The sequence below is a fragment of the Lemur catta genome, chromosome 11, assembly GCF_020740605.2.
Source record: "Lemur catta isolate mLemCat1 chromosome 11, mLemCat1.pri, whole genome shotgun sequence".
NCBI classification, from domain to species: Eukaryota; Metazoa; Chordata; class Mammalia; order Primates; family Lemuridae; genus Lemur; species Lemur catta.
In genome coordinates, this window is record NC_059138.1 from 53,471,753 (window position 1) to 53,532,700 (window position 60,948).

The following is a 60,948-nucleotide window of genomic DNA, read 5'->3' on the forward strand; positions in this document are numbered from 1 at the left end:
AAGAAAAGAAAAGAAAACTCATCCTTAAAATTCTGTTCTTCTAAAACTACTCTTGGTATTAAAATCTGTATTAGTCAAGCGTTCGTTCTCCAGAGAGACTCAATAGGATGGATCTATATCTATATCTACATCTATATCATATTAATATATATTTATACATTTAAGAGCTTATATATAATATATGCTTTATATCTATCAATCAATCTATCTAAAAGGAGATTTATTATGAGGAATTGGCAAATGTGATTATGGAGGCTGAAAAGTCCCACAGTCTGCTATCTGTGAGCTGGAGACCCAAGAAAGCTGGTGGCATAATTCAGTCCAACACTAAAGGCCTGAGAACCAGGGGATCTGAGGATGTAAATCCCAGTCCAAGTGCAGAAGAGACTGAGCTGTCCCAGCTCAAGCAGTGAGGCAGGAAAAAAGGTGTGAATTTCTCCTCCTTTCACCTTTTGTTCTGTTCAGGCCTTCAATGAATGGGATGATGCCCAGCCACACCAGGGAGGGCAGTCTGCTTTTCTCAATCTGTAGATTCCAGATGCTAATTTCATCTGGAAATGTCATCATAGACACACCTAGAAACAATATTTAATCTGGGCACTCTGTGGCCCGCTCAAATTGACATATAAAATTGATTATCACACAGGGTCACATATAGCAGTACAGCTAAATATTTTATGGCCATATATCTAGGGAGAACAGATAGCGGGACACAATTAGCCATGTCTTCTACAGATGTCTATTTGCAATTATATGGCTCCTAAAAAGCATATATTCCCTTAAGTGCAATTGGAATCTATGAAAACTAACTTCTGCCTACCTGTAAGTTTTCTGGTTCAGTATACTTTACTGGCATAGTGAAAGTAAGAAGAGAAAGGAGGAAAAAGTGACACAGAAGCAGTTGAAACTTGTACAATAAAAACTTTTAAAATATGGGAAAATGTAGGAGAATAAATATACTGATGACTTCTGTGAAGAGGGAAGTTTTGACAGAGTGTCTTTATGTTTGATATTATCATGGACCAAGCTCCAGACCAAATAGTACAGTGCAATGGGAAATTTAAAACATATATCATTAGCTAGCAGAGTATACAAAAATATACATTACCTAGAGCTTTTCTAATAAAGTATTCAATTTATTGTCTTGGCCCCATGTTGGGAACATGGGTTGTGGGTGGCAGAAATCAGTATCGGTAAGCCACAAAGTCAGAAAGACATCGAATATTCAGATGGAAGATGAGACATAAGAAAACATTTCTTGGCCAAGCATGGTGGCTCACATCTATAATCCCAGCACTTTTACAGGCTGAGGCTGAGGATCTCCTGAGAACAGCCTGGGCAACAAAATGAGAACCTGTCACTACAAAAAATAAAAATAAAAAAATTAGCTAGGCATGGAGGCACGTGCCTATAGTCCCAGCTACTTGGGAGGCTGAGGCAGGAGGATCCCTTGAGCCCAAGCATTTGAGGCTGCTATGATTGCACCACTGCACTCCAGCCTAGGCAACACAGCAAAGAACCTATCTCTAAAAAAAAACCTCAAAAAAAAAAAAAAAAAAAGAAAACAAAAGCCAAAACAAAAAATCAAAAAATTTTTCTTGATGTGCATAGTATACATATAAAAGGTATCAGAGACCTTTTATGCCCCACCTTATCTTCTCTTGGCCTATCTTTTATCATAGACATTGCAGTGGCAACCAGTTTTGTGCAGATGTGACCTGACAATACCTTACTTCAGTGACTGTGTACATCTCACTTTATGCTCCAGGCTTCTTGGACTTCAGGAACACTAGTCGACACCTGCTGGAATCCTGTGGCACTCATGTATGAGCAACTTCGAATGGGAGGGGCATAAAAAATCACAGGGGCAACCATCTGTTGATCAACAGAGGACAGGAGCTCGTAGAAAATGTTCCTCTTTTCCACTGCTCAGAACAATTCTTAGTTGCATTCTATCCAGCTCCTTGGTAGATCCTGGCAAGTTTGAACTCCAGTTGCCTGAAATGAGGACCAAGGCAATAACACCTTTCTTGTACCAGTTTTCAACTCTTCCCTGTTTCACTCTCCCCAAGGCCCCACTCCTCTTCCCTGGGCTCACATCCAAAATAAACTATCTGTATAGAAGCCCTTGTCTTCAGCTGTCCTTTCTGGAGTGTCAGGGTGAAGTGGGGAGGAAACAAGCTAGAACAATTAGTACCAAAGTGGGTCCAGAAAGACCTTCAGCATGGGATTCTGGAACTGTCAGGCAGTGGAAAGGATTCTTGCTGGTGATAAGTTTAGTGGCAAAAATCTCTGACATGCACTTGGGAAGAGGTATAGGAGGAAGGTAAAGCATTGGCTTATGCTGTAGTTTTCGCACTTGGATGGTGTAGGGGAAATGGTATAAGGATTTTAAAGTGGACTCGATTATAGGACCCTTGAAAAAGAAAATGATAGGTCCATATTTGTCAATTATAAACTTAAGACAACCTGTGGAATCTGTCTCTTCAGTATTTTTTAAAATTATCTTCTGAAGCTTCAGGATAGGACTGTACTGAAAATCAGGCTTAGAATTTAATTTTAATGGTAGAAAGGCTACAAACAGACTTTGCATAAATGTACCATAAATGTTTGATGCCAATCAGGACCCTGATAGGAAAACAGTGGAACCCTAGAACTTGGGATGGACATATTTAGGTAGAGGAGTATGAATCTTGAACACCTGTATTTCCCTGAACCCTCTGGGCTGGCAGAATGAGCTCCTTCCCATTTCCTAGAAAATAGTGGCTTCTCCTTGCCAAGAGACCCAGTAGAAATTTTACGTGGAGCAAGATGATACTTGTTCTTTGTGAAATCTGCCTTGATCTTTTCTCATTACTTTAGGACCAAAAAGTAGAGTCAGGTATCAGCATAGATTGAGCAGGAAAATAGAGCCTGAGAAAATATATACAGAAAAGTACAAGACCTGTCTTATATTTACCATCAGAAACCAGAATAATGCCTGTGATAGTAGATTTTAAGGACATCGGATAGTGGTGTAAAAATGGGGAGAATATAAGCTTGAAGGGGGAAATTTAATGCCAAGCAAGCACTCTTTCATGACTCTGGATATAATGCCCTGGCCTAGATATAATGTCTTATAGTAAAATAGGTAGAAATGCCAGAACTGCCTTGGAAGAATATTGAAAAAGAAATTACAAGGCTCAGGGAAGAGAGCAATTTAGAATAAATTTATTATATGATCCCAGAGAATCCACTATTTCCTTATTTTTTTCAGAAATAAGACTCATTTTAAGGACCAAAGTATGCTCCCCTTCATTAAGGCAATATGGGATGCACTGATGCAGGGGCCCTGGCATCTTCAGTAGCTCAATGAGGGCCGTCTGCTGAGGGCTGGGTTGACAGTAGGAGCTACAGCCATAGAGCTGGGCTCAATAAGGATGGTAGCATTCTGGAATGGCAGTTCCAGGGGCAGAACTTAAAGAAGGAAGGAGGAAACAATAATAGTGAGCAGCAAGACCAGAATGGCAACCAGGGGCCTGTGGTTATGTTTAAGAGGTCACAGTTTGTTCCTCAGAATAAGATGCATGGGAAGCAAAAAAAGTATGATGAGTATAGCTCAACTGGCATAATGAAAAAGATCAACAGCTGGAGAGCAGATGTCAGCCACCACATTGGAAAATTATGATCCCACGGTCAGTTTTGAGATCTAAACAAGTCTGTAGACCTAGAGCCCATTGATCAAAGGGAGTTTTCTCTTCAAAAGGGCCCCTGCCATGTCATAGCAAGAAGATTGATAAATATTTCCCCAGTCATTTCCCACAGGGACCTGTATACACTTCCCTCAGTGTGCAATGAGGAAAGGGAATTACCTATACCTTTGGAGGGCTGTTGGACATAGGTTCTGAGCTGACATTGATGATAAGGGTCTAAAACACCACTGTGGTTCTCTGGTTAGAGTAGGGGCCCACAGAGAAAGATTAATAGAGCCCTGGCAGAAGTTCATCACACAGGTGGGTTCAATGTTTTTGCAAACACATGCTGATTGTTCCTCTAGTCCTCAAGTACATAATTGTGATAAATATTCTTACCAGCTTACAAAACTCTCACATTGATTTCACAACTTGCTGAACAAGAGCCACTACAGTAGAAAGGGTCAAGTAGAAGTTCTTAAAATTGCACCCATATATCCTCCTGCAGAGACAGTTAATCAGAAGCCATGCTTCATTCTGAGGAGAATTGCAGAGGTTAGCATTCCCATCAAAATCTCAAAAGAAGAACAAATAGTGGTCCTTATATATCCATTCAAATCCCCTGTATCGTATGGTCCTGTAAAAGTAGATGAATCAAGCATATGGTGGTGGCCTACCGTAAGCTTAACTAAGTGGTAGTCCCAGTCACAGCTGCTCTGCCAGATTTGGTATCTTCATTGCAACAGATCAATGCAATCACTTGATTGCAGTTATTGATCTGGTTAATGTGTTCATTTTAATCTCTATCAGTGTAATGAAAATCAAAACCAGTTTGCTTTTACACTGGAAGGAAAGCAGAACATATCAATGCAGGTGCTCCAGGGCTACGTTGTCTCTTAATATAGTCTTCAAGGACCTGGCTCATGTTGATATTCCACAGAACATTCTATTTGTCCACTATGTTGATGAGGTCATGCTAATTGGACTAGTGTACAGGAAGTGGCAAGTACTCTGGATTCCTTAGACAAACACATGCCAAAGGGTTGGAAGATATGCCACAGAAATTCAAGGGTTGGTCACATCAATGAAGTTTTTAGAGATCTTGTGGTATATGAAGTCTAGAAAAATGAAGAGTTCTGTGGAAGATCCACACTGTGGTACATGTTGCTTCACTATTCAGGACATGTGGCTCAGCAGATCCCATGATGCTAAAGGTATCCATTGTGGATAAAAATGCTATATGGAGTCCCTAACAAGGCCTAATAGGAGAGACAAATTGCGGATTCTCCAGGATTCTGTAGTAATGTCAGGACTGGTGTGCAGAAGAACTACGTGATGTTTGAAAAAGAGCCGTAGAAGAGACTGAGTGCCTGACGATGGGATTACAAGTGATTATGTAATTACAGTTTCCCAGCACAGCTGGATATTATCAGATATAGTGAGTCATGAGGTCAAGCAGGTACAATAGCAGTCTGTCAAATGATGGAATGGTACATTCAGATCATATCTGAGCAGGTCCAGAGGTCACAAGTAATTATATAAACAGTTGACACAGAATGCCACATCACCTATCTCTGTTCCACTGTTGTCTCTTCCTTAAATTATACCTATGGTGTCATAGAGATTTCTCATGACTCACTGAGAGAAGAGGTAGAAACTAAGGCTCGGTTTTACAGATGAGTCAGCTCAATATGTTGGTGTTAACCGAAAATGGGCAGTTGCCATACTATAGCCACACCCTGCAGTAACTTTGACAACAAATGGTGAAGGGAAATCCCTTTACCAATGTAGTGGGAAGAGCTAAAAGAAATGCAGTTGGGCACTCATTTGTATGAAGGGGGAGATGGCCTTCAGGATATACATGAACCCCTGAACAGGATATACATAAACACCTGTAAGTGGCAAAATGCTTAGTAGGGGCCTGGAAGGAGCAAAATGGGATGTTGGGAATAAGTGAGTTTGGGGAAGAGGCCTATGGATGGATCTTTGGGAGTAATTACACATTTTGTGGATCCTTTGGCTTTGTGTTATATGCACCAAAAAGCAGCTACTAGAGAGAAGGAACTAGAAAACCAACCTGTCTACCAGATGGGGAAACTCATCCTACAGGTGTCAACAGCCTCTGTCCTTAGCTACCTCAGTGCCCGCACAGTAAGCCTTGGAATGGAGTAAACAGGTTTGGCAGCTATTTACATGCCCAATAACGGGGCTTTCTCTCCTGAAGCTGGCTTATTGGCCCAGCTACTGCCACTGCGTATTAGCCCACCTGCCTGTAGTATAAACCAAAGCTGATCTCAATATGGCCCCATCCTTCAAGAATAATAGCCAGGCACTTAGTGGTAGGTTGATTATATCAGATTCCTTCCACCCTGGACTAATTTATCCTTATTGGAATTGATACCCATTCTGAATAAATGTTTGTCTTCCCTGCCTTGAGTACCCCTGGAGCACAGACCATCTGAGTGATTACAGAATGTATGATTTACTGACATGGGATTCCACAAAAAAATGTGTCAGATCCATTTGAAGGCAAAGTAAGATTTGTTATCCTGGAAGGATTGAGAAGTCCAGGCTAATCAATATGCTAGCCTTGTGATCTTGGCCAAGTCACTTAACCTCTGTTTTTCTCAGCTTCTCCATCTGTTCAGATAGAGATGACAGGGGTCCTATTAAGAGCATATGAGACAAGGCAGTGTGTAAAGAAGTCCTTCAGAAACCATCAGATGTAAGGTTAGGAATGATTCTGTATGTGGAGCTATGGTTTGCAGGAATAGCTTGTGAGGGAAGAGGTATTACACGTTACAGGATTTCCCATTTGATAAGGGAGGGAAATATACTTGCAACAACTCCTATAACCCCAAGACCTGGAGTTTTTTTCCCAGTGTTTGGGAGCAGATTTCAGCTGAAGAAAGATTTTTACTTTCATTTCTCAGGTAACTTCTACATATAGCATCGTTCCAAGTTGGTGTGCCCCTTTTGTTTTCCTGGAGCATTTGGACTCTGTCCAGTTTCCTGTAAAAGAGCTATCTTGGAGGCTGTTTCACTTTCTATTATAAATACAAACTGTCCCAAGAAATGAAAACATTTTGGAGCTTGAAATTGATTGGCTAAGTCAGGATCTGGGGATAATCAGTGTTCACAGTTGAAGCTCTGCTTCATTCAGGGTGCGCAGCAGAGTGGGACTTCGAGGGGATCTGACCCATGTCTTCCACGGGACAGAGTCTGTGAGCACCAGAGGCTCCTGAGGACCACACCCCTCAGTTCTTCAGCTCTTTAAATATTCATAGATTGCCTGACTCTTCCAGAATTATCCTTGAACATGTTGAGCAGAAAAGTGAGTGGTTAGGTATGTAGTAAACTTTTTTTTTAATGTGGGCTTCTGTATATGTTTTATTTATATGACAGAAAACAAATACACAGAAACAAACAACTAGAAAAATAAAATGATCTGTTTTATTTTTCTCCCTACATCATCCCAGCCAAATCATGGTCTGTGGAGAAAAGAAGATCCAGTGTCACCATTTTTCCTGGGACATATGTTGGGGATGGTGGTTATGAGGACCCGGAATCAAAAGGTGCAACTTACTCTATCTTCAATAATCAAAGAAACTCAAATTTCTGGTGGCAGACCTTGAAGGACAGTGCAGATCACTGAGAAATTTGAAATTATATGGGATCGGGTCAAACTATTTTAAAAGATTTCCATGCCCCGGGATCAAGGATGCCTAGGAGCCTGATGGGAGAAGATGGGGTGGGGGGGGTGGTGGTTAAAGGAAAGAGCCTGTGTTACTCTCAGAAGAGTGAGTGAAGGGCAGTGGAAAGCTCCTTCTCCCATTCTCTGGGATAATAGGGGTCTGGGAGCTGATAGCCAGACAGGAATCGACTCTGGCCCCAAAAGAATAATAATTTTAGGAGATGGTGAAGTGAGCTGGCAAAAGGTCCCACTGTGCCAGTACCAAGAGGTGACTTGGCAGTAAGAAATGGTACTGGGGGGATGGGCTCATACTGCCCACTGAGAGAGAGAGAGGAGTTGCTGTAACTCCACAGGATCACTCCCGTCAGTGAGCTATGAGGGATCCCACAGGCAGCAGGACAGTCACCCACACAGAGAGAACAGGCCACAGGGTAATCACTGGACAGCCATAGCACATCAAGCAGGGATGGCCTTAGTCTTTCCATGAAGCTTGGCCTATTCAGGGAGTTGGGAGGACACAGACATCATCTCACGACTGGGAATCTACCAGGAACTGAACCAACACACCTGGCTCAGAGACTCCATCAGTGATAACTTCAATATCACCGTGATGAACATCTTAGTTGCCACGTGGAGACAATTGCAAGCCTGCCAAACTGGGACTGGTAAACTGGCAAAGAAAGAAAGAAAGAGAGAAACTGAGAGGGAAGGAGAGAGAGAGAGGGAGAGAGAGAGAGAGAGAATCTACTTAAAATGAGTTCATAAACCAAAATTCCAAAACACACGAAGCAACTAATGTCAAAAACAGACAAAATTAACTATGAATTAATTCCAAATAAAAATAAATTTACATTTTAATAAGCATGTTTAGAATTGTCAAGCAGATAAATGCAGGAATATTACATATAAATAGAACAAGAAATTAAGTTTCAAAAAAGTTGAAATTAAAAAAAGAGAAGAAAAAGAGCTAACTTAAAATCTTGGAAATTATATATATATATAAATTTAATTGTACATATACATTATGTATATACTATATCTAATATATGCATATATGTTAGCTATGTATTATGTACATATTATAAATACACATATACACAGTATATGTTATATGTATACATACATAACATGCATATATGTATATATTCAAAAGGTGTGATAAATTCTGGTTATAGTAAAAATGAAAATTCATATATTGAAAGATACTTCTGAGCAATTTACCCACATGAAGCACAGAGAAAAAAAGAAATAAAAAATATATGAAATAATTAAAGTATATGGTGAAGAGTTTGAGAGACTTCAAATGTTTAATTTTTGTTCCAGAAAAAAGTGAAGAGAGAAAATAATGGCAAAGTAGTCTGTGTTGAGATAATGGCAGATAACTCCCAGAATTGAAGAAAGACATGAATTCTGAGGTTGAAAATAAAGAAAAATAACAAATAATAAAAGAATTTAAAAAATCCATAGCTAGACATAGCATAATGAAACTGAAAAACATTTATATAAAAATGAAAAATTTTAGTCACTTCCATTCTTATAAGAAAAATGTTGAGCAAAATGAAAATCAATGACTTTCCTTGAACCCATCAGAGAATTGAGGTCACAGAGCAAACTGCCATCCTGAAATCTGGAGACATCAATAAACACAGAGAATCATAGCTGAGATCTGCTTACCTGGAGCAGAAGCCACAAGAACCATACACTGGTAGTGACACTTAAATGGTAATTTTGACGTGTTGACCTAAAGGAAGAAGCTGAGGCATAAAATATAATTTTAGAGTTTACTTGAGCCAAGATGAGGACAGCTGCCCAAAGACTCAAATACAAGTGACCTTGGATAGGAGCTCCTGTCGGCCTTCATTGTAAGCAGGTTTTTAAAGGCAAAAAGAGGGGCAAGGAGTGGACTGATACAAAGTTGTTTGTCAGGAATTCTCATTGGTTTATGGAAATAATATTGATTAGTGATTGGCTATACATTGTTCTTTGTATCACAAATTTTAGAAACATAAAGATAATGAGTGAGGGTCACATTGTGCAACTTGTGCAATATTTTAGGTAATTTTTCAGGAAATTATAGGGAAGAAAAGAAAGAACAAAATGGCTTTAAACAATTGCCACTAGGCATGGGCTCTGTGTGTGTGTGTGTGTGTGTGTGTGTGTGTGTGTGTGTGTGTGTGACTGAAGTCTCAGGTTGGTTTGTGTCTCTCTGGGCCTGATAGATTTTGCATACCTTACATTCCTCAGACTGTCCTGAGCTATTTTTCTTCCTCAAACAAATTGCTGGGGGCCGATTGGGAACTCTTGAGAATGGGAAACAGTCTTAGGAGGGCCCCCACACTTTTATAGGTTTTATCTCCAGGAAATGCATGGTGAAGAACCAAAACAATTCTCCCTCATGGCTCTGGCAGGAGGAGGAAAAAGGTAACCATTTTGAAATACAGGCAAAGCATTCACCATAGCAAAAGGCCTGCTCTCTAGGAAAAAGACTTTATCAGAGCATTTACCCAACTTTAGCACCACGGTTAGCCTTTCTGTCTAAACTAAGGGAGGGAGGCTAAGAAACAGTTGTGAAGGTCACAGCACAGGGACACAGGCCCACTAGAAGACTGGGATTTAATCATAGGATTATAGAGTGCTTCCCCTCCCCCATACCTCAACACCATATCAACAGGGCTCCAGTATAATCATAGTGGATTATAGCTATAAGAACGTCAAGATACAGGGCCTATTTAAGGAGGATGCAAAAAGAATGCTAGAGGAGTCTAAAGCCTCTGAAAACTACAGGTCATGTATTCTCAGGGCCCGGTATATTAGACCTGCTGTAACAAAGTGCCACAAATTGTGTGGCTTAAACAACAGAAATTATTGTCTAGCTCTGGATGCTAGAAGTCCGAAGTTAAGGTATCATCAAGATCTGTCCTTCCGTAAAGGACACTCTGTTCCATGCCTCTCATCTAGCTTCTAGTAGCCTAAAGGTGTTCCTTGACTTATACATAATGTTCTCTTTGTATTTTCGTATAATCTTTCCTTTATGTGTTTCTGATCGCTCACATAGTGTTCTTTTTATAAGGACACCAGTCATATTAGATTAGCGGCCCACACTATGTCAGCATGAGCTCAGTTTAACTTGACTAATTAAATCTAATGACCCTATTTCCAAAAAGTTTACATTATTAGGTAGTGGGGGTTAGTATTCAACATATGAATTTGGAAGGGGGGATACATAATTCAAGCCATAGTGCAGACTAACAGAAAAAGATGACAAATTGATAATTTCAGAAATGAAAGAGAGATCATCACTACTGGTTCCACTGATATGAAAAAGATGATAAAGAAATATCATGAACAAATCTATGACCACAAATTTGGAATCTTAGATGAAATGGACCAGTTTCTTAAAAGACACATACAACCAAAATTCACTTAAGTAAAAACAGATAATCTGAATAGGCCTATGTCTATTAAAGATATCAAATCAATAATTAATAACCTCCCAAAAAAGAAAGCACCAGGCCCAGATGGTTTCACTAGAGAATTCTACCAAACATTTAAAGAAGAAATGATACTGACTGCATATAATCTGTTCCTGAAAATAGAAGCTGAACACATGCCTAACGTTTTATGAGGTCAGCTTTACCCTAATATTCAAATCAGACAAAAACATAATAAAAAAGGAAAAATATAGACCAATATCTCTCATGTATTGAGAAATCCTCAACAAGGTATGAGCAATTCAAATATAACAGTGTTTAAAAAGAATTATATCACAACTAAGTAGGATTTATTCCAAGTATGGAAAGCTGTTTCAGCACTTGAAAATCAATTATTGCAATCCAGCACATCAACAGGCTAAAGAAGAAAAATCACATGATCCTATCAATTGATACAGTAAACACTTTTGGCAAAATCCTATACTCATTCATAATAAAAACTCTCAGCAAACTAGGAGCAGAGAAGAAATTTCTCTGCTTGATGAAGAACATCTACAAAAAACTACAGCTAACATCATACTTAATGGCAAGAAAATGGGTGCTTTCTCCCTAAGATCAGGAACAAGGCAAAGATGTCCTCTCTTACCACTCCTACTCAACATTGTAATGAACGCTCTAGTGAGTGCATTTAGACAAGAAAGTGAATAAATGTTATACAGTTTGGGAAAGAAGAAATAAAACTGTTAAGACTATTTAATAATGGTAACCTTGATCAATATCATGGTGAAACATGGAGAGAAGATGGATTGAAGAGGTAGGAATTAACATGGACAGAGTTTGGGGATGGATTAAATGTACATGGGGAAGGACAGAGTGAGGCATTAAGGATGACTTTTAGGAGTTAGTTTGCATAACTAGATGGGTGGAGGCTATTTATAGAACTGAAAGCGAGCACTAAAAGGGAATAAATTTGGAAGAAAAGATCATGTGTTAGGTTTTGGTCAAATAGAGATTTAGATGACTTAAAGAAGTAAAGTCAGTAGGCCATTTTATGTGTGTGTGTGTGTGTGTGTGTGTGTGTCTGTGTGTGTGTGTGTGTGTGTATGTGTATTCCTGGAGTTCAGAGGAAAGCACTGGGCTAGAAATTAGAGTTTGTGAATTATTTGCATGTAGGTGGTAATTGAAACCATAGCTATGAAGAAATTGCCTGGGGAGAGATTATAGAAGGAAAAGGGGGTCAAAGACCGATCCATGGCATTTAATGGCCAAGAAGAGGAGAATGAGCAACAAAAGAAACAGAGCTGTAGGTAGAGAAGAGAGGTGAGTGTTTCGGGAAGGAGGCATTTCTCAAGAGTGTTGACTACTGCTGAGACACTACAATGAATACTAAAAAAAATCCACGAATTCAGCAGCAGGGAGGTCATTAGAGACTTTATAGAGAGCTGCTTTATGGAGTGATGGGGTCATACGGCAGACTGGAGTGGATTTAGGATTGAGCAGGTGTGAAAAAGTGATAGCAAATATAGAAAATTAAGAATATTGCCTGTGAAGTGAGTGATAGAAATAGGACTACAGTTTGCTAGAAGTAAGGAGGTGCAGGACATGAATTTGAGTTTTGAGAAATTCTTTTTACTTCTCATTTTAAATAACACTCACTTGAGTATGTTTTAAAGCTGGTGGAAAATATCCAATTGAGATGAGAGTTAGATCCACAAAGAAGAAAAGGGATAATGAATGGTATAAAGTTCTTGAGTAGGTATCAGGGGGTAGAATCCAGAGCAGAAGTGGACGGATTAGTCCTCTCTGTGGTAATTAGAGAGACGCAGACCAGATGGAAACACAAGCAGGTAAGCATGCTTTATTTTAGAAAGATGAAGGAGTTTCCATCTGGTGATTTCTGTTTTCTTCGCAAAGGGATTTTTATATCATTTACTTTGACTGGTGTATATACAAAATTCAACAATTTCTTCCAGTATATTTGTAAATTCTATTTGCTAGGCATATAGCTGTTTAGTTTTATGGGTTATGAATTATATTATTTTTGGTGAGCTATTGCATGCTACAGAATTATATCTCTTTAGGTTTTTGACAGTTTGTAAAAGACTTTAAATCTTTCTATAAGGAGAAAAATTGTAGAGATTACAACTAAAGGTTGTTCTTTCTTTTGACACATTTTAAAAAATGACTGCTTCATATTCCCTCATATAGACATGTTATAATCATATACTTATACATGTCTCCCTGTGTCTCATTTCCTAGACAGGGAATTACCGGGTTAAAGATTCTAAATATTTTAAACTCTTGTAATACACGTTGCCTAATTGCCCTCCAGAAAGACATCCAGTTCATTTAGTCAAACCCAAAGGGCAAAATGTAATTGAGATATGAAGATGCTAATTTTAAATTAGGAGACTTCACAGTATCTAGAATTTGTTTTCAACTAATATTTTCTAAGTTAGGACCATAGGTGGCACTAAAGGATTAAGGAATGTTACACTTTGGAATGCTAGGTTCGAAGGGATCTTGAATGGACATTTCAGCCACCCTCTTTTATAGCAGATAAACTATATACTATTCTAGAAAAATAATCCTTTCTGTTTTTAATATTTTCTATAAATCAATCACCTTGGTCACCCATTCTAATCTTATACTTGTAGTCTTAATGGTCATTCATACTTGAGGTTCTGTATCAATGTGAATCTATTTGAATTTATCTTGTCCTCTAGGCTTGGTGTATACTTCACGATGCCATTCACAAACTATTCCTTTCAATACCAATTGTCTTACACAAAACCTTGTGACTTTCATTCTTCTGCTTCTATAACTTTCTTTTGTCCAAAACGAAAACATATAGGTAATCAGTTGGAAAAGCAAAGAACTCTCTCATGATCTGATCGTAAACAAAGTTTAGCACTATAACACTCAGAATATGAGTTTATGTGACATATAAGTTATTAATAAATTAGCTCAGTTGTATGATGATTTTCTAGGTTTGCAGTGTGAAAATTATATTTTAAAACAAATACATAAATGCCAAACTGCTATATCTTGTAGAGATACTTTTGAATGTCACCACTGTCTACTATTTATACCATCAGTGAGAGTTGCTTTGGTCACTTGTTATCCAACACTTCTAGATTTCAATAGTTCAAGACTGAGAAGCAAAAAGTCTGGTATTTGGAGAAGACCAAATGGCACCTGTTGGTATACATGAAACTTACATTAAATACTGCTGTCCTTGACTTAACTTGAAATGAAAATCTGGGAGATGGCTTTCCGTCCACAACCTCACTCAGCCTTGAGAGTAAAAATGTTTTTAGTCATCCTCTGTTTATGGTTTGCAGACAGGAAGGGGAGGGAAGCAGTAGGAGCATTCATGTTAGTGACTTTTCAAAGATAGACCACAAAATGCTGATCTTGACTACTTGCCCCTCACAATAAAAATGCGTTAGCTGCAGAGGATGCAAGAATTGAGTCTACCTGTTAAAACTGGTTGACAATAGTTTGAACGAGTACCTGCTGTTTCAGAGATCTTTCAAAGCCACGTCAAATAAACACTGCCCTCTCCCAAACTCCCCTCCTTGATCTGGGCCTTCTTGTTTCTACATAAATAAAAGTCTCACTGACAACATTCTGGGAGCAGCTTGGTATCAGAGATAGGAATTGAAATTCTGGGTACCCAATTCTAGAAATGTAAAGAATGCCACTTCATCTTTCTCTCTCTGCATGTAAAAAGTTTGTAGTCTGCCTCACTGCAATGGAAACACTGCAGGAACACTATGTAAATATGTATGTAGATGTTTCTATAATAAATAAATAAATGTACATATGTGTATACATTACATATGTATTGTGAGAGACATACTCCTTTTGATTCTAGCTTGTTAGTTCTGAAAAAATCTCCATTGTTTTTCTAGCTTCCCTATGTAAAATAGAAGCCACCTGAACGCTGAGCAAATTGAGTAACTGATGTTCTGCAGCTGTTTAACTCCAGACACCTTGGAGACTTTAGCTGGGAATTTTGTAAGTACTCAGCTTCATGAAGACTCCAATACGATTCCACAAATCAGTCCTTGCTGGATTTAGCTGAGAGTTGAGAGTGACACAGACATTTACTTAGTTGATGACGCTGGAGGGGTTGCCCAAGTTCTCTGAACTTCAGTTTCTTTATCTAAAAAGTAGGGATAATGTATCATACAGTTATTCTGAGGGTTAAGGGAGAATATATTTTAAGTACCTGGCAGAGTTTCACATATATTGCACACCAAATTTCAACAATAAATTAATTAAGTGAATCCATGAAAAGCCTCTGCCACAGGTTAGTCTTTTGTTTTCCAATTCAATGTGTTACAATTTAATTCAATTTCAATCCAATGATATAGAATTTAGCCATAAGAAGCAAGATCCCCAATTACTTTCTCTCTTTCACTAACCCTTCCCGCTAACCTGGCAGTTGCTATGGTAACCAATAGCCCAGTCCTCTCTTAGTGATGGAGGCTCCTTCATTTGAGGCTTCACTGTCTTTCCTTCTTCTACAGTCCAGCAGGAGAAATGGCCACACCATTAAAGCCAAATCTCTACACATTTCAATGAAGAAAGAAAATTCTGGGTTCCAGTGATAGAATTTTGTTTTAAAAATCTGTGGTCTCTGAATCTTGATGTCCTTCTACCTTGGCCATAGTTCCTCTCAGGTGGCCAGACCACATTGTTCAGATTCCTCTATTTCAGGAGCCCTGGGTCATGCCCAGAGCCACCACCTAACACAAAAGTCATCTGTTTATGTACTCAGATTTTCACCTTTCAGGGATACAGTTTAGGGGCAAGGAGAAAGGAAATTAAAGTAAAGGCAGAAGGATATGGAATACAACAAGAAAAAATAAAATCAGAAAAAAGGAAGGGAAACCAGGAGAAAGGGACAAGAAAAATTGAGAGAAAGAAAAAAGAAAAAGAGGGTAAATTAAGGGGAACAAAAAAGTGGCATATGTACGTGAGTAATTAATTGCAGATGTTGCACAAATGAATTTCAGTCAACATGTGTGATTTAGAATGCTAAGTTCTCCTTATGTAAATTTTTTGCATTTTAGTATTGTAAAAATATATATGAAGCAGTACAAATTTCTGTAAAGTAAAAAGAAAAAATGTAAGCCTCTCCACCCGTTATTCTTTTCTCCTTCCCAATTGTTGCTACTAAATATTTTCTGCGTATACAGAAATAAAATTTTTTATCCACATAAAAAATCATACCAAAAAACTCACCTGTGACATATTGTTTTTCACCTAATAATATGTGCAGAACTTTCTCCATGTTTATTATATTTACATTTAGATATATCTCTTTCTTTTTAAGGTCTACAGAGTTTCCTAACTCTATTAGTTTTACTAATATTTAACTCGTTCTCTGTTGATAGCTGTTTAGGCTGGTTTCTTGTTTCCTTCCTATAAACAGATAATTTGAAAAAGAGACAACTCAAAATTACTACTGGAAAAATTTTCAACATTTTACTGACATAATGGGATTTGGCAACTATTACACTGTGTGTAATTACTTGCTAGTGTGTATGCTAAAAATGACAATGGTATAGGTGAGGTTCCTTGTTGAGTTCTCAAATGAGAAAACAAACTTTCTTTTATAGCTGGTTCCTGGTTCACTTACTTAAGCAAAGGCAACAGCTTGGTTAAAAGATTTGAACCTTACAATATCTGTCTGCTAAGAAGATTTAGGTATTCATAGTAAATTAATAAAAGGGGCATTGGCCATGGAACTTAAAGATATCCTAGAGCTTATTTGGTCCTAGCCTCTCATATTGCAGAGTGGACAACCAGGACTGGCCACAGAAAATAGTGTTTGGTTTTACATCAATGCTAGGTATATATTACTACTTTGCTAATATCATCTCTCGATTTGTAACCTAGTAACTAAATGATGCTTCATTGACTTAGAATTGTTTTATCTTTTGTCTAGAAGGGGAAAGTAGATGTGTGACCAGGGCTCCAGCACAGTTGTGTAGGCCACACTATGGGGCCACGTAAGAGTCTTGGACGCCTTGGGGAAGGCTGCACAGCAGAGATGACAGCAGCACTGATAGTCTTCAAGAGTAAACAGGGATGGACAAAGAGGCAAATGATAACTTTCCATGTATGGTCATGACATAATTTTTTGTTTAAATTGGGAGACCTTTGGGAGTAGAAGGTTTGAAATGGTTTTAATTGTGTGTGTTGGAATAGTGGAGAGATGATGGACAATGTCCTCCATGGCTTGGGAAACTAGGTCAAGGTCAGAAGTCATTCCATGGATATGGAGTCAAGCACATGTACTTGTCTATCAGCATCCAATTATGATTTCCTGGCAGGTCACCCTCTACTACTAAGGGATAATTTGAAACTAAGAATCAGGATTTGCAGTAGTTGGTAGATTTCTTAATATGTAAAATCATAAAGTTAAAAATTTAATTTCATATCATTATATATTAAATATATGTTAATTAGACTAATAAAATTCCACTAAAATTGAACTATCTGAGAAAACAATTTTGGGTGGTCATTGTAAACACAGGAACCTTCTTGATCAGGAACCAGAATATTTAAGGCCATCCTTTTTTTTAAAGATATTTAGGGGTACACAATGATAAAATTCCTATTCATTTTCTCTTTCTTGCTCTTTCTCTTTTTTAGATGTGTCCAGATTATCCTTAAAATTTCTTAAATTTCTTTTCAAGTTCTCTTCTTTCTCCCTTAACTACTATTTCTTAATTTTCCCTGGTTTCTCTTTAAATTCCCAAAGTTGGTGTTTCAAAGGATGTTTCTCTCTTTATTTGCTTTCCACCTCATCTGGCATCGATTTCCACCTGTTCCTCATTTCCATAAAACCTCAATTTTATTTATATATCCACTGTTTTTCTACCCAGCCAAGTGCTTCTGGGAATGTTGGTTTTATCTCCATTTCCAGGGAAGTAAATTCTGAGTATTGTTTAGATTAATAATCCCATTTCTCTTACCAAGAATTCCTTTAGGGAAGGACATTTAACTAGCGTGGCCAAGGAAACTGAATTGTAGTGGAGGCCTCTGGAAAAAGTTTCCTCACACCTAAGAAAATAGTACAGGAAAAGGTGGCTTTTTCAATCTATGGGATGTTGTGGCATCTGTATGTAATGTCTGGAACTGCTGCAGCTATCCTATAACCATGAGGCAGAGAGTAAAGAGATGAAAAAAAACTTGGGTTCTTGATTATGTTGTTGAGTCATTAAATTAACTAATCCTGGAGTCTACCTTGACTTTGAACTTCCTATCATTTGAGATAATACATAAATCTTTAAGTCCACTTTAATCAGATTTTTTTTTGTTGTTGTTATTTTCTGTCTAAGCATTGTAAGTGATACATGATTCAAATTTATTTCTTAAACCTAGACCTCTCCTTGAAGTTCTCATCTTGGATATACCACAGCCTATCAGGCATTTCTATTTGGAATCCTAAACTAATCCTGATCCTATCTAGTCCTGAACTCAATATTTTCCCCTTTCTAAACCTGCTGTTCCACATGCATTTCCCATCTTATGTGATGGCATCATCAGACAGTCAAGACAGAAACATAGGCACCATTCATGGCCCTCCCCTGTATTTTGCCACACACATCCCTCATGAGTTTTGCCTTCAAAACATATAGTTTGACTGCCACCCTACAGCCCATCCAGAGCTTCATCCTCACCATGATAACAGTAATATCCTTCCCAATTATTTATCTACTCTCAGCCTCATCCCTTAAAATCCATTTCTAAGTTGCTGTAGGGTGATCTCTCCAAAACAGAAATCTGATGTGATTACTCACCTGCTTGGATGTCTCATCACTTAGAAAATACATCTAAGCTCTTTGGCTGGACACTCAAGTTCATGAATGATCTGACCCTTATCCATGTACTCTTATTCATTCATTTTATCATAAAACACTTATTGATTCCTGAGATATGATCGGCACTCAAAGTATAGGCAGACACAGTTCTCTGCCTTCCCTGACTCTGAGAACTTATAGTCTAGCAGGGAAGATAGACACTGAGCAAGTAATTACCCTTGTGATGAGCATTATGGGGGGGGGGTACAGTATATGCTAGCTTCTTCTCTCACTGGTACTTGTGTTGGCCTTTCTCTACCTTATTCTCTATCACTAATGCACTGCTTGCAGTTCTTCAAATAGACCAGGCTGTTTTCTGCCTCTGTGCCTTTGCCCAAGCAGTTTTCTCTGCCTGAAATGCTTTCCTCACATTTCTTCACCTGGCTAACTCCTTCTTGTACTTTGACGTTCAGCTCAGGTTCCTCTAGGAAGCCTTCTTTGAATCCCCAAGACTCAATCTGATGCCCTCATCTAAGCTTCCATAATATGCTCTGTGTTTTTTTTCATAGTAAGTATACCATGTTGTATTTAATATGTGCTAGTATATTATTAAAACTCTTGTATCTCTTTCTTCGAGTAGACTGTAAGCTCTTAGAAGGTAAAGACTTGGCCATGTTTGGTTCTTATCTATCTTCTGTCACACGAAATACAGTTAATAAAAGTTTATTAAACATAACTGAACTGAAATTTCTAACCAGATGTATTTCCCAAGCAGTGGACATGTTTTATAGTTTTACTAAATAGTCCCTCCTGGATAATCCACATGTTCCTTGTTTTACCTATCTACCTGTCCTATTGCCCCTTGTGTAATACAGGTCTTACTTAATGTTACCTGCTGGAATGCCCTTTCCTCTAAAGCTGATGAATTGCTTTTGACCACCAAAACCCTACATGCTGTAAGAAATGTTTTTAGATGCTGCCAAACCAATTTAGTCACTCCTTCCTCTGTGGTACCTCTGAATTTTTACACACTTCTACTGTTGCATTTAAAACACAGTATTATAATTATTTCTTTATATGTCTCTCCTGCAATATAATTACAGTAGTACAGTAAAGGCCTTGGTAGGTGTGTAATGAGAGCATAGGAGAGCACCTGACCTGCTTGGAGGGTGTCACTGTTGGGTAAATCAAAGCAGGGCAGAGGTCGCATAGTCCAGCCTTTTCATGTTCCGATAGGGAAACTGAGGCCCCGAAAGTCTGAGTCTCAGTTTCCCCATCTGTAAAATGTCTGGTGACTTGTGATCTGTGAGTCATAAACTATCATTTATTTTATAAGTAATAAGGATAAAATTTTATAGATGGAGTCACACTCATAACTCTCTACTTTCTCAAGAACAAAACATTTTGATAGGTTCTTAGTGAACTGCAAGAAAAAATAGTTCCAAAAGTTATTAAATGCCCCTGAGAGATAAACTCAAAGAAACTTGGTTATTGAAAACATGGGAATTTATTTGCCTCCTATTTATGGTGTCTTTATTACATATACAAAGGGCAGGCAATCCAACTCAGTACAATTCAAAAGACGTGCATTATCTGTGTTCTAACATGGATATGCTGGGATGGATGAATGAGGGACACTGACTGCCCCAAAGCTTCAGAAAACCTAAGATGGGATTCTGTGGGGCTTTCACAGATTTGAAAACAAAAACAATCTCCCAGTTTATGCTCTACTGATGGCAAGCAACTGAGCTGTTCATCTTTCCTGGGAGAATATTCAAATGAGGAAGTTCTCAGATAGAAACAAACAAGTAAATAAACTGTTTTCTGGGGGCCCAGTAGCATTTGAAAGTAATAAGGTTCCCAAGGTAAGGCTGACAGAAGAAACACTGCTGCACACTCCACTCGAGGAGGCCGTGGCCAAAGAAGTCATGTGGCGCATTGGAGCAGACCTTGGACTTGGAGCCAAGGGTCAGCTCTGCCACTTGTTGGTCTGGTGACTTTAGGAAAGTCATTTAACTTGGTCTCTTCATCTGTAAGGTGGAAATACTGGTTCTAACTCACAGGGTTCTTGTAAAGATCAAAGCAAGTCATGTATGTGAAAGTTTAATAAACTAAGCTTAACATGGTAATCACAATAAAGTGTGTCTAGGAGAAAAGAACGGAGAATAACACCGTTAAGCCCAAGTGTTGTGTCTGATTTCTGTATTTATGAGAAAGAAAATTTTGCTTTCTTACTGTCTCATGAAACTAAAATGTGTGCATATATATGTAAATGCATATTTGAACATGAACTTTAGAGAAATATATAAGAATGACAGGAATATACATGGTTATATATAGCAATATAGAGGCAGAAAATAAGAACTTCTTAAAAATAAATTAAATTTGTAATAAAATATAGTAAAATATCTACCTATATGCCAAGTACTGTGTTATTACTTAATTTTTTTTACTTGGACAGAACTTTATAAAGTACATGATCTAGTGGAACTGAAGGATCACGTAGACCTTGCTCTCAGAGTGTACATGTGCAGTTTAATTGAAACTATCTTATTAACATGGTAGTACAAATGTCAGAAAAGTAAGGAAAACTGTGTTTTATTCATGAGTATTTTCATTTTTTGCTTAAAAGTCTGTCAGTAGAATATACCCTTTAAAAATAATGAGCACCAGGAATATGACTCCATTCCAAGTTAGAAGTGGTAATATAAAGTCAAAAACTAACACTAGCTAAGATTATGTTTCGTAATGAGGAAAGAACTTTAGGCTGTTTTTTAAAGATTAATTTGTTAATTAGGCGAACATCTGGGTTTTGGTTCATCACTTCCTTTGGAAAGCTTGATTAATTTATGAGACTTTCATCCTCATTTACTAAAAAAGCAGTGAGTCATCCGGTGTTACACACCAATGACAGCAAAAGTTAATTGGATTCTAGATCCTTTCACATTTCTCCCTTCAGCAATTCCTTGCTGCTTTGAGTGGAACCATGCGCTAAGGGAGCCCGTGTATTTTTGAGTGCGCAATAAAGATAAAGAAATGAGAGGAATTACAAGTAACTGAAAAGTGAGTTTGAAAAAATAAGAATATGTATTTGTATTTCCTTTGGTTTGTGGTGAGAAACTCTGGAGGTATACACAAAATAGCCAAACCAAAACCCCGAAGTAATAAACACAGTTATCTTAGTGCATATTTTTTACAGGAGTTTGATTTGTGAATCATGTGAATATTATCTTTTATGTTGAAGATTGTCTGTGGATTAAAGTGTTTCAGGGTTGAGTTTAGGAAGGGGAACACAGATGCAGCTATAGTTCATTGTAGTTAGTGTCTGCCCTCCATAAGAGATGCCTCAGAAAGGAGTACAGCCCCAGGGAAGGAGGGGACACCAGACTGAGAAAGGAGGGGAGAGGTGGATAGAGTTGGGGTGGATGGGTGGCTGCAAAAACTGACCTGCTCTGCCCCAGCCTGGCAATGGGATTGCAACCTTTCTTTGGTTCTATTGCCTACATGTTGCATTCGGCTTAGAAGCCCCTCCTTAGATACACACCTGTGTGTGTGGCCCAATCTCAGTAGTGTAAAACAATACTCACAGATGAAAGGGAATTCATCACCCTGGTTATGGATCTCATTTCTGCTTTCACTTTGCTTCTCATTGTTCCTTCATCCTGTTTTCGTTATCAACTCTATGTTATCTTGTTATATTATGCATTTATATGAGCTACCATCAATCCTTTTTGGAATTGGACGGAGTATGAATAAATATATACATACCACTCTAGGGAAAGGCTAACAGGCTATTTCTGAGAGATGAGATTACAAGTGATTTTAATTGTCTTATGGAGAGTCTTCTACATTTTCAAGTACACACATATTTTTATAATGGGCATGAATTCCTTCTCTCATAGATAAAGTAGGGCTTTTTTTTTTTTAACTAAATGCAGAAGAAAATATTTGTGTTAGAACTGATTGACTTTTCTAACAGAAAAATATATGAGGGTGGTAGAGAGAGACCAGACAGGAGCTGTGGGACTTAAGTCTTAATTTTCTTTTCACCATATGCTTTTATGAAAATATGGGTGGGATGGTGTAAATACAGTGGTTCACTGGAAACATTTTAAAAAAATCCTATGTTTAAGATTTCTTTTCTTCTGCATAAAATAATAGGCTATAAGAGAGCAAGATTCTTATTTTAAAAATTCTCTATAATCTAGACTTCATTGCATATTGGGAAATAAGGATAAAAAATCCAATTCTATAATCTGACTTTTATGCAATATTTTTACTCTAAAAGACAAAGAATCAAGGCCACATGAAAGCAAAGACAGAATAATTTATTTGAATCCTTCTTTCCTTGAACAAAAATAAAGATAAGACTTTAATAAGTCATTTCTTCAAGCGTTTCACAAGTCTTCTCAAAAACACCATTGGTAATTGACAACCAAGGAGTGAAGGCACAGTTCTTGCTTTGTGACAACCATCCTTATTATTGATATTTTGTGGTACAAATAACAAGATAGAAATTCGGGTATAAAATAAAAAATAAGTTTAGCAATTTTAACAGTCATGAGAATTTAGTAAAACAAAGCCTGCTGAAAAATTTACAAATGTAAAGTTTCCACATTTGTAGGTGAGATAGGATAGTGTCAATGTTGATGAAAGCGAAAGTATAGATTAGAACTAATTGGGCCTTTAGAGAAATTTGATATAAGAAGAGTGACCCGAAAGCCCTGTCCTTTTCTTTCTCCCAGTCAGCATGATAAAGACTGTCCACCGAGGAATATTTCCATACCATTTTCCTCTGTTGCACAAGACGCCGTGTTTATGCTGGAAAGTCTGCAGTCTAACTTTCATAAATTCTTCTATCTTGCATTTAAAGACTAATGAGTAAGAGGTATTGGGCTTGATTTCTTCACTGATTCCAGATGAATAGACATATCCACTGTTTTTCCTCAAAATGTTTATTCATTATTTTGCTCCAATGTACTGCTTTGCCCGTAAAAGCTCACCTGGTGAAGAGACATACAAGATATGTAAACTGCTCTGTAGATTTTCATGTCCACAGGTAAAAAGTACCTTAAATTCTTTTATTCCTTTCCAGAGCTGCAAATAATATGAATGTTTTGAGCTAGCTCAAGAAAATTACATTTATCGAACAATAAATATAAAGAGTAAGCAATCACTAAATTTTGTAGATAATTTCCTTTTAAAACTAAATGTGTACTTACCTGAATATCCTGTTTTCAAGATGCTAACAGTCAGCTTTGTGTTCAAAACAAACCTCGCCAAGAGTAATGAGGTTGACAGCATGGAAATAAGTGTAGCCATAAGTTCAACAAATAAATAACTGGGCTTAGTACTAGAATATGAACACAGACTAATTTACCAATTTGTTAAAGACCAGTCCAATTAGGTAATAGCACATGAAGTCAAGAAAATAACACTCTTAGAATAATCTAAGAACCAAATAATAAAATTGGCTGTCTTTCCTACCTCAGAAGTAATTGTCAAATAAAGGTAAAAGAAAGAAGTCAGTTAGGATTCTTTCTTTCCCTAGAACTGGCATATTCACTTTGAAAATGGAAGATGGGGGAGATTGCCTAACCACCTGTAATACTGCATTATTCATGCAATTGTCTTCAAAATTAATAGGACCTGGAGAAATAAAACCATAGATAATCAAGGAAGAAAAATGGTCTTTGCATTTATGGGCAGTATCGAGGAATAGTTATTCTACCAAGAATCACTAATCTGTAGTTATAATAAAATAAGCAAACAGACAACCATTAAACTCTAAAAACCTTAAAAGACTGAGTCTTATTTAATCTCTCCACCTAGCACACGGTAAATGTCCTGGAAATGTTTGTGGATTGATTGTACATAAAATAAGTTGCAAAACAGTTTTTGATGAAGGAAAAGAAAACATTCTCCTTATTCGTTTTTAAAATTTAGAATAGGGAACATAAAAATCTGTATTCCATAAAATAATACTTTAAAAAATGTTGGCAAACAAGGAAAATTTTGAAGAGGGTATTAGAGAGAAGGGAGACAGTCTTACAGATAAAAGAGAGGAAAAGTGAAGGGCTGACTCAGAAAAGGAAGAAATCAAGGTAGAGGAAGAGAGAGCCACAGGAAGACACAGAGAGAAACAAAACAAAACAAAACAAAACAAAAGACTCAGAAGACAGGGAAGAAGGAGGTGAGAAGAGAGGCCATGGGAGACACAGATGTCACTCAGGCTGGGCTGGGAGCATGAGATGGTGTCTTGGGGTAAATGCCTTTCGAAGGAGCATGTCCTCAACAGCAGTTTTAAATAGTCCTTTACGTTCTAGAAAAAGAGTATTTCTGCTTTATTTTCAAACTTTAAAAATTATTTCTGAGATAAACTTTGTTTGCATTCTAGTGTGAAAAATAGACATTTAAAACAAAGGATATACAGAAAAATAAATTTTATTATGCTAAAATTTTTAATTAAATTAAATTTTAGAAAGCAGACATGATCTTAAAATTCTTTCTATGTCTTATAATTGATAAAGAAAAACTTTCCCTAATTTTCTATTATAGAAAGTAAAGAGGGTTAGGTATCATTTTAGAGAGTTTTTATTTTTAAACTATCATGGAGTAATATCCCAGTATTGTGTTCTACTAGATTAATAATATAATACTTTAAACCAATTTTCATTTTTTTAATTGTTGTTCCAACCAGAAGTTCCTAGCTTCTTTGGGGTCTATTCCTAATTTACCTGACTGCAGATAAATTTTCTCTAATGGGGTTCTCTGAAGTGTTTTGCCACTTATTTAGCCCAAAAATGACTGCATAGTCCTTCCAGGACTGGATTTCCTCCCTATAAGATGACTTCCCATACATTCGTTCACCCCTAGCTGTTATTTTTGGTATTTATCCAGAGGTGTGCATGAATTACTTTGCTGGAACTGTTTCTTTTGCCAGAGGGGAAGTTTCTCTGTGTGGTTATTGATGTTCCTCTCAAAGTCAATAAATGACAAATAAAGAAATGATGGAAGATGGTTTGTGGCAGTTATGGCTGCAGGCAGCTAGAGCCTACAAAAAAAAGTTCATTTCATTATTTCAAAAGACTGTAGGCTTAGTTTCTCCATGGCAGGGAAGAGAGGGAGACTTCTTAGAGGCAGCCTTGTGTTTATCTGGATTAAGTAGTTTCCTAGCTTTGGCCTCAGCACAGGTTTTGTCCTCTCCAGGTGAGAAGCCAGTCCTCACTGTGGTTCCATTCACTTGGGAATAAACCGCTTTGAAGTGTAAGAGGTTGGGCATTTAAGATGCTGACTGTGCTATGGACCTTCTGTAGGCTTTTGTTTTTTTTCTGGCCTTTTTTTTTTTAGTGACAGATCATCACTGCTTTAAAACTATCATAGCCACTGGAAAATCATTAAGATAACCAAGATAGCTTGAGAACTGGCTTGAACATTCCTTTCATACCCAGATGTGGATTCCTTGGGGAAATACTGTGAGAGGGAGAAAGGTACTCAACAGAAAGTTGATTCTAGGGCTCTGCAACTCGTCCACTGGCCTAAGTATGTGGCCCAAAAAGATATTTGTGTGTTTGCCTGTTTTATTTCTCAAAATTATTTTCAGGTAGGGAAGTGTGTTCAAATGTACAGAAGCTATAATTTCCTGTTTTACTATTTTTTTTCTGAGTCTTTCAATAAATTCTGGGAAAAGCAGAGGCTAAAGGCTGAGCCCTTCTACAGCATCATCAAATGCAGACTCATACTTACTCTGGATGGTCTTGCTGTTGTGCAGGAATATGCCGAATAACTTCGTAAATTGTACTGTGCCGATCTTGCCCTGCTACACCCTCAGAGGCTGGAACAGATCTACTTGGCATCTAGAAAATGTGGCACATTAAAAAAAATTAACAGAAGAGCAGTAAATAGTATTTCCATTATGCTGCATAGTTGAAAACAACTGGCTAGTGATAATTAGAGAGTTAGACTTGTTCATCATCCCTAGAATGTTCACTTCCTCATGGCCACAGTTTCCTGCATTTACCCTATGATAGTTTGTGCAGCAGCATAGTTACAAGGTCAGAAGAGGAATAGCTTGACAAAATTATCATTTTTTTTCCTTCATTTAAGAAGAAAGCTGGCAGTACTGTAATGGAAATATAATAGAAAGAAAAAATAGCAAAAGAGGAGATATCGGGACAGCTTAGAATCAGAGAGCATATATTATTATCTCTTATATATCTCAATTACCCTTTTGACACTATTTGCTAATTACACGCATATGGGTGGCTTAAACGAAAGAACCATGCATAGCCCAAATCCCTCTTCATATTGAAGTGAGTGAGGACAGACCAGGAAATATAGAATACACAAGGTGAGTAGTTTTGGTTCAAATGTAGTAATGGGCTCTAAAAACTAAAGGCTTGGATGAATGTGGAAAGAATAGTAGCGTATTTATGGCTGGTAAAAACCAAAATGTATTTTATTGAAACTGGTATTTATGTTTTATTAATGCCCATCCCTGATCTGATATTGCATAGCTCCTTCTTCCTATAAACACTGCCTTCCAATTTCTTAGTCAAAGTCTGGTTTTCCTCCTCATCCTAGTGCTTTCTGTTTTCATCACACTCATGCCCACTTTCAGTCCTTCACATCATATTTACACAGCTCTACCTAGAGGACTCTTTGCCCTTGGTAAGTCTGAGGATTGTCTATCCCAATTGGACCTGCTAGGTTTGACTGGAACATCTGTTTTATGTTTTTCTAGAAATTGCCCATTTCCATTCCACCTGCTAAAGCTCTCGTGGGCAGTCTGATTATATGTGATTTGTCCCATCATTTTTGTGTTGAGTCCCCCTGGCAGGGGTGGGGAACCTGAGGCCTTGGGGCCACAGGTAGCCTTCTGGATCCTTGAGTGCAGCCTTTTGACTGAATCCAAATTTTACAGAACGTATAAAGGGATTTGTTCTGTGAATTTTGGATTCCGTCGAGGGGCTGTGTGTGGGAATCTGGAGGGTCACATGTGGCCTTGAGGCCACAGGTTCCCCACCCCACGGGAAAAGCAATCTATAGATGATCACTAACTTATTCACCTAACTAATATTAGAGCTGTGAAATAATAAACTTGCTCATTTCATGCAATTGCCTTCTGTCCAGCTCCTGAAAGAGGTGGCTAAGTGGACAGTGAAATGTACAATGGGTAGAGAGAGGAAAATCGTCCATTTGTACACATACCACAAGCCAAAAGATTATTTTGATTTTTAAAAACTCAAAAAGTTAGTAATTTAATTTATTTCCCTTCTTAACGTCAATTTTGAGATCTTGGTTTTAGTGTTGCTTTTCTTTTTCTTCTCAAGGCCACTGCACGGCTGCTCATCTTCCCACATAACTGTCATTCTGGCTTCTTCTCATGCAGGTCCTCCTCCTCATGTCTCCATCCTCTTCCTCCTCCTCCTCCTCCCCTTTTTCCTCCTTAGGTTGTTGGTTTTGATTTCTCACTTCTTCCCCAAAGCCGCTGGCACGGCACGGCCAATTAAGAACCTCAGCAGATTCCTCAGGGGTGGAGTTGTCAGCTTTGAAGACAAGTGTGGCTCCAAATCAAATTATTCTGTTTACAACAGAAATAAGCAAGGTCTTTGGCATGTAATTAAACCATCCGTTTTTCTGCTTCAAGTTCTTGAGGATTGTAGCATTTTGAGCCAAGTGAGTTCCGCCCAATGAAACCTCAAAACTGAGCATTGATTAATCACAGGCTAAATTTAAAGTTTCTGACATAAATCTCACGCCTTTCCAGTGAATTCCTAGGAGTAAAAAGTATGAGTTATTTTAAATAAAGAAACTCCTTACTTCAAAAATTCAATTGTAAGTCTTCTTAGCTCTTCAGTTTCTTGCTCTCCCATTTGAAGCCACACCTTAGAGGGGTGCTTCCTGCCATCATGAGAACCTGTTTGAAATAATTGATCCACCATTTTTTTTTTTTTGTTTGTCTTTTTGGTTGTGGAAGTGCATGGTGAGCCAATCCTCTCTGAGACCGAATAGAGCATCGCAAAGCCTTTGCAGGGCAGTTCTCCCCTCCATCTGTGACAATGCGGGCACTGCTGCTACTGGCTCACCCTTAGGGAGGATGAAATCCAATCAACCCTTCTCCATTACTCACATAGCATTTCTCAAATAAAGTCTGTGGTCAGGAAACTTGCTGGGTGAACCTTACACATTGATAGACTGCTCTGAACAAGTGAAGTAATCATTCCCTCACAGCAAATAGTTCTTTAACAATATGGAAATGAGAATGCCTGGAAGAAAGTAATCTGTTTATGGTGCCTTTGTTAAGTAGACTATCACAGGGGAACAAGGAAGCAGAGGAAAAATTGGTCCTATACAAATCTATAAGAGACCGGACAAGGAGGGGGAGATGAGACTGGACGAGGAAGAAGAGACCAGACCGGAAGAGGAGACCAGACTGGAAGAAGAGACGAGATGGAATGAGGAAGAGGAGAGAAGACCAGTCTAGGAAGAGGAGACCAGATCAGAGGAGGAAGACAGTGCTAAGTTCTTAATATGCAATACCTCATTCAGACCTCATGAACCATCCTATAAGATAGGTATGGTTCTTTACCTTGTTTACAGATGAGGAAACTAAGGCTTAGAGAAATTATCTAATCTTCCCTTAACTCATGAAACTGAGAATTAAAACCAGGCCTGACTCCAGAGTCTCTGCTCTTAGCCATTATTCAAGTCAGATACCTTCTTTCTGCCTATATGGTTGTTCCCACAGCTTCCTCCAAAGGTGTCCTGAGGCTGGCCCTGGGACTGAGCCACAGCTGCTGTCTTGGATTTTATTTTTACTGTGGATGGGGGGGGGGGGGGCCGCGGGGAAGGAGAACAGTCCTGGGCTGGAGGGCAGAAATTGGGCTTCTTGTGCTGTTCTGTCTTTGGACACAAGAGGGTGAACTCTCACCAGGCATCTCTTGCACTAGGCCTCACTTGCCCCATCGGTAACATGGGAAGAATAACCCTACTCCTGGTGCCTGCCAAAATGACTCTTTTTTGAGATCATATGTGGAAGAAATCTGGATAAAGGATTAGCACTTATTAGACTATGTATAGATCTTGCCCCCAACCAAAGTTCCAAACTTAATTCCCAAAAGTTCCCAGCAAACTTGGAAAACCTCCAAAGGATCCTTACCTCCCTGCCTTTGTTCATACCTTTCCACGTATCTGAAAGGCCTCTTCATCTTCATCTACCATAATCCTACCTGTCCAAAAGGCCTAGTTCATAGGCTTCCTCCTAGGAAGTGTTTGTGGACAGCTGTCCTTGAAGTGATCCATTTCTCCTACCTAATCTTTGGCTGTAAGCACTTAAGACAGGCATCACTCCTGGCCTTACCATATAATTACTGATGTATGGGACATCTCCTCTATGGAGGACATGTGTTGGGTTTTGCGTGCCTAATATCTTCTCCCCCTTTTAGTAACAGCAATTGGATTTTCCTCTGGTGAACAACCTTCCCTCACTTTTAATTCATATCATTTGGATGGGGTCAACCCCACTTCCAAATCCAGAGGTAGGCATGTGACGAAGGCCTATTTAGAGTTACTATAATGGGTTCAGTGAAGGACAGGTAATTCAATTAAAAGCATTGAGAATTACTGCTAGGACTTTTGCTAGGACTGCTGGCATAAAAATCTCTATTTTTGCTACAATTGGATGTACACATGGAGCTGTGAGGGCCTTTCACATGGAAAAAAAATTCCTGAGGATAAAGCCACGCAAGAGGAGGTTATAGAAAGAGACTTAATCTGGAGAATAACATTGTTGGGACCTCTTGGATCTTAGATTCAGATATTCCTGACACTATTAATAGAAATAACCTGCCTAGGACAAATAAATTCTGTCCCCTGCCCACATTCTTTTTTTCCTTTTAAGCTAGTTTGTGTTGGGTTTCTATAATGTAAGATTGAAAGATAGGAACACATCCTCAATTTGTTTATGAACTTTAAGGGGCCAAAGGCCTGATCTTTTTAACTTTACATTTCTTAGCATGGTACCTGGTAAGACAGACGGTCCTCGAGGTGCGGTGATTGATTCATTCAATCTCACTTTCCCTGAGCACCTACAATGAGCTGAGCTAAGCACTGGAACCACAACGAATAATTCGACATAGTCCTTGCCCTCAAGGAGTTCTGAATTTAGTACAAGGAGGAAGTATGAAAATGAACACTTTGTAATATAATTTGGGCTATAATAAAAAGACCCAAATCTATAAAAGTGTTAATAAGCTGATTAGCCCAAAGAAACGTTCTGCATGTCTGTTAAAAACTGATTTCTTTAAAAGCGTTTTTTCCCCCCAGACTGAAAAAATGACTTCAACTGCATAAAAGCTTCCTCCTCACCCCTGCCCCATTTCACACATCTTTAGGGTAACAATAAAGGTGTATACCTGCTTACTTTGGGTCTATATGGTAACTTCCTTCTGCAGAGCATGAAGTACCTTCTAGGGTATGATCAAATATCTTTGAAATGTCATCAAGAGATAGGAATGGGACATGAAAGGGAAACTGAGGAACAGAGAGAGTTCAGTAAAGTGATGGGCTGTAGTCACCCAAGTGATGAAGGACCATTTAAACCAGGGGTTCCTAATCCTCTATTTATTTCGTTATCTTGAACTTCAATCTAGTTAGTTCTCTCTTCACTGAGATTACCAGGTAGAGAATGTTTACGAACTGGCATAACTTTCTTATTTGTGTTAGCTTTACTCATAAAGGCCAAGAAAGATGCTTTAGTTCCCTAGATCCAGCAACATCAGTCACTATAGAGCAAGTCAACACTGCTTAATGCAGTAATGGGCAATGCAGACGTTTGCCCACACTTCCCAGGTGTTTAAATGAATGCTGCTTACACCTCTGGTGAAGCAGAATACTACTTCTTGGTTAATCAGCCACTAGGGAAACCAACCCTGGGAACACCAGAAGCATCTGGAAAAGCAACAAATTCATATATTCCGAAGTCATCCAGAGCATCTTCATGGCCTGAAATGTAAAACAAATGCTACTTACAAACCAAATGCCTTGATGTGCTATTGTTTTTAAAAACCTTTGTAAAACTTATCTTTACTGTCTGTCTTAAGTGCTATGTGTACAAAACCAATTTAACTTTTCCTAATCCCCTATAGTTATATCACCATAAAGCAGTGTTGGAAATCATCCTTTCTAAACCTGAGAATTGAAACTGAATTGGAACAATTATTCTTAAAGCCTGAGGTGGGAACAGCATGTAATATATTCAAACACACACACGTGGGCAGGCTTGGCCTTTGTACCAGAGACTCATGGACACCAAGGCTTCAGCCTGGAGGTCACAGCAGCTCTTGGTCCACCCATAGTATCTACTGCACCCTGCTGGACCTAACAGACACAACCAGAACTAAAAAACAAATAAAAACTGCAGCTTCCCATACATACAAATGCAATATAAGACAAGACAATACAATGTCGATATCAATAGCACCTAACTATCATCTATGGAATGTGGGGGTGGAGGTGGTTGGGAGGAATCAGATGGTCTTTGGGCCCTTCCCAGCTCTCACATTTTGTCATTTGTGAGGAAGGGCTACACAAGGGAAGAAGATTCACATTTATTAAGCATCCAGACATCATATTAGTCACTCCACCTACACCACTTTATTTAATTGTCATAGCAACACTAGGGGGAAGTTTTTATCTCTATCAAATAGATGAGGAAGTTGAGGGCAAGAAAAATAATTTTCCCAAGGTGACACAGGGGGAAAGTGGCATATATGGAACTGAAACCTGACTCCCTGTGACTCCATGGCGTGAGAAAAAGCTCCGTTGTTAACTTGCAAGTCAGTACAGTCAATATTGATGACAGGGAGGGAGGGTTACAGTGGGGACAAGGAAGCAGCACTGGTCCTTGTCCAACCTCCCTCTGCTCTTCTCTTTGGGATGGAACTGCCAGCATTAAATCTACTTTAGGAATTAAAGTGAGAGAACGCTTTGGCATTTTCAAAATAGTACTAATAGGATCAACGGATTCAGCAAAACTCAGTGACTCTGGGCAAGTGACTTAATCTCCCTGATCCTTAGTTCTCTTGCCAGTATAATGGGGTTAAGAGTGCTTTCCAGGTTGATCTCACAGACTTATACGACTTACATAAAACCAACAAAAAGGATAGCACTTTGTAGAGTGAAGGCTCTATTCAAAGGTAAGGGATTGCTAATGTTATATTAATATTAGCTTATATTAATTCTGTTACATTACTAACATATATAATAATTGATGTCAATAATATTAATTAATAAACATTAACATTGATAATAGCCTTTTCCAGCCTGGCTGTTACCTGAAAATGTTTGAGATTTCCTGTATTCAGTTTCTGGCCTGAGAAGACAAACAGGTATTTCTGTCAGGGATAATAATTAAGGAAAAAGCATTCAAGAAAAAAAAACTATTTTCATAGAAACATATGCATTACCTGCCTTCTAGCTTCTGTTTTATAACTGAAATCAAGAGAAAAAGAAACCATAGTAAGCTACTTTTTAGTACACATATACAAAACTTTAAAAACATTTTTCTAACTTTAACCTACCTTTGTGGGGTTGATATTTTTTCCATAGGAAGAGAAGACACATGGATACAATCAAAAATAGTGATATTCCAGTTATGCAAGCTAAAGGGGACAATGATTTCCCTTTTTGTGCAAGCTTCTCCAGTCCTAAATAAAAAGACAAATATATTTCTAGTAATAAATTACTACAATATATTATTCAAATTTTTAATGCTTTATCTTAAATGAGACACTATCGCAAATATATATGTATATAATGCATATATATACAAATATATATACACATACACACAGAAAGAGAGGGAGAGAGAGAGAGAGAGAGACCAAATGGAAAGAAAGCACCTATTATAGAACACACACTAACTAAACTCCCTAGGGATGTTTTGTGATTGGAAATGTGGTGAGCTACCCAGGATAATACTTATAGGTTGTATTATACTAGATGTAGCAAATAGCTCATGTCATACTTCTCTACTGTGTTTGCCACCTTAACTTAGATTTGTTTCATCTCATCATCTCTACATCCCCAGATGCTAGGTTGTTTTTGCTCTCTCTCTCTCTCCCCTGCTTCCATTTTACTCTTTTAGTATAATTCAAGTATATAAATTTTCTAGGGAGATGGTATGTGATTAAAGGTGTGAGATGGGAGGTGATCATCATTTCAAATGCAATTTACTAATTTTTGACCAATAAGGAAATGTCAATGCTTAAAACAGGATTGTGTGATTTTCAATAAAATATTTAAAGTCCTACCTAGTGACTAAAAGTCACTTTGTTTTGTAAGTCATTCCCCTTATTAAGAACACTATATAAAATATGGTGCTAATAACTAACCAACCGCTGAGTCCTTACAATATGTCAGGCTCTGTGCATGATTCATGTTAACTAACTGAATCTTCACAACAGTGTTGTTAGGGAGGGATAATTTTATCATCCCCTCTTATGGGTGAGCAAACTGAGGTTTGTCCAAGGTCACTCAGGTTATAAGTCGTAGAGTCCAGATGTGACCCTGAGCTCTTAACATTTAATGTTGCCTCCCTTTAACATTATTTTATTATTATTATTTTAGAGACAGGGTCTCTCTCTGTCACCCAGGTTGGAGCACAGTGGCATGATCATAGCTTACTGCAGGCTTGAACTCCTGGGCTCAAGTGGTCCTCCTATCTCAGCCTCCCAAGTAGCTGGGACTATAGGTGGGTGCCACTACTCCCAGCTTTATTTTTTTATTTTTTATTTTTTTGTGGGAGAGGTCTCCCTTGGTTGCCTAGGTTGGTCTCAAACTCCTGGCTTTAAGCAATCTTCCCACCTTGGCTTCCCAAAGTGCTGGAATTACAGGCATAAGTCACCACTCCCTGCCTCTTTAACGTTAATTTAACACAACTAATTAACTGTGGCTATGTTAAGACCAGCTCCATACTATAATATGTTTAGTCATATAGCTAATATATAGAGTAGGAAGTAGTTGTAAACCTCCACCAAGTGCAAGTAACAGATGTCTTCAGATGTGAATCAGATATTGATGTGGAAATGAATCATGGCAGTTGCCTGTCTGTCCAGATTAATGTGGCAGTGAAAGTCATGTGATGCCACTTCCATCCTGCAGTGGTGGAAAACAGCCTGGAGAATCCACGTGCGCTGAAGAACACAGTGGCCGTCCAGCTCTGCAATAAATATCCAGCCTGGACCTTGTCATCTTTCACCCTGAAGCCTCTGCTGAGGTCTCCAGCAGCCAAGAGAAGCAGGAAGCTTAATCTTTTCCTTCTCTCAGTGTGGACCTAAATACATTCTCTTGGCTTTTCCATCTGGAATACTTTCATTTTTTAATCTTCCCATAATCTTTTCATAATGTAGTATAGATCATAAATACCAAACTCTAGTAAACAAGTCATGGAAGCCATGTTGTTTCTTCTAATTTCCCCATACAACACTGTTCCGATATTCTCTGTAAGTTCTCAGGAGTTAAACAGGGTTGTTTTTTATTATCAAAATTTTTCACTATCTCTGATGGGAAGTTTATGCATTTCTGATATACATTCAGAGAACTGTATTCTTAAAATATTCTTCCATGGGATTGTAATGGCTGTGTGATATTTTTTGCCTTTAAACAGATTTTAAATTAAACTCTTTTAAACCTTGAATGGAAAAAAATAAATGCAAGGTGGTTTAAAATGAACTAGAATGGCAATTTATTGATTCTAGATGTAGACTAGGACATCATAAAACTTATTAGAAAGATTATTTTTCCTTCTCTTCTCTTTGTTAATAAGTTATAGATTAATTCATGTTCTCCTATGGTTAGAAAGTTGACCTTTGGGTTTGGAATGACTAAGCACTTGGGTTATCTTTTTGTGAGGTTTTAGTCTGCTTTCTGGGGATATTGTGCTCCTGCTTAATAGGTTTGTTCTTTCTAAGAACATGTAACTTAGAAATGAGCCACCTGATCCTCAGGGTTTTGATTTTCACATTAGTGAAATGAGGAGGGTAGAGTGACTGCTCTTTAAGTTCTTGCTCTGATACTCTATGATTTGGGACAGACACAGAGGTTTACATGAAGTTTATTTTGTAAATAGGACACTATATGCAGTGGCATGCTAGTAATTTATTCTTAAAAATTTGCTCAGATATACATATATTAGTCATAAGTTTTACTGATATAAAAGATTGGTAGCACCTAACTTACAAATAAAATATGCAATACTCTTTATTGTTAATTCTATATAGTCAATTGATTCTCATGGAATGCTTTTGTTGATTTTTGTGGAACTCTTGTATCTGTAGTTAACCTATATGTGAAACTCAACTATGTTTTGACAAACTTATACTTCAAATAAATGCTTGATTACTACCCAGTTCAGCAAAAAAATCGCTTACATCATTGATAAACAAGTGTAGTTTCAACACAAATGGTTGCTGATATTTAAAAATAGTAAGATGAAAGTGAAACAACAATGACATATATTGGAACTTCATTCATTCGTCAGTCATGTGAATGACTTCTTTGCTGTACTGAATAAGATTTTTGAATACTGGAAGAATATTCCTCAATTTTATGTGGCATATGTAGTATAATGGCTACAAACACAATACACTTTTAAGTTTAATCTGCATTATTATTTTCTCCATCATTTTCTTAATTGTAGGCAATCTAATTATAGAACAACATTCTCTGAGTTTTAAAAAGTACTAATTTCGTTATCATTAAGCCTAAAATATTTTCTAATTTTCATTGAGATTTCTTATTTGACCTATGTTTTATTATATAAAGTATATTGCTTAATTTCTTTGAGTTGGGAGTTTTCTAGTTTTCTTTCTGTTATTGATTTTTTGCTTAATCTCATTCTTGTTAGAATGCAATCCTTTGCAATTCGTTAATTTTTTTATTTTAATGGATTTAGGGGGTAGAGTTTTTTTTTTTTAAATGACCATACAAATGATCATATGAAAAGAAGGTATGTTCTGCATTTGCATGTAGTAATTCATATTATTTCAGTTAGGTCAGGTTGGTTTTCTCTATTCCTACTAAGTTTTTGTCTGTTTATCAGTTATTGAGAGAGATAGTTAAAATCTCCCACTTTGTGAAGTTTTCTATTTTTCTGTCAATTTTTGCTATTTATTAAGTGAACTTTGGAGCTATACTGTTAGATGCATACAAATTCAGAATTTTTATGTCTTCTTGCTGGATAGACCACTTTACTCTTATGAAATATACACCTTTTATCTGAAGTAATGCTTCTTATATAAGTTATCTGATATTAGTACAGTGAGTCCCCACTTAAGATCATTGATAACTTCTTGGAAACTGTAACTTTAAGCAAAACGATGTATAACAAAACCAATTTTACCATAGGTAAGGATTCCTACAGCATACTTCTGGCCACAAAAATATCAGCAAAGTTCTAAATAAAGACCCAAAACATTTCTAATATTAAACATGGACATAAATGTGAGCTATATGTACATTTAAGAAAGATTACAAAAACAAGTAAGATCAATATTTACCCAATTTTTGGTGAGTCAGCGAGTGAGGGTGGTTGTGGTGGTGGGTTAAATCAAGGAATAAATGTTTGCAAAGGAAAAACTGTAAGGAACACCCCCTCCCACCACGCAGTGCAGAAACAATCACAAATCTGATGGGCTTGCTGAGTGCTTTCACACCACATGGTTTATTGTTGTGTATTTGTATGATCGTTGTAGACTTAAAAAATTTTTATTTGACAATAATTTATATTCATTCATTCATTTTCTATTCCACTTATTTCAGTTCAGGGTTGTGGCTATCCCAGCATTTCAGGGTTCAAGGTGGGGAACTCAACCTGGACAGGACACCACCATCCCATTGTAGGTACACTCACACACACCCACACTCACTCAGATTGGGATGATTTAGATACATCAATTCACTTAATGTGGACATCTTTGGGATGTGGTAGCAAACTGGAGCACAGACATGGGGAGAGTGTACCAATACCATACAGACAGTGGCCTCCAGGGGAATTGATTTTTTTTCTCATCAATGTTATAACGAAATGATGTTGAACGAAACGTTATTAGAGAAACTTCTGTGTAGAGCTATGTCAGCTTTCTTTTGGCTGTTTGTACAGCTTATTCGCACATCTATTTACTTTAAATCTTTCAGTATCTTATATATAAGGTGTGTAATCTATAAGCAGCAAATAGTATTTTTCAATCCAGTTTGATGACATTTGTATTTTAGTTGGAATATTTAGTGCATTAATACCTAATGTGATTACTAATGTATTTAAGTTTAGATACACAAACTTCTTTTTTCTATATTTCCTACATTTTTATTTTTTTTGTCTCTTTTCTTGTCTTAATTTGGATTAATCAGAATTTTATTTTATTCCTCTTTTCCTGTCTATTTGCTTGTTAGTTATACATTTTTATTTGTTGCTTAGACTTTTGGGATTAAAAAAATTCTAATCAATATGAATATTTCTACCACTTACTGTTTCCATCTTCTTCCATGATGTAAGAGTAAGTTCCATATTAAAGATAGGTTTAATATACAATGATTTGATGTTTTGCGCTAAATAAGTCACATATCCTCCCCTCTCCTACAGTTTTAACTTTTTATCCCTTTTGATATGTATTTACTAAAAATGACCTCATTTGCACGTTCTATCCTGCAGAGGATCCCACACTCTTCTCCTCCCTCATTCCTTCTTATTTCTTCAGACTCCTTCCTTGTTGCCCTCTTGCCTCTTCCCCTTGGCCTGTGTTTACCCTACATCAGAGAACCTCCCTGTAGTGACCAGTGCCTGTCAGCCCCAAACCTTGGCTGTTGCAAAAGCCAAGAGTCCTTCCCATGGAGAATGAGGAATAGGGATAATCTTTTTCTCAGAACAAATGATCTTTCTTGTTAGGCCCCTCCTCTAGAGCATCCTGTCTCTCTGCTCTCAGCACTGCTCCTCTATCCCAGAACACACAAGGTTTATGAGGTCTAGCATTTGAAATTTGTTCCCTTCCACAAAATAAAAAATGCCAAATATGTCAAGCATAAAAGAAAGAGGCACAGTTGCTGTGGTCTCAGCCCTAGGCAAGTGTGTTTTGGAGAGATGAATGCCAACTTGAAAACAAGACAAGAGGGAAATTCTGACCCTATTGCCACAGAGAATGTATAGAGATTCCCTAATGCTGTTTTGGACACTTGCTGGAGCTCCCTTCTTTCTCCTTCCAGAGAGTTTACACTATTCTTTAGCACATAGCATGCCATTCTTCCATTATTTAAACATGATTGACTCATTTACCAAAGCCCTAGTGCAAATGCTATTTTCCCCCTCCTTAGGCAAACAAATAAAATGGAATAACATGTTAACTGCAAATATGGGCAAGAGGTGTGGTATCCATGGTATCACAAGCCTGCTGTTTGAGAAACTGCACCCAACAGGACAGCCATATGCTACCAGTCAGTGTATCTATTTCTAGATCAAAATGGAGTCCTGAGATCTCTTCTTGTCCAATCTGTTCATTGATTGTGGCAGCTGATTCATATCCCTACAGAAATGAAGGCGCCATATTGAGTGTGCTATTTCCACACCCCACCATGGCCGCACCTGACAGACACAGTTATTCTACACTAGATGCCATGCAGATGCCACCTAAGGTGTCAGAGTCTGCATGTCAGGGTTATAGTTCTATCTCAATTATCTGCAGCAGCCTATAGTGAAATACATCTGGACACCTTGGCATGAGTAATTTCTAGATAGAAGAAATGAGTAAATTTGTTTTCCTGCCTTGGGTCTTTTTCCTGCTCACTTCTTTATAAAAAGATGTGGGATATAAATAGTTATAAAAAATGGTAGATTTCTCAGGATCACATACAAACTCAAAACATTTCTATTATGGCTAAATCTCAAGCCAGGTCCATGAGGACCTAGGAAACTCTATTTATAAATTTGATTGCTTTCATTAAATGTGAACATTGGAATTCTGATCAGATGACTACATTTCCATGAACATTTTCATTTTATATATATTGCATGTCACAATAGCAATTTAGGCTCAGGTAAAACTTTAAAGTAGGGATATCTGCATTCAAGGAAATCCTTAATTAAGGTAATAAAATGATGAATTGTTTTTCAAAATACAAATGCTAATTTACTATTTTAATAGCTATCCTTTCCTTGAAACATTATAGATATTATTTTTAGTTATAGATATTTCATAATTTCTCTTTAATATGAAGTTATACACATGTCATAGACAAATCAAAATATCTCTATGTATACAGCATTAGATAGGTGATGAGAAAATATAGGCTATACTCTGTGTAACCCTATACATATGTTTTAGAAAGACTGTAGTCTCATCAATATTCTCAGTTACATCAAAGGGGAGAGCTTGTATAGTGGTTAAAAAATGAGAGCTTTGAATTCAGATCTTATTTTATTACTTACTAGCTGTATGACTTTGCCCATTATCTTTGTTTTCTTTAGAATATCTCTCCACTGAGATATTCTCAGTGAGGTACCAAAAGGTCAAGTAATATGTCAAATTAGATGTGAATCATAACCTACAGAGGTGGAAGTCGTCATTTGGTCTATTCTTACACAGGCAGAAAAACACAAAGCTAATTGTTATTTTCTCCAGCCTTCCTCTCCCCACTGAAAATCTCCAATAAAACTTTTGATTATTTCCTGACCTTATTATTTTCTTTCCATATCTGTGACCTTGGAGTCATCTTTGAATCCTTTTTACTTTGCCTTCCACATCTTATTGCTGAAACTTTTTGACCACATTTTTTGTCTCATTAAAAACAAAGAGGTTCATCTATTTTATACAGCTTGACTCTGGCTACATCAAACACCAGTTTGATTCTGGGAACATCTCAAAAGCTGGTACTTTATCCTTTTAAATGATTTCAAATTCTCCACAGGTCTTAATATAGTTTATTCAGCAGAGTGGATGATCCGTAGTGCACAATTGATAGTTACAAGTGATGGTCATTTATAATTGTAGGTTGGTGTATGTTTAATCTACATTGCGAGAGTCATCCATTTGGAAACTTAGAAAAGATCAAATATCTAACAAAACACATCAATCCTATTTTTCTTAGCCATTTTGCCACTGTTTGAGCTAAAGTTCTGTGAACATTTGGGGGTTGGAAAATAGCCCTAAAACCCACAAAGAGGTCACTGATGTTGACAACTCTGAATCCCTCTGAAAAATAAGCACCTGTTCTTCTTATTTACTATAATAACAAATGCTTGGTCTTTGTACAGGTCAAACAGGTTTTTTAGATTTTGCAAAGGGCAATTATCTGACGTGAAGACTATAGCTGTCTTTGGACCTTGGTAATAAGATCTTAATCAAATATTGGGGGCTTCACTTCTAATATTATAAAAATATCTTGGCTAAATATTAATGAAGAAAGTTTAGGCAGTGGAAAAGCCTAACCGTAGTACGTGTCTACATATTATAGCCATGTTTTCACTTGCAATGAGCATGAGGAACAAGTCTAAGACAACATCTGGATCACTATTAAACTATTTTATATGCTTAATTATGGCTCGCTTTACAATTATGTCTTGGTTAGCTACTGGGGTGAAAAGCTGGTTATGACTATTAAAAATTTAGTAAAATAGCAAAGGGTATACTATAGCTGTTTGCTTGTTTTTGCCACCCATATTAGATTGTGAGCAGGAATTTTATTAGTAGGAATTATTTTTTCATATGGAATTCTTAGTGCCTACTCCAGTATTTGGCCCATAATAGGTACTAAATAATGAATGAATAAATGAGTGCCAAATTTATATCACCCTCAACACACATATGCTTTGAGGGCCTACAAGGGAAATATATTATTATCCACTGCACAAATGAAGTATAATTCAGGTAAAAGTCCTAGAGCTGCATTGTCCGATATGGTAGCTACTAGACACATGTGGCCATCTACATTTAAATTAAAATTAATAGAAATGAAATACAATAAAAATTTATTTTCTCAGTTGCATAGCCATATTTTTCAGTGCACCAAAGCCAAATGAGGCTAGTGGTTACCCTACTGAACAGTGCAGATCTTGAACATGTCTTTCATTGTAGAAAGTCCTACCAGATAACACTCTTATAGAGAGTGTAAAATTTTCTTAATATTAAAGACAAAACCCCACCATGACAATATGTAAATTCTAATATACTCAGATGATTTTAAAAATATAAATACTATTGACCCTAAGGAATTTTAGGAGGACCCTATCCATTACACATTTCTTTATCACAACTGCAGGTTTGTGATAGTCTTATAATTCTTAATGGCTCTTTAAGAGCTTTCTAATAAATTCACAATACTATGGAGGAAAAACATCTTGCCCAAGTGGTTGTCACACCTGTGTATGCTAAATATTCTGGCTCCCAGGTGTTCCCTGCAAGATCTTGATCCAATAGGTCTGAAATGTCTTAATGAAACTACATTCTTAGCAACATTTTCAGGTGATTTTGATGCAGGTAGTGCAAGGGCCACGTACTGAAAAGGTTAGCCTAAGGATTGTAAGAATTCATTTGTGTTATTGCTTGCTTCATTTATTCAATAAAATTAAAAACTTTGAGTTTCTCTCTGTTATGGGTCCTGTTCTAGGCACAGGCCTATAAAGATGAAGAAACAGAAGACGTCAATGGAAAAGGTATTAGTGGGTGGTGCCTTTTGTGAACTTGATCCTCCACCAATCATAGGGACCTTAACTACCACTTCCTGTCCGAAGGTTTTCCCCAAGTGGAATCTGGCTTGTCTTTTTCTGTATGCAAAGGATAGTTGGGGAAAAACTCGATAGTAGTGGTAGAAGAGGAAGAAGAAAAGGGAGAACGAGTAGGAGGAGGGGGCATGGCCGGGAAGGGGAGATGGAGAAGGAGGAGAAAAGAAATATAGAAGTAAAGAAACAAAAAAGAAGAAAGAAGGAGAGAAGAGGATGGATCTGAGAAAGGAAAGAGAATGGGCAGAACTTGGTGATTGAATGTGGGGCAGGGTAATAAACAAGAGGAAAGAGTCTGGGGTGACATCTAGCTTTCTGTCTTAGGTTAGTAGGTAGTAGGGCCATTCACTCAAACAGAGAATACAGACAGAATAGCAAGTTGGGGGAAAGAAGCTGGTTCAGTTTTGATACTTTAGAACTGTTTGCTGCCTCTGATACTTCCAAGTGGAGACATTCAGCGGCAGCTGGGTATGCAGTTTTAGAGCTTTACAGGGATAGATTTGGGATGCACCAGTGCTACATGTAGCCATGGGAATGAATGAAATTATACAGGAAATCATATAGAAGAATGAAATCATACCATAGAGTCAGAAGAGAAGGCTTGGAAGGATGGGGATTTTGTGGACATCAGTATTTTAGGCAGTGGTTCTTAACCCTTTGTTAACTGATGATCTTTCTGAAAGTCAGATGACAGCTAAGGAATGCCAAATTTCACAGACTTAAACAATTTTGTAATTTCTAAAGTGTTAAGACTCCTGCTGAGAACTTCTACAGATTTCAGTTGTTTAAACAGTGAAAGAGGAAGAGGAGACCATGAAGGACAGTGAGAAAGGAAGTCAAATGGGAGTATGAAAACCGAATTTCCAACTCACGGAGGTTTATTCATCTGACCTGATGCAACACTAGATATAAATCCCCTAAATAAGCAGCCTGCTTCTCTTATATTTCTATCTGTAAAATCAGGAAAGCAAGAATACACATTTAGAAGTAATTCATTGAATTCCCTTTTTCTTCATAGCCCCTCACAGCCAGCAATTTAATTTCTCCTCTATTTCATTTTGGGTTTTCTTTCTTTGAGTCATAGAAACCATGGTGTAATTAACATGGAAAAGAGAGCTTATTAGAGTATATGAGTAGTTCCCCAATGATTTTCTCCTCCACATAGTTATAAGATAGAGGAAAAGCAAGGCCAGCATGCATTTGTGTTTTATTGGGATCCCTTCCTTTCATGGTCACACTTACCTATAGAAGTGATGATAACTGTGAAACGAGTTTCATCTTGCCTTCCAGTTATGTTGTTGTAAGCACAGCACACATAGTCAGTTGTCTTCTGGGCTACTTCCTCAGAAGCAACTTCCAAGTGAGGCCCATGCTTAATGACATATGTTGTATTGTCAGCCCTCTGGATCCAGGAGTAGATGTTGGGGGGATAAGAATCAGCAGAACAATCAAATAGGATGGCTTCTCCAAGGTCAACAGTAAACACTCCCCCTACTTTCAGTCCTTTATCAGAATTCACTTGAAGTCCATAAGGTCCATCTGCATCAATACAAAAAAGAAATAGAGGGCAACATAAATAATCATAATATAATTTTTGAGTTTGGGAGCGCATAGTAGCATTTCAGTTCCCTTGAAAGCCTTCAAGTTAGCCTTGGGCAAACAGGTCCTCCTTTAGACTCCCAGTAAATGACAAGGATCGAAATATTTTATTCTGATATCCATGAAAACGGAAATTATTTGAGATGAGATTGAACTGATTTGAAATAGTAAAAGCCTGAAACTTATATAATTTTACAAACACTGTCATGATTGTGATGCTAAGTTTTTGAGTCCTGTATTGATAAATCTGCAACCTAGTTAGATAAACTCAATCTTTCTTTTTGTGTGTGACTGGCTGAATTTTATATAATAAAATATAATAATATAACACATATAAAACATATAAAATATAATAATATAACACATAATAATCATACATATTTATGGGATACAGTGTGATATTTCAATACATGTATACAGTGTATATTGATCAAATGAGGGTAATTAGCACATCCAACACCTTAGACATTTATCATGTCTTTGTGTTGGAAACATTCAAAATCCACTCTTCTAGCTATTTTAAAATATACAATAATTTGTTGTTAATTATAGTCACCCTATAGTATATAGAACACAAGAACTGATCCCTCCTATCTAGCTGTGTTTTTGTGTCTGTTACTCAAGCTTTGGCTATTCCTCTCCCACCCACCTCCAACCTTTGCTAACCACCATTCTACTCTCTACTTCTATGAGATCAGCCTTTTTAGCTTTTACAAACGCAAGCTCAGTCTTTCTGAAACAGTCATTGAACTTGAAAATATTTTTACAACAGATTATGGCCACTATTTTCTCTTTGACAATCATACTTTGAGTATTATCTATGTTTCTTCTCAGTGCTAGGTCATGTAAATATTTATCGAAGACATAGTTTTTACATGGAAGACAGATTTGTGCAAATAGATATAGGAGTGTTCTACAGTTTCATGACATTTTTAGCAGTTAAAATTTTTTTAAAAATTCTTCCCTCCCAAAGCTAAGCTTAGGATTCCATTTGGAAAAAATATATCTTCATTATCATTAACAAATATTCATTGATCATCAATAAATGACTTAGTCATGGATATCCCTTGGTGTTTTTTTCTCACACTGCAGTACTCCTGAAACATTAAAACATTTCTTTGGCATCAGACTACCAGCAGATGAAGACATATTTCCCATTAGTTTCTTCAGAGAATAAAGAGAGAGACTAAACAAATATTGCCCAGCTAGGTAGGTTTTCTCATCTGGCCTAAGTTGTGGCTTATATTCTAAGAAACTTCAAGTTTTAGTTATGCTCGTGCTCATTTTTCAGCTGATCATTACCAACATTTATTATTTGCCATGTGAAGGCACTTTAAGTGCTTATGCATATAGCCATATTTAATATTTAAAGCAATCATTATGCAGTGAATATTATTATTTTAATTTATAAGATGGGGGAAAAGATATTTTAAAAAATTAAAAAATTTATTTGCCCACGATCATGTAGCTATTAAATAGCAGAACTGGTACTCTAAAATATATGCATGTAATCATTCATATTACTTCCCTAAAAAGAAATAAAGTGTAAGTGGTATAATTTTCTATATCAGAATAATTTACATTATTAGTTCTACAATAAATTATTGTCTAATTATAGATTAATCTGTAATCACGTCAGTAAGTAATCAAATATTTATTTGAGAGATACAAAGTGTAAGATCATATATTTAGCATATGTGGGAAACAGAAGTATCAGCCATAATTCATATTCTCAAGGAATTTATAAACTTGATAAGGGTATGGATGGTTTGCTTAGTAGTGACCTAATCTCAAAGGTCCTGATTTTTTTTTAACTTACCGACTATATTCCACTAACATGTGGAATAATATAATGTAGTGACTAGACATCAGTGTACTAATTGTCAATCATTAGTTATGGATTCTTTAGAAGTCATTTAAACTTTGGGGGTCTCACTTTCTTCATCTTTTAACATAAAAAGATGGATTAGATGACTGATTATCAAGGTTCTTTCTAACACCTTTGAAACACCAGGATTCATGCCACACTAAAGCTATTTTGGATATTGGCAAGCCAATCTCCAGTTGCACATTCCCAGAGTAGTTCCCTATTATGTCAGCATTTTCTGACCAATATACCATTGGGGAAACAAATTTTCAAAGATATAGCAGAAATTGAAGATGTGAAACAATAGATTATATACACTTATATATGTATTTTCTTTCTAAAGACATGGAGAACTACAAAGGAATCCTACAGATTAAATATTAGTATGTCTACATGAGGTAACCCTGTTTTCAGAAAGCAAACACAGAAGTTAGTACCTTCAAATTTAAAGTAATCAAGAACTAAAAGTAGCAGGTTAAAATGAGGAGAAATGTGTGTTCCTTTCCTGTGACTGTACTAAAACCCTGATCTGGCATTTCAGGCTGTGATAGTCTCAGGTGAAACCACTGTGACAAGGACTTTAAAACAGTGTCCTGTAAAATGGAACCCTCTTATTCTGAATGCCAGTAAATAGCAAGTAGTGTAATGAGAACAAAACTTTGTTTTCACTCAATCAAAATCAATATTGAGATGTTCTTTGAGGATGATACTATTCTAGGTATTATGAGGGAATCAGAGATGTTGAAGACATCCTGTGGCTATCATCTCAGGTCCTGTGCAGCAGCAAGGTCCCTTCAAATTGTCATCATTGATAGAATATTAGGGAAGGAAAGACGACCAACTGGAGGGCACTGGTTACAGTTCACATAGAAGGAAACCAATAGGAGGAATTGACCGTAGTTTGAAAGAGCAAGAGACCTTAGTCTATGTATAAAAACTGAACTCTGAGAGCCTTTCTGAGAGCAAAGCAAGGCTGACTTGATAAAGAAGAGAAATGTCATCATAAAAATACAGTCACTCAGTTTAGATCTTCATTTTCCTATTGTTTTTTCAGTGTTTACAGAATGTGGCTATACATACGAATTGTCTAATAGCTTAACACACATACAAATGAGTATTACTCTTTTCAAAGCATGCTGATGTTATACAGAACTTTTTGGGGGGAACTCCTCATTTGGGACTGCCTAAGGACCTTGCAACATAGTGGAGTGTTCTCACAAGTACTAATTTTTCAATTTCAATTTTGGAGGGTGGGTTTAATTTGTAGAGGAAGCCCACAGTCATTTAGAACCACGGCTGGTCAATGACCTTATTTATTTTTATAAATTTTTAATTTTTATGTTTTTTTAGAGACAGGGTCTTGCTCTGTTGCTCAGGCTAGAGTGCAGTGGCACAAGTATAGCTCATTGCAGCCTCGAACTCCTGGGCTCAAGCAATCTTCCTACCTCAGTCTCCCAAGTAGTTGGGACTACAGGCGCAGGCCACCCCATGCCCAGCTAATTTTTTTTTATTGTTTTGTAGGGATGGGGGTCTCCCTATGTTGCCCAGGCTGGTCTCAAACTCCTGGGCTCAAGCAATCCTCCCACGTCCCAAAGTGCTGGGATTATAGGTATGAGCCACCTCACTTGGCCTGTGACCTAATTTAATACGATCATTCTAGTTTAAAATAAAAAAATACTTTTAAAGTATTTTTTAAGGAAGATAATGCTTATCTTATTTACTCAATCATGTTTATTTTGATTTTGCTACTCATTTTTTGAGGTTCATGATTGGCATAATCTTTTCTCTTATGTCTGTCTTAATTTTATGCTATATTTGGCTTTTCAGAATCAGCCTCAACTCCTGCAAACTGTACATGCCCCCACCGCCCCCTGCCTCGCTGCAAGCATCTCTTCCAGCTCCTGGAACCTAACACCCTGAAGCACTTAAGTTTCTTGCTTCTGATATGATTTCTTAAAAGGTAACAGATTTTATACGATTATTTAAGAAACACATGTTCATTGCAGAAAATCCTAAAACTCCGAGAAGCACAAAGATGAAAAATCATTTGCAATTTTACTGTTCAGAGAACCAACATCCACATTTCAGTGTATGATCTTCAAGTCTTCCTTCTATGCCCACCCCCAGTGTTCTCTCTCTTTCTCTCTCTCTCTCACACACACAGACACACACACACACAAATTTAGCCAGCTATATCTCACACTCTACACACTGCTTACAATCTACTTTCTTCTGACTGCACTATGATGATACTCCTTTTATCATCAGTGCTTCAGGCTGACCATCTCTCTACTTTGAGATGCAGCCTAGTACATTATTTAAGTGAGCAGGCAATCTAATTGGAGATATTCAGAGTGATTCAACTAGAGTGGCTTCTGCTACTGAAGATGAAAGCAGAAGGATAATTCCATTTTGACTTTGGATTCTGGTTCACTCTCTTGCCTTTGGCACAGAGCTCCCAATAGAAATGAACCTTTGCCTCAGGAATGGCTGTTTACTAAATGACTTGTAAAATCACATATCATCTGTTCTCTTTAACAATTTATGGCTGGGCGGGAACAATACCTAAATTTCCATCATGATGCTGTTTGCCATCCTGCTTGGGAGCAGATGGTAAGTATTTACTGTGAATGACCTTTTTTTCCTTCTTTAATTTTTATCACTTAGAGCTCTCCCCTGCAGCATTGCCATATGTTGCACACAAAACGCAGTGGTTACTGGGTTATTATTTACAACTGGAGCTAGAAGGCATATACGTTTTGTGAACTACAAGTAGATATTTGTCTGAGTTATTGGCCTGACATTGTGTTCCACCAAGGCCAATATTAGATTATGACATCATAACCTCATAAATACATGGTCAATCTTGATAGATTTTGTTATACCTTTTTCTGTCAAAATAAAAAATACTTTCTGCTTTCATGACGGAAACGTTCATGGAAAGAGTGCCTTTAGAAAAGAGAATAGGTGATTCATACTGGAATTCTAAATTATGATGTGGACCTCAATGGAGGAATATTGAGATATTACATTTACTAGATTATTGAGGAATTTTGCTAAAGGTCAGGAAAAAAAGTGCCAAAGCACTATAATGAAGAAGCTGTCATTTTATAATGGGAATATAGCCTCTGTACAACATCATCAATGACGGACTCTGAAATGGATATGAAGAAAGATAATCTATTCCATTTTGTCAAGTTCAAGAAACTCTGTTGAGTTCTTACTCTGTGTCAAGTATTGTCCTATGAATATAAAGACGAGTAGTGCAGAACTACTGTTTGGGGTCGGGGTACTTATAAGTGAAGGAGAGTCAGGGAAAATATAATGCAATGAAAGCCAGGAAGGCCGTGCATAGAACACTGCAGGAACACAGTCAACTTCTTAGTGACCTGAGGAGGCGAGACAAGTAGGGACAGGTAAGCCTTCCTGGAGAAGATGATGTCATGAAGGAAGATGAGGGTAACAAGATGAAGAAAGAGAAGCAGGAGTAACATCAACCAAGGTGCATATTCCCCGTTTGCATGGAATGATAAAGATTGCGAACATGTTTATGTCACATCAACAGATAGGATAAATGACAAATCTTCAGGTTACAATATACATTTTATTTAATTTTTGTCACCTGAAACCAAGAAAACAAAACAAAAACAAATATTGAAACAGGGCTAAAATAGTGATAGCTACCAAGAAAAATTCTTAAATTAATGAGTCTGAGTTGTTTCTATATGTTATGTGATAGGTAATAATTGCTCAGCACAAACAAGACCCTTATGTTTTATTTTTTAATCAAATCAACCTATGAATGAATGAGTGAATAAATGAAGGAATAAGTGAATGAATGAATATAAATAAAATGAAATGTTGAACAAGTGAAGATTTCTACATCTGAACATAAAAATAACACATAAAATCAATAGTGCTATATTCATAATTACCTATTAATGAGTCATAATCTTTCTTAAGTCATGTAGTGAATTCATCTTTACTATGTGTAAGTAGAACCCACGTTTGTAAATTTTCTAAGTGTTCTTTCTACTACCTCTCATTAGTCTGTACTCATGATAGACATTTCTCCATGAGATTTTCATAGGTGATGTCTAAAATAGTGTAAAGAAGAAAGTTTAATCGGTAAGTAGAAGATGGCTTCTGTGAAATATGAGTTTATTCAAATTGGGGCATTTTAATTCTTTCAAATAACACAGGAAAGGAAAAAAGGTTTAGGAATCTAAAGCATAATCTTTAACATTTGCAGGTGTGATTATGTTTCTTTCTCCCATTTTATATTTTCCACACTGTGTATCACAGCATATTCTACGATAATAATGAATTTGGTGCTTAGACTTGCACATTTGAAAGAAAGATCTTATTTTCACTTTGCCAAATTAAAATGAACTATACGGCAAAACAAAAGTATATTTTGGAAATGATATTCGCATATGCCTATAATTGTTTATGCAATTTTCCCCAGGAATTTTTAATTTAAATCTATGGCTAGAATTTAAAGATAGGTAGGTAGATGGAGAGATAAATAGCTATAAGAAAGAATCAACATAAAGAAAACATTTTACTGTAGAAAAATAAAGTATTTTCAATTAAGGAATGGTAATGTTTGGAGAAGAAAAAACGTTCCTCTCAAGGTATTCTTTCAGTTTTCTCTTCACAGCCTCTACACAGTTCTGGGTTCTTGAAATCGAGATTCCTACTTTCCATTGGAAATGAGGTCACACAATGGACTCAATCACAAAATGCAACCTGGATGGTCACTGGCCAGTATCTCAATTTGATCTTCAAGAAATAGTTTCATTAGATATATTTCATGACAAGACAGTGCCTAGTAGGTGTGATTAGAACCAGTACTGAACTACAATAATGGTAAAAACCAAAAGACATCTGGTGCTTATATTCTCTGTGACTACCCCTATGAGAACTTCTCAGAAACAAAACAAAACAAAACAAAACAAAACAAAACAAAACAAAACAAAACGCATTGAGTATTTCTTGAAAAAAAAAACTTACAATATATGATGGGCATAATGATGTTACTTTCCACCTCACTGACAGGGTTCTTCACCAGGCAACTGTAATTCCCAATGTCTTCCTTGGTCACTGGAGCAATATGAAGGGTGTTGTTTTGGGGAGAAAAGGAATAGGTGGAGCTGGTGTGGACAGGCCTTCCATTTTTTAGCCACTGGTAAATTAGCCGAGTGCCCCCTTCCACCTGGCATGTCAGGGTCATATTCCCCACATACTCCACAGCCCCAGAGGAAGGATGGGTCTGCACCACTGGCTTTTTGACAGGATCTGCAATAGCAAGAGAGATAGGAATGATTCTTTCCGTTCATGGAATTGCAATAAAACTCTACGAGGTCTTTCAAATATTAACTCCTAGGGAAACGATTCTAGAGTTGTACTCTGTAAATGTAGACAGCTCAGGCAATAATCAAAGCAGAGAATAAAAAGTCATGGAAAATGCAAAATGATAAAAATATGACCAAATTCTAGAACTTACTCTTCAAGGATTGTTTAATGAAGCCCTTTACATTATAGATAACGTAGTTAGTAGTTGCAAACACCAGCTTCCTTATTTCCTGTTCATTGTGCTTTCCCCCATACCATAAAGGTATACTCTCACGGGCAAAATGTATGTGGTTATTCCCCTCTCTTGACTTGTCCTAATGTACCAGGAGTAGCTGGTTGGGGCGGATGTGGTAAACCCAAATTTCTATCTACCATCTGCAAAATATACAGCATCTGCTCATATACAGCATACTTTTGGGAAGTTGAGGGAAAATTTTAGAGAATCACATATGTACAACTTTCTTTTCTTTCTATGTATGTAATCAAATTAATCATATACCTTAATGACTTTGCATTTATGTTTATATAGGGTGGTCAGGAAAGACTTCACTATTAAGTAACATTTGGTCTGAGACTTAAAGGAAATAAGGGAGGGGCACTTGCTGGTATCTAGGAGAAAACCCATCTAGGCAGAGTGAACAGCAAGTACAAAGGCCCTGAGGTGTGAGTGTGTTTGATCTGTTCTAGGATGAGCAAGGAGACCAGAGTGGCCAGAACAGAGGGAGTGAGGGGGATGCTGGTAGGAAATGGGGCCAGATAGGTGCTGGGTATGTGGGGCCTTGTGGGCCATTGTTAGTACTTTGATTTTTTTCTCTGAGTGAGGTAGAAGCCATGGGGGGGATTTTAAGCTGCAGGAGGTAGGAGTAGATGCAGGGAGACCAGGTGGCAGGCTGTTAGGATAGTCCAGGCCACAGCTGATGGCAGTGTTGAGTGGGGCAATAGTGGGGGTGGTGAGAAGTGGTTGGACTTCGTCTATATTAATATTTTGAAGGTAAAGCCAGCAGGGCTTTCTTGTGGACTGCATGTGGGATGTGAGAAAAAGAGGGGGCCAATGATGACTGCAAGGTTTTGGCTCAGGCAGTTGACAGAATGGTTTTTGAACTTACTAAAATGGAGATTATTGTCAAATAAACAGGTCTACAGAGAAAAAACTAGAAGTTGGGCTTTGAATATAGTATATTTAAGGTATGCCACTTATATATCTCACTAAGGAAAATAAGTGTCTGCAAGTTAGCTGAGACCAGTCCCTCTTGGAGGACATTTCCAGGCATTTCTATTGTCCTTTAGTATGGTCCTTGAGTAAATCTTATCCTCTCCTGAACAGTGTACCAAAATAAAAATCTCCATGGGACAAAAATAGGGCTCTTCCAGAGTGTATTCTCCTACTGAGTAAATAATATTTTCTCCATCTCACTATATAAGCAACTTTATATTTGATAGTTCCCAGGCAAAAACATAATAAGTTATTGCTTGATTACCTTTTGCTGGGCACTGGGCATATCTTTTACACGCATGTCTACTTTTTTAATCCTCAGAAAGCCTCATGAAGTAGATAATGTCGTTAGTGCCATGAGAGTGAGGCTTTGAAAATTAATTAATTCGCCCAGAGTTGCAGAGCCAGGACCTAAAACCCAGGTCATTTAGTTTCCCGAGCCTTTGCTAACTAGCACGCTAGCCTGCTGCCCACATACACTTAGAGTGGACTCACCATCAACAGTGACTTGTATCTTCTGACTAGCAGACAGCGTTCCGTTTCCCTGGATGTTGACCTTCACAATGTAATTGCCTTCATCAGTGAACTGCAGTGGGTTGATGAGTAGAGATGCATTGGGTGGCATCATGGTGAACTTGTGCTGGTATTCCAAGTCAGGAACCACAGACTTATTCACAGAGCCTAGCAGGTATTTGGGCATCGTATGGGGCCTCTCAAACAGCCATATGACCTGGATGTCTGATGCCGGGGTGTGGAAGCCATAGTGCACGGGGAGGTAGAGGGCCTGACCCCTGATGCCGTGGACGGTGTGTGAAGGCACCGTCACCTTCAGCCCTGAACAAGCACCCGCTGCAAAGGAAAGGAAAGCTGTGAAGACCGTGAGCCACATTTCACAGTCTAAAGGGGCAACCGCAGACAGAACTTGATCAGGTGATAATCCTTTTCAAAGGAGAGCAGCTTCTAGGTACTGACCATTCTAGTACCGGTTACATATAGAAGTAAATATTTGTCTCTGAAATCTTTGGTGTTTAAAAAACTCCACCCAAAGACTGCTGATTGCATGACTTCTCTAAAGACAAGATGAAAAGGAAAAGCAGAAGTTATTACCTATGACTGTTGAAGAATAAAGGGAAAAGGAGAACTGGGAGAGATTATTAGCTCTGAAGTCCAAAGAAACCATCAAAAACATTTGAAATTATGACTATATTAATGTCCGTGTCATATCATATCCTAATTAAACTATGTTTATTTATATACTTTGTATAACTGAGGGGTTATTTCCTCCCAAATATTTCCCCTAAAGCCTTCTGAAGTGACTTAATATTCCATTTTTGGAAGTTTTTCCCTTTAGCCAAAGCCTTGCCAAATGCAAATGTCCTAAGGAGAGTGGCATTAAACCATTATCAGTCATGCTCAGTCATTCCTGCTCAGACCAGGCATCTGGCTGGTGTATTTGAGGAACAGTAAGAGGCAGGTATGGATGGAACAGAGTAGAGGAGAGGGAACATGGTAGAATCTGAGGTCAGTGAGCTGGCCCCGACAGAATGGACAGGACCTTAGCACCATGGGAAAGACTTTGGCACTTTTCTCTAAGATGGGGATGCAACTGGAGTTTTGCGAGCAGAGAAGGGATATGACTTTTCTTATGTTTTATTGAACTCACTCTAGCTGCTGTGAGGATAGATGGCAATAGGGGCAAGAGCCAGAGCAGGGAGAACACTTAGGAGGTGCCTGCAATAAAACAGGCAAGAGATGACCATGCTGGAGACTAGGGTGGTAGTAAAAGATATTGTGGGCTCACGCCTGTAATCCCAGCACTTTGGGAGGCTGAGGCAGAAGGATCGCTTGAGCCCAAGAGTTCAAAGCCACAGTTAGCTATGATTGAGCCACTGCACTCCAGCCTGGGTGACACAGTGAGACCGTTTCCCTCCACCAAACAAACAACAACAAAAATATACGCACAGGGTAAAGTCTGGTGGTGCTAACAGGATGTGCTAACATTTTGTAAGTGGGATATAAAAAACAAAGAGGAGTCAAGAATGGAGTTGCATCTCCATCATGGGGAAGACTGTGGGGAGAGCAGGTGTTTTAGAGGATGATCAGGAGTCAGATTTAGGCATGTTCGTTTTGAGATGCCCCTTAGACACCCAAGAGGCAATGTCAAAAGGATATTCTGGACATAAAAGCCTGATTAAAGTGAGTTTAAGAGAGAAAAAGTGGGTCTGGAGGCCTGGGCAGTGCCTGGGCTGTTGGAGTCTGTGCACTCAGTGCTACGTCTTCAGGTTTCTTCCTAGTTTCTGGCACCTAGAGATTTCCCCATTTTTTCCTTAAGCCATGATATATTGTTTTGTTTTATTTAGCATTTCTATGTATTTGCAGTGGGAAGAGAGTCCTCCTTAGCTTAGGCTACCATGTTGCTGAAACTCTAATTAAAAGCTTCAAAATTCTCATTTTAAAAGGGAGAAATATGGTACCTAAATCATAGGAATATTTGAAGTATCAGGGGAGAGAAGGGGAAGTATTTTGAACAGTGAGAGGAAAAAGAGAGAATGGAAAGGAAATCGAAGACAATGAGTATAGACAACGCTTTTGAGGAGTTTTGCTGTGAAGGGGAGCAGAGAGATGGTGCAGGAGCTAAGAGGGATCTAACACGTGAAATCAAAAGGTTTTTGCTACTGGGAACATTTCACTGAAAGGGAAATGCTGATGATGCAGAACAGATATGGGTGAAGGTGGAATAAAATCCTTGAGCAAGTGAGAAGAGATGGAAATTAGGTACAAATAGAGGGATTTTACAATTTCAATTTTCTTATATACAAAACTTTTATCCTCTTTGATTGCTTCCTCTTTACATTGCTACTAGGGAGGAGGTCTTCACGCATTCAAGTCATGTCATAAAAGGCCATCAATACTAGGAAAGGAAAGGTGGAAAGGCCTGTTTACCTTTTGTGATGATTTCTTTGGAGAAACTCAAGGATGTAGGCCTGTTTCTATGAGGAATCCAGTTCTACCAACAGTAAATCTCTCCTTCCTTCCCAGGGTGGAGATGGAAGCAAAGATCGCCATGACTATGGCAATTATTGGCTAGCTATTAGTAGAGAGTGAGACTTTGGGGTGAGCAGGGAAGTTAGAGCAAAGAACTCAGGGGGAGAAAGCCCAAGAGGAAGAGGAGGTTAGAGGGAGAAGAGACTCATAGACACTCAACTGAACTGACTGTATGGACTGAAAAGTCGGTGACTACATGGGAAACATAAAGATGTGTCATATAGTCTTTTTGGCTTGTGTATGTATTTGTGATTAACTTCTATTTTTTTTTTTTCTGATAATGGACTGTACTTGCACATTCACTTCAGTGATTTGGTCCATAACAAAGAAGTTAAAAAGGTATGAGGATTTGTTTCTGTATTCTTTTCTGGCAAGTGTAAGAATGTTAAATTTGGATTTTTTTTTTTTTCTAATTTGAGTGATTAGAAAACAAGGGAACTGGGTGCTGGAAATTCTAAAGAGGAGATGAAGGGGACTGAAGAAAAGCAGTAGTGGTTTTTGCAAGGAAATAGCAGGATAATGAAAGGAAGATGGGAGAGTAAATCTAAGCCTTAAAACTAGTGATGTCTAAGATATCTGTAGCAGAGGCTGACCGAGGGAGTGAAGCTCTTAAAGTCATAAATTTAGAGAGACACTCAGCCTTTGGATGGGGGATCAGCACAGGAAAAGATTCCTCTTAGTGTATGTGTTTTCTGTACAAAACAAAATACATTCACATGCCTTTCATTGAAATTGGAAACAGCAAGCTGCTGACAGGTTCCTGGTAAGTAATAAATAAAAATTAGTTTTTAGTACCTGTTATTACTAACTTAGGATATTTAAAATGTAACTTTCACTGTATTTATTGTATTGCTCTTTATTTTTTTCAATTGAGTGAACATGAAAATATTTATGAGGGTTTCATGCTTCACTCCTGATTTGGGACTCCCTTGTCCTATGTCTGCCAGTTAATGTTAAATTTATCTCTTGTAAATTGCCCTGAAATAAGGATTTTCAGGAACCTATTCTCTAACCTTGTAGACAGATTACAGTATTTGATACACTGATGAAGTTAAAAATCCACTAAAATGTGAGATCTTAATAAAGAATGCATACTTGAGACAAAATGGTAAGTGCTCAGCAAGGTGATCTTAGAGGAGTCATTTTAATTCTCTGCCTCAGTTTTCTCATGTGTGAAAAGGGCGTAATATTAGATGAAGTCTAAGGCCTTCCTTGACTCTCTCAGTTTTATGTTCTTGACATCCTGAGGTGTTTTTCTCAGGGTAGCAGCAACCTATAATACATTTGAAAGGCCCAAAGAATTGAGAGGACTCAAATTGAGAGAGGGCCTGAAGAATTTTGAAGTATTGAATCTCAGTTTTTGGTCAATCTCTGGATATCCTTTAGCAAAGTGGCAATTCTGTGTCTGCTACGAAGGGGAACGGTGGAGTCCACATCATTGCCTTGGGAATGCACCGGAAAAGGCAGCATGGCTGCTAACGTAACAGGAGGTAGATGCCTCTGGCGGGGAGCAGTTTTGTCATTGACTTATTGGTCCATTTAAGACATTTAACAGCTTAACCTAGAAACCACCTCTAGGCTAAGATGGCCTGAATACAATTCCACCCAATCTATCCTTGTCTTTTGGGACAGTCATCGCAAAAGTCCTTGTTTGCTTTTTTTTTTTTAAAAGAGAACAAACCCTTTTAGTTTACTTTGTAGTTGAAAAAGACTGAGATTTATTTAATAATTTAATATTTAAGAATATTTAATATTCTGGAAATGACTGGGAGGTAACTTATCATTATGGAGTGACAATATTACTAGACTAGAAATGTTGCTGACTTTTGGATCTTGCTTCAGATCATTTAATCTTAAATATGAAAAGACTTGTTAGAGAATCTATGACCAAAGTTAGGGGAAGAAGGCTTTATTTAATAAAATATTAAAAACAATGCAAATATTGCAATGCAGAGCAAAATGAAAATACTTTAGTAAAAAATAACATTTTTATGACCTTTATGATAATTGTTTAGGGGGGAAACTAGTTTTTTGGGCTATTTTAGAGACTGCATCATTTAATAATACCTTACATAATATATTATCAACAATATCTCTGAACATATTCAATGCTTTCTTAAGAAATGAAAAATATTTTTTCAAATATACGTGCTTTTTCAAATGTGTGTTCGACAGTGAGAGATAACACAGCTGTTACAATAGCTGTTTCTTTCGAGATTGCCTACATCATTTTTATCAGATAAATTATAGGTAGCAAGTTATAAGAATGTCAGCAAGGAATGAAATTTTCTTTATACAGTATCTTATCTCATCCACCTCAAATCTTTTCATTTTGCAGGACAGACATGAACCTATTGATATGATGCAATCTTTACTTGTAGTGAAATTTGGAGAATAAACAGATAACTGAATGCTGCTTCTGCATTTCAGAAACATACTCTTCTTGCCATTGTGTTTCCCATTACAGATGTGATGAATCCATGCTGTCAAACACAGTAGGTTATTAATTTTAGAAAAATTAGCTTTATTTTGAGAAATAGTCAAGTGCTCTTTTCTAGTTGTTTGAGAAAACCTAAAGGACTAAACTCTTGCTTGGTGGGAACAAAAAAAAAAAAGAGAAAAAAAAAATAAACGACTGAACTACTGATTTTAGAAGGTCATCCTCTGTAATAACAAATAAGCTTCAAGAAAATAAATAATATAAAAGCTGATGAAATTTTAATTTCCTTTTGATATTTCAAATATTTGGACTTAAATGAAAATTCAGTTTTATTGTTAGATTCACTAATACTTTGAGAATAAAAAAGAAAAACTCAGACTTTTTGCATGTAAAGCATTACACTAATCTCAAGAAACACTGATAATATCATTCATAATCTGGCACACAAAATTACAGCAATGATCTTCCCTTTACAGATTCTCTTAAACTGTATAACAATAGCATTATAAAAGAGTATCCAGTGTTAAGGAACACTTGAAGTCTTGTAATAACTGGAAGAATCACAACTATGGGAAACTTAAAGACTTTTAAAAAATTTATAAACTTTACATTTCAAACACATTAGGTTTAAATTTGAAAAACAATCCCATTTTCAATGAAAACTGTTAACAAAATATACAAGTGAAAGTAAGGCTTTAGGCAACTGAAGAAGTCTAAAACAAATTGCTTATATAGCTAAGTGAAATTTATCTATATTCCAGCAACAAAGGACTCCCTAGACCAGTTTCATTGTATTGAATATAAACACCAGACTTCACAAAGTGACCTCTACTGTAGCTCAAAATAGTTGGCATTTACTTCCTCATTATCATGCATGGTATTTGCAACCATAACACAACTATTGTTGACTGAAAATAAACTCTTGCATCTTTAGAGAAAACAGAAATTATGAAGTTGTATTTTGAATAGACTGTACAAATGGTACATTTTAGGCTTCAAAATTTTTAGATTTTTAAAAAGAAAAAACGAACAAAAACTCAATATTCCTAAAAGCAAAAAGATTTCCACATTACTTGTGGTCTTTATAGCACACTACCAATGGAGAAAAGTAAATCTGCATAAGAAAGAAAATCTTAAAGTATAATAACTGATTTAACTATTTATAAACATGCAATTTCTCTAAAGCACATTTTATTTTATTTTAGTTGAATTCCTCAACTGAATTGTCTCTAAGTTCTTAAAGCCAATTACAAAAACATCACTTATGAAATTACAACAGTCCTAGAGTTTTAAAATTAAAAATAAGTGGGGTACTGACATGGGATACTTTCAAAACCAAGAAAAACGAACAAAGATGAAGAGACAGTTACAGTAATTGTTTAATTTTTCAAAAAATTTCTAAAAATAAAAATCTAGTTTTTTGTTTTAATTTGGTAACAAACACTGTAATAACTTAAGAATCACAACTACAGGAAACTCAAAGACTTTTAAAAAATTTATAAACTATACATTTCAAATATATGGGATATGTATATTAGGTTTAAATTTGAAAAACAATCCCATTTTCAGTGAAAACTGTAACAAAATATACAAGTGAAAGTAAGGCTCTAAGTAACTGAAGAAGTCTAAAACAAATTGCTTATATACCTAAGTTGTTCTTAAAATTTAAGGAATATAGCTTTTTTAAAAATTTCTATCTGTTGAATATAAACAAAACAAGAAACTAAGTTGACTTTTAAAACCAACAAAGAGGAAGAATTGAAAGAGAAAATCTGGTGAAAATAATGTTGACAGATAAAAACAGTGGGAGTATTGTACACAGACTTCTTTAAACTCTAAGGATAAAGAGGAGAGTGAGGAAAAAAATATTAAGGCACAGCTAAAAAAATTTTACAGGACTACTATCTATTGAACAAAGAGAAAAGCTAAAGGCATTTTGGAGAAATAATCCTTCCCAACACAGTTCTCCCTTTTGTGTACAAGATTTTGTTTTGTCAGTTTGGAAGCTGACCTTTTTCCATATTTCATAATATGAGATGGACAATTTAAAATAAAGCAGAGTCAACAGTTTGTAGCAAGATCTTTAACTTTTTAAGAAGAAAACCATTTTCATAAACTATTTTGAGTTTTCACTCTAAGCGGTCACAATTTCATGGCCTATTAGAATATTTGCCAAAATAAATGCATTAAAGACTATTGAATCTACATGTGAACTCTAAAAAGAAGAAATTGATTAGATTTTTAGAATGTCTTAACTTTCTTAATGAGTGTTATTGACAATAATTTTATTCTAAGGAAATAACAGCAATCTATATTTATTGAGCCTCATTTCCCCTAAATGTTCCTGCTTTTTTGCTGGAACAGTGTGTTATTGTAAAAAGGTTCTGACCTGCTCTTCAATTATCTGAGTGAATCTACAGCCTAAAGCAAATATTTACTTTACACCCACAATAAAAAAAAAATCCCCCAAAACAGCAGACAGCTAAAACATAATTCACGCAGGGCCTTACCTAAGAGAAGGAGGTACATCTTGCACTGAAAGACTGCAACCATGCTGCTGGAAGGCTCCATGAAAGCATCCTGTCCCATGCATACAGTGCCCTGTTCTCTGTGGTAACTTGGTACATGGACCAGCAGCTGCTGGTTTATTTGCTAGGGAAATTAGCAGTGAGGTAACAGACCCTATCCTGACTCTTGCTTCTGTGATTTGAATACAGAATGAATGTGTATACAAAGGACACAGGGAGTGGGAACACCTGTTATATGCTTTACAAGGATACAGGCTTATGACTTCCAGAACAGTTTCTTAGCAATTATCAATAATTGTCTGTATATTTTATAAATTATTCTTAGTTATTAAAAATCACACTAAGAAAAACAAAGTTTCGGATGATTTTATTGAAAAACAGTATGCTTTCCTAATGAGAGCATATTGTGAAATTTCCTCAAAAACAAAAGCTGGTTTCCTATCATGCAAAACTACATTATTTTGAAATAAAAAAATGTTTTCTATGAAAATTAAAGCAGTTTCTGTATCTCC

The 60,948-nt window shown here is 37.2% G+C and overlaps 1 protein-coding gene across 1 annotated transcript; it reads right to left on the reverse strand.

The window, feature by feature from the left end:
• Window positions 1–26,361: 26,361 nt before the first annotated feature.
• Window positions 26,362–60,504, reverse strand: HEPACAM2 (HEPACAM family member 2). The gene is made up of 9 exons (XM_045565182.1): window positions 60,419–60,504; window positions 52,919–53,272; window positions 50,869–51,153; window positions 43,629–43,925; window positions 33,202–33,327; window positions 33,088–33,112; window positions 32,956–32,993; window positions 31,551–31,624; window positions 26,362–26,475 (listed from the first exon to the last, which is right to left on the reverse strand). The coding sequence occupies exons 1-9, from the start codon at window positions 60,495–60,497 to the stop codon at window positions 26,362–26,364; spliced, it is 1,392 nt and encodes a 463-aa protein (XP_045421138.1). The 5' UTR covers window positions 60,498–60,504.
• Window positions 60,505–60,948: the final 444 nt, after the last annotated feature.

What these genes read in the sequence shown, in the direction of transcription:
- HEPACAM2 (XM_045565182.1), bottom strand. Translation starts at nt 60,497, where the DNA reads ATGGGACAGGATGCTTTCATGGAGCCTTCCAGCAGCATGGTTGCAGTC. An exon ending in GATGTACCTCCTTCTCTTAG is followed by an intron (nt 53,273 to 60,418) that starts GTAAGGCCCTGC and finishes TTTCCTTTGCAG; the next exon opens with CGGGTGCTTGTTCAGGGCTG. An exon ending in ATGCTTCTGGTGTTCCCAGG is followed by an intron (nt 26,476 to 31,550) that starts GTTGGTTTCCCT and finishes CACATTTTCTAG; the next exon opens with ATGCCAAGTAGATCTGTTCC.